Source organism: Gordionus sp. m RMFG-2023, chromosome 1 (genome assembly GCF_954871325.1).
Source record: "Gordionus sp. m RMFG-2023 chromosome 1, tfGorSpeb1-WG-v2, whole genome shotgun sequence".
Classification (NCBI taxonomy): domain Eukaryota; kingdom Metazoa; phylum Nematomorpha; class Gordioida; order Chordodea; family Parachordodidae; genus Gordionus; species Gordionus sp. m RMFG-2023.
In genome coordinates this window covers 58,813,554-58,885,642 of record NC_088775.1, presented here as the reverse complement: position 1 = coordinate 58,885,642, position 72,089 = coordinate 58,813,554, and the positions used below count along the sequence as shown (strand labels likewise).

General features: G+C 28.0%; 4 protein-coding genes and 1 long non-coding RNA gene across 11 annotated transcripts; 1 reads left to right on the top strand and 4 right to left on the bottom strand.

The window, feature by feature from the left end:
- Positions 1-1,482: 1,482 nt before the first annotated feature.
- LOC135927998 (GATA zinc finger domain-containing protein 4-like) lies at positions 1,483-3,279 on the bottom strand. The gene is made up of 4 exons (XM_065464302.1): positions 3,068-3,279; positions 2,098-2,561; positions 1,816-1,906; positions 1,483-1,771 (listed from the first exon to the last, which is right to left on the bottom strand). Exons 1-4 carry the CDS (start codon positions 3,277-3,279, stop codon positions 1,483-1,485), a joined length of 1,056 nt encoding a protein of 351 aa, XP_065320374.1.
- A 10,796-nt stretch (positions 3,280-14,075) lies between these two features.
- Positions 14,076-55,104, top strand: LOC135927758 (uncharacterized). 7 transcript variants are annotated; one of them, XM_065463932.1, is made up of 4 exons: positions 14,076-14,116; positions 50,785-52,535; positions 52,612-53,297; positions 53,654-55,104. In XM_065463932.1, the coding sequence occupies exons 2-4, from the start codon at positions 50,830-50,832 to the stop codon at positions 54,751-54,753; spliced, it is 3,492 nt and encodes a 1,163-aa protein (XP_065320004.1). In that variant the 5' UTR covers positions 14,076-14,116; positions 50,785-50,829; the 3' UTR covers positions 54,754-55,104. The 7 variants fall into 7 exon arrangements, with proteins under 7 accessions (XP_065320004.1, XP_065320031.1, XP_065320022.1 ...); XM_065463959.1 differs by having other exon boundaries at positions 14,116-14,156; XM_065463950.1 differs by lacking the exon at positions 14,076-14,116 and adding an exon at positions 33,373-33,480.
- LOC135922629 (uncharacterized) lies at positions 23,173-23,725 on the bottom strand. The gene is made up of 3 exons (XR_010570977.1): positions 23,612-23,725; positions 23,353-23,578; positions 23,173-23,310 (listed from the first exon to the last, which is right to left on the bottom strand). It is a non-coding gene; the product is annotated as an uncharacterized LOC135922629 (long non-coding RNA).
- LOC135927982 (piggyBac transposable element-derived protein 3-like) lies at positions 30,592-31,668 on the bottom strand. Its single transcript, XM_065464283.1, has one exon. The coding sequence runs from the start codon at positions 31,666-31,668 to the stop codon at positions 30,592-30,594; it is 1,077 nt and encodes a 358-aa protein (XP_065320355.1).
- On the bottom strand, positions 41,553-42,793 carry LOC135927976 (uncharacterized). The gene is made up of 4 exons (XM_065464276.1): positions 42,658-42,793; positions 42,449-42,585; positions 42,123-42,389; positions 41,553-41,771 (listed from the first exon to the last, which is right to left on the bottom strand). Exons 1-4 carry the CDS (start codon positions 42,791-42,793, stop codon positions 41,553-41,555), a joined length of 759 nt encoding a protein of 252 aa, XP_065320348.1.
- Positions 55,105-72,089: the final 16,985 nt, after the last annotated feature.

The window sequence follows — 72,089 nt, the reverse complement described above, 5'->3', positions numbered from 1 at the left end:
CCCGCCATTTGAAAATTTTGACCTGGCAACCCTGGCTTCAATATATTTGCATAATTATTTATTCTAAAGATTTTTAGTATTCTTGTTTTATCAATTTATATAATATAATAACTTATGATAAGAGTTTACATAGTGAGTGTCATGGCTATGACTATCAATTAATCAGCATCTGTTATTTGTGTGGCTATGTAATTTAAGATGATTACTCCTGCTGCTTGCTGAGAGTTTTGATTGCATAATTTAGATGAGTAATAATTGTAAACTCTCTAGTCGTTTATATATCATTAAAAATGAAAGATAATCTTTGAGAAATTGAATATCTCACAATAATTTTATCGATTACTTATCTAGCTTCATAATGTCATCTAGATCTAACTCCCATATAGTCGATTAATGTTAGATACTGCCTCAAGGTAGTTCCTATCAAATTTGCATTTTGTCTATTTTTCTGGATAGGTACTACCAATTTATTTATAATTATATTTGAAAAATCGTGACTAATATAAAGTGTCTGTGGCCTAGTCGGCAAGAGCTTCGCTACCAATCCTATGGTTTTGGGTTCGAATCCCAACAATGATAATGTTTTTTTATTATTCCAACTTGATGGTTCTGTCCTTTGGGAGGATGATATATAGGAGTCCGGACTTGACCACGTGATTCTATCCTTAAGACCCTTGGTAAAGATGTGAACTAGAGGTTTATGGTCAGTAATAATTGTAAATTTTGTGCCGATTAAGTATTCCTGGAACCTACTTAGCGAACATAATGGCGAGAGCCTCACGCTCAATATTGGTATAGTTCATTTCGTATTTTAATAAAGTTCTTGACGCGAAAGCTATAGGTTTTTCTTTACCATCTTTTTCAGTATGGAATAGTACAGCTCCTAAACCACATTTCGATGCGTCAGTGGCTATCCCAATAGGTAATTCAGGGTTAAAATATGTCAAAGTAGGTAGAAGACTAATCAACTTCTTAAGATCATTAAAACTTTTAGAGTGTTCTAGGTTCCAAGCCCATTTTTCTTTGTTGAGAGGATCGGCAATTTCTGCAAAATTGTTCAAAAATTTTCTATAGTAGCCAGCCATTCCCATAAATGTTGATAATTCAGCAGCTGATTTTGGTTCTGGCATATTAATTATTGCTTCAATTTTGTCGTGATTAGCATGAATCCCCTTAGCGTCAATATCATGACCCAGGAACCTCACTTTGTTTTTAAAGAACACACTTTTATAGAAGTTAGGTATTAGCCCAAACGATGATATTCTATCAAACACTTTTTTTATGTTGTTAAGGTGGGCTTCATCGTTTTTTCCAGTTATAAGTAAATCATCAATATAAAATATGACGTCATCCATATCACCGAAGATTTGATCCATAATCTGTTGAAAAATTGCAAATGAGGTCTTAAGCCCAAAAGGAAGTCTAGTAAATTGTTAATATCCCTTGTGCGTAGATATGGTTAAAATATTTCTGCAACTTTTATCAATTGGAATCTGTAAGAAAGCATTTTAAAGTCAATCTTCGTAAATTTCTTTCCTCTGAAAGTTTAGCTATTAGATCATTGATTCGTGGTAGAGGGTATCTGAAATCTTCTAGAGCTGGGTTTACAGTGTCCTTAAAATCAGCACAAAGCCTAATGCTCCCATCATCTTTGTAGACAGCGGTAACAGGACTTGCCCATCGGACATTATTCACCGGATCAATAATTTTATCATGTATCCATTTTTTAAGTTCATTGCTAACAAGATCAATTTTTGAATAAGGAATACGTCTAGGCGGTATAATTTAGGTTGGGCATCTCTTCTTAAATGTAACTTGGCTTTGTTGATTGGCCCATTAGTCAATTTGGATTCACACTCTTTAATCAATTTTTTTATTTCATCTTCGTAATTAGTGTCAACATTTGCTAGAAATTTATTTAAAATATTTTTGAAAGCATTGATCCATGTACGTCCCAACTAGGCATTTTTACTTGATTCGACGACTACCGCTTGTAAATATTTTGAGATACCATCATAAGTCACTTTAACTTGAGTGGTGCCGATGATCTTGATTAAATTTCCGTCATTAGCTCGGATTTCTTAACATATCTAATACCAAGTTTTTTAGCCAGACCATGAGATATAATAGTATGTTTTGAGCCTGTATCTACTTGCATACATGTAACAATATTGTTCACTTTTAAAGTAGTCATAAATGCATTATCTTTGTCATTGAGCATGTCACCAGATAAGTTGTTAACATTGAAATCATTATCATCTTTGTTCTTTGTAGAGTCAACTTTCTCTTCAATAATTTCTTCAATATTCATATTATATACATTGTTGTATTGTATTTGCTTTCTATTATTGTTGTCGCCACCTCTATAATTATTTGAGTTGTTGTTATATTGTATTTGCTTTCTCTGATTATTGTCACTACCTCTATTATTATTTGAATTGTTGTAATAAGATTGGTAATTGTTACGATTTCCGTCTCTTTGATTATTTTCATGCCATGTATTATTTCTACCATAATTAGATTGATTATTATTGTTATAGTGATAGTTATTGTAGTTATAGCTGTTATAATTATCGTGGTATCTCGAATTATTATTATTACCTAATTCCTATCATTGTATCTAAAATTATTATTCTAATTATCTCTATCTCTATTAACATAATTATTTCTAAAATTATTTCTAAAATTATTATCAGGTCTAAAATAATTATTGTTGTCGTTTCTATTGTAAAAGTTTATATTTTTATCGGACTTTTTATCGTTATTCATATAACTTATATTATCAACATCTGACTTATCGCTGATGCTGTCTAACTTAATTCCTAGCTCAACCATCTCATTTAAAGATAAATTAATATTTTTACAAAATTAATATTTTATTTTATCATTTAAAGTAGATGTACGTAATTTTTCTTTTAATCTACTGTCGTCCGAAAAATTACATTTTTTATGCAGTTTCGATACTCTTATGTACCATTGCATGAAATTCTCACTCGAGTTCTGCTGTAATAAGTTAAATTTATTTATTAAAATGTTTTTATCTTGCACAGGTAAAAGGTAAGTTAACTTTTTAGTCACAATTTTAAGATCTAGTATGTCGGTATCGGAACAAATTTTGTTAAAGACCTCGTCTGATAAATTATTAAGCAAAGTATTTATTTTAATAGAGTCCGATAATGTGCTGGTCGAAAAATAACTTAATATTCTGTCTAAATAAATCTCATTAAGTGGTCCAACTAATTTAGGAATTTTGTATATTAATTCAGGTTTTATTTCCATATTTTATTAATAAATCATATATATTAGAAATTATAACATTTCATATTTAAAAAAAATGCAATTTAATTGGATAAATATTATCTAAAAATATAAATTAGAATATATATGATCAAAACGAAAAACAAAAAGTAAGGTTACAAAAATTATATTAAAAATATAAATTTCTGAACGAAAAACAAAAAGTAATAATAGGTAAGGTTATAAAAATTAGATTATAAATATTAATTTCTAAACGAAAAACAAAAAGTAATAATAGGCAAGGTTATCAATTTTAAATATATAACAGCCGAGTTCAAAATCACTAATCAACTATATTATTGATTTTTAAATTTAATTATCATGTCTCTTCCTAAAATTATTTTCAAGGTCCAAATCCAAATAGGTATAAGAGATTTATTTATAAAAAGTATGTAGACATATAGTTTATAATCCTCTATTATATATAATTTTTTATAAAATATTAGGTAAAATGCCACTTTTACAGACGTATCTGACAGTTATATAATATATTACAGTTAATACTTTTAAAATTTTACTAATAAATGCTTTTGATAATAAATAAAAGTAACAATTTGCTTACAAATATTTAACGCCATCTATTTATTTACAATATAAATAAAATAAGCGTATTATTATTCATCCCACAATGGATGTAATAAATTAGATATCTTTTCTTCTCTTTTTTACTTGTTTTTAGGAAGCTATTTTCTTCTTCTTCGGAATATAGATTTGAGTTAAATTTTTAATACGAATATATTTTTAATATTATTGATTAACATATTCCCATTAATCATTAGAAATCTAATAAAAATTAAAATATGAGTAAATCTAATATTTATAGGAATAATAAGTATAAATCTCTACGATAAAATATTTATTAATGGAGTTCCTAGTAGGAAAAGAGATTAACATATTCCCATTAATCATTAGAAATCTAAAAAAAATTAAAATATGAAAATCTGATATTTATAAGAATAATAAGTATAAATCTCATCGATAAAAATTTTATCAATGGAGTTCCTAGTAGGAAAAGAGATTAATATATTCCCATTAATCATTAGAAATCTAAAAAAAAAATTAAAATATGAGTAAATCTGATATTTATAGGAATAATATGTATAAATCTTTACGTTAAAAAATTTATCAATGGAGTTCCTAGTAGGTAAAGAGATTAACATATTCCCATTAATCATTAGAAATCTAAAAAAAAATTAAAATATGAGTAAATCTGATATTTATAGCAATAATAAATATAAATCTCTACGATAAATATTTTATTAATGAAGTTCCTAGTAGGAAAAGAGATTAACATATTCCAATAAATCATTAGAAATCTAAAAAAAATTAAAATATGAAAATCTGATATTTATAAGAATAATTAGTATAAATATCTACGATAAAAATTTTATTAATGGAGTTCCTAGTAGGAAAAATAATTAACATATTCCCATTAAGCATTAGAAATCTAAAAAAAAATTAAAATATGAGTAAATCTGATATTTATAGGAATAATAAGTATAAATCTCTACGATAAAAATTTTATTATTGGAGTGCCTAGTAGGAAATGAGATTAACATATTCCCATTAATCATTAGAAATCTAAATAAAAATTAAAATATGAGTAAATCTGATATTTATAGGAATAATAAGTATAAATCTCTACGATAAAAATTTTATTATTGGAGTTCCTAGTAGGAAATGAGATTAACATATTCCCATTAATCATTAGAAATCTAAAAAATTAAAATATGAGTAAATCTGATATTTATCCATTAATCATTAGAAATCTAAAAAAAAATTAAAATATGAATAAATCTGATATTTATAGGAATAATAAGTATAAATCTCTACGATAAAAATTTTATTAATGGAGTTCCTAGTAGGAAAAGAGATTAACATTTTCCAATTAATCATTAGAAATCTAAAAAAATTAAAATATGAGTAAATCTGATATTTATAAGAATAATAAGTATAAATCTCTACGATAAAAATTTTATTAATGGAGTTCCTAGTAGGAAAAGAGATTAACATATTCCCATTAATCATTAGAAATCTAAAAAAAATTAAAATATTAGTATATCTGAGAAATAATAAGTATAAATCTCTACGATAAAAATTTTATTAATGGAGTTCCTAGTAGGAAAAGAGATTAACATATTCCCATTAATCATTAGATATCTAAAAAAAAATTAAAATATGAGTAAATCTGATATTTATAGGAATAATAAGTATAAATCTCTACGATAAAAATTTTATTATTGGAGTGCCTAGTAGGAAATTAACATATTCCCATTAATCATTAGAAATCTAAATAAAAATTAAAATATGAGTAAATCTGATATTTATAGGAATAATAAGTATAAATCTCTACGATAAAAATTTTATCAATGGAGTTCATCATATTCCCATTAATCATTAAATCTAAAAAAAATTAAAATATGAGTAAATCTGATATTTATAAGAATAATAAGTATAAATCTCTACGATAAAAATTTTATTATTGGAGTTCCTAGTAAGAAATGAGATTAACATATTCCCATTAATCATTAGAAATCTAAATAAAAATTAAAATATGAGTAAATCTGATATTTATTGGAATAATAAGTATAAATCTCTACGATAAAATTTTATCAATGGAGTTCATAGTAGGAAAAGAGATTAACATATTCCCATTAATCATTTGAAATCTAAAAAAAATTAAAATATGAGTAAATCTGATATTTATAGGAATAATAAGTATAAATCTCTACTATAATAATTTTATTAATGGAGTTCCTAGTAGGAAAAGAAATTAACATATTCCCATTAATCATTAGAAATCTAAAAAAATTAAAATATGAGTTAATCTGATATTTATAGGAATAATAAGTATATATCTCTACGATAAAAATTTTATCAATGTAGTTCATAATAGGAAAAGAGATTAACATATTCCCATTAATCATTTGAAATCTAAAAAAAATTAAAATATGAGTAAATCTGATATTTATAAGAATAATAAGTATAAATCTCTACGAAATTACGCAGCAGACGTAAAAAATCCACGGAGAATAAAATATACCTCAGAAATGAAACAATTTAATCAACTGTTCATTTATATTCCCCAAAGGCTTATAAATATCTAAGTGATCAATTCTGCTTTTTAGAATCAACACTAAGAACTTGGAGCCGGCAAATTAATATAAAGCCAGGTTTTTCTTTATAAATAATAATAAAAATAATTTGATTTTAGGTTTTTTTGATGCTTCCTTCAATAGAATTAAAAGTTTTCAATCAGAATTAAAATTTCAATTATACACCATATTAAGCCTTGATGAAATGTCTATTCGTCATCATATCCATTGGGATAAAAAGGAGTACCATGGATATGTCTATTTAGGCAATGGAATAAAGCCATCCGATTCTCTTCCTGAGGCTAGGCAAACCCTTTTTCTCATGGCGACATGTCTTAATGGAATATGGAAAATTCCAATAGGATACTTTTTAGTATCAATTGTTACTTCAGACTTGTTTGCAAATATAGTGACTAAAGCACTACATTTACTACATGACACTAGCACCATCTGTAAAGCTATAGTTTGTGATGGTCTGTCAGTAAATATAAAAATGTGCCAACTACTTGGGACATCTTTAGATCCTGATCACTGTGTTCCTTATTTTAGTCTCCCAAGCAATTGTGATGAAAAAGTATACATAATGTTGGATGTATGTCATATGATTAAGCTGCTAAGAAATCCTTTGGGTGACCAAAAAATTTTAATTAATAATGGATCAGTAATTAAACTACTTTAAAATATTTAATATTATAAATAAATAGATAATAAATTGGAAATATATAACAAATCTTCATGATTTGCAGGGTAAGGAAGGACTAAGTGCTGCTAATAAAATTCATCAATCTCATAAGCAAAAAATGAAAGTACAATTAAAAAAAACAATACTTATATATTTTTTAAAGGTTAAACTTGCTGTTCAAGTTTTTAGTAGCTCAGTGGCAAAAGCTATTCTTTTAGCACAGGAGCTAAAAATTGATGGATTTGAAAATTGTGAGAGCACTGTTGACTTTATTCAAATGATTGATCAGTAATAAGATCTATTAATATTATTTATAATATTTTTTTTAGAATGTTTGACTTTTTAAACACACGTAACATACTTGCCAAAGGGTATAAAACCCCACTAACTACAAATTCACTATCATACTATGAAATTTTTTTTGAAAAGTGTATCTCAACCTTAAAATCCTTAAAATTTGAAAACGGAAATTATATTTATAAATCAAATAGAAAAGTCTGCATTATAGGATTAATCTTATCAATGAAAAGCATTTTGGGCATTGGGAAGGAATTGTTATTAGGACCTAACTCCAAACTCAAGTATTTTATTTATCATATTTATTTTGCATTTTTATTGCTTTTCTTATTTTAGATACCTTTTAACTTACTAAACCTCTCAAGATCATCTTGAGCTTTTCTTTAGCTGTTTACGAAGCAGAGGGGGCTTTAACAATACGTGATAACGTGATACGTGATAAAAGCGTTTTCGCCCTCTGGTTGTGGATACAACAGAGCTACGCTAGGTTTTCCTCAAAAAATCCATCAAACTGGATAGTTAATTTAGGGGAGGAAAAAAAATGAGGAGCCCTTCACACGTTTGTGGGCAAGCCGCACGTACTTGTACGCGCAACAGTCCGAGAACTGTCGCTTAAACGTCTATAGGCTAATCAACAAAAGAGATGGGCAAAAACAAAAGCCTATACCCATGAACTGCCTAAATAATTTAATTACTTTAAGGGTGGGTGGTGGCCAATTTTAAGTTTAACATCTAATGTAAGCCTTGATAGTTACTAACAAATAATTGAGAATGTGTTCATATCAATTGAGATTAGAATTTATTCATGAAAATAAGGAAAAGCTAAAATGGGTTTACCACAAATTGTTTAAAAGGTGAAAAATCCAGTGAATAGGCAAAAACTAGTCAGTAATCGGTTTATGACTATCCAGCAAACGAACACCACACAACAAACGGTTATTTTTCCTTTTTCCAGAGAAACAAAAAACTCTATGGAGTGATAGATAGATTATATAGCGCTTTGATAATGATAAAGATATGAGAGAAAGGAAACTATGACGCAGAAATAGGAGCCAGCTCCGTAAGTTTTAGGAAATTGAAAAGTAATTGTTGGCCAGGATTAACAAAAGGCATTTTGGCTTGATTGTTATATGATAGTCTATCATTCACGGAAAACTCTACCAGCAAAACATATTTACAAACCTCGCCACCCCCCTGTCGACTGGTTTCTCCATAAATGATGTAACAAGCGAACAAAGACTAATGAAAAAACACTAAGAAAAAGCAAAAGCTCCAGGGCCAGATAATATCACAGCAGAAAAACCAAAAAATAAATAGCATCTATAACAATATCGCTACCTATTTGCCCTCATTTAATAGAAATATGGGAGAGCGGAACTACTGCAGTGGGATGAAATCAAAAATCCTACCTAAGTAACTACCCAAAAACTAAGACCACAAGAAAATTAAGACTTATTGAGCTATAGCCATCACATCCTATAGCATGGAAAAAGCATAACACCCACACCAAAAATACATAAGTATATACAGGCCAAGAAAAGAAAATACTGGATCCAAAATTAATTTAGAAAAATAATCATGCAGAAAAACTAAGTACAAAACCCCTTCTGCTTTACATTTGTGAATTATAACAGAGCTATTGATAATGTTAACCATGCAGTTTTTTCAGAAAATAAGATAAATAAAAGCTGAAGTCAGTGAAGTAAGTAATTCACAGAATAGGTGAAAGACAAAAATCAAGAGGTAAAATTTAGAGATGAAGAAATTAAATAACCTGAAAAATACAGAAAATAAATTATGGGAGGTTTAGGTAATTCGATTTAATTTTTAGTAGTTTTTTTATAGATTTTTTGTTTTTATTTAGCCTTAGGAATTGCTTCAAATTTAAGTTTAGATCCATTATGTCCTTCAAGGCTCTGTAGAACCATAATGTCTTATATTTGCAATATGTTTTCCCATTAAAGGAGTATAACCAATTAATGGCATCAATAACAAGGCTATTGTTACTATGATTTCTTAAAATATGGGCAAAGAAAGTAAGACGTTTCTTTTTTAAAGATACGTGAACCTGGGTATGGTTAGACTTCTTCCAAAGATTTTCATTTGAGATAATATTTGGATAGAAGATTCCATTTATTATTCTAAGGCATTTATTTACAAACGTTTGTAATTTCCTAGTTTCGGTCTTGGTAATCTCCCATGTATCACCGCCATAAAAGAGAATCGGGATGATGGTTGAGTTTAAAATACAGAGTCTTGTGAAAACGGATATCTCTCTAGCTTTCCACAGTTTAAAAAATTTATAAAAAGCCGCCCTAGCATTTTGTAAACGAATTTTTAGTTCTTCTTTACAACTACCTTTATTGTCAATGGTTACACCTAGATATTTAAAAGAATCTACCACCTTAACCAACTTTCCCCCCACCACCAAATTATTCAGAAGAGGCGCCTGGGACGAGGGCATTATCACTGTTTTATCAAAGTTAATGTCCAAGCCAACCTTAAGACTAAAGGAGTTTAATATAGCGATCAAATTTTGGGTTTCTTCCAAACTTTTTGTTATCAAAACTATGTCGTCAGCATAAGATATCACCCTATTTTCCAAGAAAAAAGACTGACTGGAACTTAATTCTAAGAGATTCGCAGTAGCCAGCGTATCTACTATGATTTTATTCATAAGTATATTAAACAAAAGCGGGGAAAGAACACATCCTTGTTTTACCCCTTTTTTTGTACTAAAAGATGGAGAAACCTTATTATAAATTTTTAAGGAGGCAAAAAGACTACTATAATGTGTTTTAAGGATCCTTATAATATTAGAGTCAATGCCATATTCGGTTAAAATCTTCCAAAGCTCATCATGGTTAACATTATCAAAAGCACGTTTAAAGTCGATAAAAATAAAGTAAAAAGGTAATTTATACTTCTGACATTTCTGCATTATAATCTTTAAAGCTAATATTGGTTCGTTTATATTTCTACCTGGACGGTAAGCACAAATATACTTAGACAAAAGGTTTGGTGTAGAAGAAAGAATGCGATTTTTTAAAAGAACCATAAAAACTTTTGATGCAATAGACGTGAGAGCGATGGCTCTATAATCCTTGAATTTAGATGGATTTGGAATTTTCGGGAAGTTGCAAAAGATAGTCTTATTCCAATCCGCTGGCATCATCCCAGTCAACCATATCTTGTTAAACAAAGGAAGTAAGAACCGAGAGATCGTTAAGGGAGCTGCTTTCAGATGTTCTCCCGTAATGTTATCTGTACCCGGAGATTTATTATTCCTAAGCTTCTTAATGGCAGCCACAATTTCCGCCGATAAAAAGTTTGCATCCAATTGTCCCCCATTTTGACTAGTGGATGGGATTAAGGTAGGCCTCCTAGAATCAAAGACTCCCATATAGTGGTCAAGCCATAACGCTATCTGTTCGTCAGGGTCAGTAATTAACCTATTATTGAACACTTTGGCTTTACAAAAATAATTTAGTTTCTTATAGGCGTCGAAAGTTCTATTTTCCCTCATATCCCTGTCTATCTCAAAAGCCTTTTTAGCAATAAAGATCCTTCTATCTCTCCTTAGGAGTCTATGAATTGAGGTCCATAAGTGACCATCGCGCTCACCCCGTAACTTGAGTTGAGCTATCATGCGAGTGGTGTCATCGGATAGCCATTCCTGTCTCGGTGGAGAAATGTTGATGTTTGGGAGATGATTGTAGGCATCAAACAAGTTGTTTTTGAAAGACGCCCAACATTCTTCGACAGATTGAGACTCCGACGAGGATAAGAAAGTTGCCTCTCTATCATTTAAGAATAGATCGAGCTGTAGTTTGACTGCAGGGCGTTGCAGGTAAGTTGCATTTCTCTTCCAGGACAGGTATCTCGGCTGGGGTTGAAGAGAAGGACGCCGAGAGTTTCCCCATAAATTTTTTACAGTGATAGTGGCTCTGATTAATTTATGATCAGAAATATTAATATTTGGCATTACTTTTACATCGATAAACCAACTATGGATGTTCGAGATGATAAAATCGATCTGAGACTTAATATTATTTCTACTGAAGGTTAGGGTGTTTAATTCACTGTGCGAAAAGAAAGTATTTTCGACCTTGAGGTTTATACTCCTGCACATCTCCAATAACTTTCTACTGTCATCACTGTTTAATTGAGAGAGAGTTGCATTCCCAATTACCCCATCTCTAATAAAGGAGTCATCTTTTCCGATCCTAGTATTTAAATCCCCAAGAATTATCAAATTTCGACTCCTAGGAAGAGAGTTTACAATGTTTTCGAGGTCATCGAGGAATGCGAGCCGTTCGTTTCTTCTAGGCGGGGCATAGACATTAACTAAGATTGTTTGCCTGAAGCAGGTATTCAGGTATAGTAAACAGCATCTCTCCGAAATGGGCACAAATTTATCCACGTATTTGCATAATCTTTTGCTGATAAAGAAAGCAACTCCCGACCAATTATTGGAAGTGGTGCCAGAACTATACATTTCAAAGTTATTAAAGGTAGCCATATTATTATCTTTTGAGTGGGTCTCCTGTATCGCGATCACATCCATTTTTTCGTCGACCATGAGCCTTAGAAAAATGGTTAATTTATTTATTAAACCATTTATATTAAGCGAGGACATGATAAAATTTCCTTTCAAACCACTCGGGCGCTCCATATTGGTGTAATTTGTTTGAAACCAAGTAAAAAGGAAAATTTTGAAAACTACAATAAGAGGAAAAAATATTTGAAACCAAGAGACTGAAATCGACAAAAAAGGAAAATTCTGAAAAATTACAACTAATGCAAATATTTTGTGAGAACCCTTCAGTATCAATTACGATCAGCTGTTAGAGGTGTAATGATATCAAAATTGAGAGCACTAACCACGGGGAATTGTATTCCACTTGATAAAACAAACCTTATTTGTGGAGATTATCAAAAAAATGATAATGATGATGACCATATTTATCCTATAGATAATTCATTTATAGATGTGCCAAATATCCCAAAATTATCACTCTTCCTTGATAATGTTGCAACTTATATATCTGGATATATAATACGTAAACTTATATCTGAAAAAGGGTAAAATTTTATAATTGTATATCTGCCATGATTGATAAAAATTGTGAAAATAACGAGAGCTACAATTTGATTAGATTAAAGATTAATCAAGGATTAATAATTCCTTCAAAAAGTATATCAAAATTATGACAATTATCTGAGAGTGCATTTCGAATATTTGAAAAGAATAATCAAATCAAAATCATTTATATTTAAACGCATAATATCATTTGTTATATCTAAGGTAATGGAAAATAACATTTTTGATGACCTGGTAGATCACATGCTAGATTAGGAAGCAGCATTCAGCCACTACCAAATATTAAACGCTATATAAACATTAGATTATAACATTTTGCAGATATACTAAACAAACAATCAAATACCAACATTCGGCAGAAGCTGACAAAAGCAATTTTATTTGCTGGAGAATAGCTTATGATATTAAATTTATATCGTAAATGTATATATTTAAATGTGGATACTTTATTTTAAAGGTTTTTGTAATTTATGTAATTTATTTCTATTTTTTAATTTATAATAAACTATTTTTTATACAAAAAAAAGAAGTTGAATAAAAAAAATTTAATTATTATTTAGCTTTATAGATATAAAATAGAAATATTTTTCCCTGTTTTTATCAACATTTATTTTCGTTAAAGATTCTATAGTATATTGAAAGGAAAATTATTGTTTTTCATCATTTAATTAATAGGTCCCTAATTTATGAAATTCTTCAAAAAATAAGGAGGTAAGATTAAACTAAATTGATCTGAAGTGTTAAAGTTCTTTTTTTTTAATAAATGAAGTCATATAATGTTTTATTTTTATTAATCTATAATTTTTGTGTTTGAAAAAATATAAAAGTGATAATTTTTTTGAATGATAAAATAAGCTGGATAATATAATGTAAATAAAATGACATATTATGTCATTGGTAAATAATCACCTTATAAGGTTCGAAATATTAAAGGGTTAGCAAAGTCTCAAATAAACATAAATTCAAGCAATGCTTTGTATACATCTAGCTTATTAGATATTTTAAGAAGTGAATAGAAATTTAAAACAATTATATTATCTCTTAAGAAAAACAAATAAGATAAGTAAGGGATCTTTATTAAATACTATATAATAAAATATATAAGATTTACTAGTAGCATGATAAAAATATATATTTTAATGAAAATTATTATAACTATCTAAATCTCATAATATTTTAAATTATTTGAATATGGTTCTTTAAATATATTTCCTTGGAAGAATAGCCTTGAAATAATTGTTAGATAGGATATTTGAAGGTACCATAAATGCTTATTGATGTGGAATTAAAGGAGGTTTAGTCGGAATAACATAGGATAAATTGGATATTGTGGTGATGAAAATGTGAAACAAACAACTGTATTAACATTATTCTTTTTAAAAATGTTGATAAATTTTAATAATGATTCTAGAAAATTATTATATAGGTAATGGTAACTTGCTTCCTTATTATCTAGATGATAAGGCAATTCTTCAATAAAGTTTCGTTTAAAATTTTAATGGTATTATAGGTAACTAATATGGCGACCCCAGCTGATTTGCATTGAGGTACACTTTTAATGAATGAATCGTCAGTCTAGGTATTATTATATGTCATTGACCCGAACCAAAAAATCTCATTATGGATTATGGTTCAACACATGTAAATTTCTTTTAATTACATGATCTATCAGATTTGACAAGTTATTAATAAATTTATTAAAAATCATTTTTAATATATTTTAACAGCGTATATTTCACATACCTTTAATTAATCCTAACCTGCTCTCACTTTAAAACTGCATATTATTTAAACTTTAATTGTATTACATCCAATTAAAAAATTTCCTTGAGTTTTAGATTTTTTCAGATTATGTAATCTTATCAATAACAATTTACAATCCTTAATTATTTAAAAATATAAATTATATAATATTTAGCATAAAAATTAATTCTAAAAATAATTTAGGCAATCAAAATCTACTGGTTTGAATTATTTCCTTTTATTTTGCAAGTTTTTATAATGTATCATAACCTATTTTATTTCTTATAATTAGGCTCAAAATCTATTTAATATTTATTCCACAATTTAGAGTATGTTTTTGTCTCTAAACATTTAAAATGAGATAAGTATTATTTGGACAAAAATGATATTTTTCTATCATATAATTTTACAAATTAAAATTTTTTAAAAGGACAAAAAAGAAAGAAGATGTTAAATATAGTTGGGTAATGGCTAAATGTTGACTAATTTGAATCTTTAGGCACCTGCCGGGGAAAATTCATTAATATTAAGGTGTTTTAATTTATATTATTTTCTTCCAAATTAGGGCTGCTATCTTTTTAGAAAAATTTATGAGGCCTAAATGATAGTTTTTGGTTGGTTTAACCATTTTTTTAACCAGCTAAAAATTGGCTTAAATGGCTAAAAATAAAGTAATTACCCAACTATACTGTTAAATCCTTATTTCTTATTCTTAATTTTATGTTTCATAAATTAATTTTGAATGAATATATTAAAATGATAATATCGATAAATTATATATTTGCTGTTTTTAGAATATATATAATTTTAGGTGGCATCTGCCAATATTGTTTTAGTTGGTTTGATTGTTCATAAAGGGGGTGTGGTGTATAAATGGCTAATTTTAGCTGTCTCCAAAAGAGCTTAGGTAAGATTTTAATTTATTTAATCATTTGCCAAGGAGTTCGGATTTGTCAGAACATTATATAATAAATATAAATAAGATATTATATAAAAATAATATGTAAATAAATAATAATCAAGGCTATACTTAGTGTTATGTAATACTGATGGACAAATTTTTGATAGTCAATTTTTAGGCAAAGTCTAATTAGGCTTAGGTTCCACTTTTAGCCCATTACACAACACCAGTGGCTCCTACACTTTTTGAGCGAATGAAGTAGAATACCCCCATGAAAAGCACCCCCTTGAAAAGTATCCCCCCCCCCTTCAAAAAAATGATAATTATGACACCCATAAATTTCAAAAATAATTTTTATTGCATCAATTTTTAATATATAATATAAATAAAATGCAAAAAATATAACTTTATAAATATTATTTTTAAATTAATAATTTAGATAAATTAGGGGAAGAGAAAGCGAAAGAATTTGTAATTTCATCAGTATTTAATTGTTTAAATTAAATTTTTTCCATTGATAATATGGTTAAATTATTGAGAAAAGAATCTTTCATGGTACTGCGCAGTCTTGTTTTAATTAATTTAATTTTACTCATAACTCTTTCGGCAGTATATGAGGTTGTGGGAATGGTTAATAAATATTTATATAAAATTCTTAAATTAGGGAAAGCAGAAAAATTTTAAAGTAAACGATAAGGTAAAATAAATGAATAGTTTTTCCAATCTGAATCGTAAGTCCCTAAATTATCATCATCATCAGAAGAAGTTAAATAATGTATTGGTAAAAATATTTTAATTAAATAAATTTACAATTCTCAGTAACTGACAAATCTTTAGATTCTTAAACCTCTAGGTCATGAGTAATAATTACATTCCCCATTTTGGCCATCTTATAAATATTTCTAAACTTCAACAATGTTTGATGTAAAAATTTCATGGAATCATCATTAAATCTTTCGTTAAACTGCATAATAATTAAATCGAGTGCAGCATAAAACACACCTATTTTAAAGCTAAAAAAAATTTCTATATTTAATGATGAAAGTATATATCTCTCCTTTTTGTATTGTAATGTTTGAAGTCTAGAACTTTCAAAATCAAAATGTAGATTTCTCTCCTTCATAAAATCTTGCGCCTTTGAAAAAACATCCAGAAATTCAGTGTTATTATCTATTAGATTAAAAAATAATTAAGACAATAATTTATATTATACTTCTCAAATTAATCAAGCAATCTTTTGTCAATTGAATTTGATTTATTGCATACCCTATATCCTTCGAAATGGTTTGCAATTTTGTACAAGCCAAACTTGTTATCAACAATATTTTATCCAAAACACAAAGTGATAAGATAAAATCAAATTTTTCTATGCTAAAGACTTTAGCACTAGCCATAGTGGAAGTGGCAGGATCTTCAGAATCCTTTAAATTTGTTAAAGCTGCCCTCAAGGCATCATAAAGTTGAAAAAATTTTTACAATAGCTTTATATGACGATAGCCAGCTTCTAAATAAAAAAAAACATTTAAAATTTAAATAAATAAGGAACTATTACCGAGTGGTATTCTTGACGCGTAGAAATCGTTGCGATTTTTTCAGATCATACTGAAATTTTTTGAGTACCTCATATCTTTTTACACCATTAAAATAGACATAAATCTCATCTAGTATTCCTAGAACATTCGAAGTTCTTTAATTGATTGGCATAATTGAACAACGATTAAATTTAATCGATGACAATAACACCAAATAAAAGCTGCCTTTGGCGCCTCTGCTCTAATCAAGGCTTGCACTCCATTGATTCTTCCACTCATGTTTGAGGCGCCATCATAACTTTGCCCAACTAGATATTCAAGGGGTAAATTCATCGAGCCAAGTTTGGATATTATATTATGCTTTATATCGAGACCTGTGGTATTTCCCGTACAATATATGTCAATCAGTCTTTCAACAGGCTTCGGCGTCTCACTATTTTCAACATACCTTACTATCAAAGCTATTGCTTCTGTCGAAACATCGTATGTGCCATCAACTATGATTGAAAAGCACCTGTTAAATGTAATCTAATTTTGAATTTTTTTTTTAACCATATTTTTCATGGTTTCAATGAGAATGTTTATGTTATTATAATTGATTTGAATATAATTTCGTTTTTAATCCCTTATTTTTTTTATCCTTATTTCTTTCTTCATTTTGCTGTATATACATTTTAGTATAGGTTCAGAATCTGCAATAAGCTTAATATGGACCATCATATTGCCTTCTTGTTGCCTGTTCCCCCAGAAGGCGGTTACGAGATATTAAATAATCTAAACATCTTATTATAATTCTTATAATAGAACGGTTAACACATTCTTTCTGAGGTGTTATAAATTTTAATATCGAATTTTTATTATAATAAAGCCTTCCATAATCGGCCATCATATGTGCCTGTGAAGGTTCATGCAGAATAATATCACGATTAATATTTTGCCATTTATCTAGACCTTCTCATGTCCATTTTGAATTAGCGTGTGGACCACCAAATAAGAGACATGTTAAGCAAAATTTTTTATACATTTTAATACTATAAGTAATCCAATTTCTAGGAATTTTGCTATTGTCAATATTGGTTAATATTTTTAGGCATATTTTAAAATTAGAAAAATAATTTATGACAAGAAATTTCGGATAACAAATTTACTAAACATCGACCAAAATTTCCGTCAATATATTAAATTAAATATTAAGTGGGGGGGGGTCTTATTGTTACATTTATAAACCAGAAATCACATGATCATGATGGATGCAAAAAAAGTACCCCCACTCAAATTTACTGAAGCAGTTGCTTCGGACCCCCCCTCCCCCCGTTGTAGGGGCCCCTGCACATAACTAGAATATCAGTATATTTCTGCATTTTCCAAAATAATTTAATTTAAAAACATGGTACATTTGAGTGAAGCTCACTGTTCAAGTCTTAACAGTCATATACCAAACAGGCTGGCAGGCCCAATTCTAGCTTCACTCATTGGTGGGGGGGGGATAAAAATTTTGGAGGGACAGTTAAGTAATTTTTTTTCAACACCATAGAACAAATATTTGAGTTATTTGAACACAAAATTGAAATATATAATATTTTTTGAAAATACCACATAATATAATAATGATCAAATATGTTTATAAAATTAGATGGAAGATGAGAATTGACTTATGGCTGACAAGAAATAAGTTGATTTAATTTTACAAATATTATGCAATAACATTGATATAGTTTAATTATGTTTGTATAATACCTTTTAGGGATTCAATTATAAAATGTTGTAAATAAGAAAATATTTATAACTATATTATAATTGATATTATGATCAATGATTGAGCACTGTAAAACTAGTATCATTACTAGATGGAGGTGCAGGGGCTTGAGCCCCCTGAAAAATTTAAAGAGGCCTCTCAAAATTTTGATTTTTTTATACCAATATAATTTTGATAATATTAGCTATAAAATTTTTTTTTTCCTTTTAGCTTTCACCTTTTATGGTGATAAGCTCCTTCACTATCTATCTCCACCTTATTATTACTCATGCTATCTATTTTTATCTAATTTATATTTGTATTTCTGATCGATTTACCAGTGTATCGCTATCAAGACCAAAGTATCTTGATCTCCCACTGGTGTATCAAATCAATATCGACCATATATCCAACCGGAGTATTCCTCACACCAAATTATCAAATTGACAGTATCCCAATCCTGATCTCCAATTGGAGTATCAATCTTGATGGATCTCCCACCGGAGTATCGTTATCAAGTCCATTGTATTGGTAGACATTGAGCTTGAGCGGCCCCTGAGGTCACCACCATCCTAGTACTGGCCAAGAATTCGTTATCATCTGACCCACAAATTCACCTGGCCGTCTTTTTTGGCTTATTGGACAAGTATCCTAGCACCCGGCTGTCCAAGCCTGTCGGTGACTGGGGTGGCATTTCTCGGCTCAGAAAATTATCATATCATATGTCTAAAGCCAACTGTCATTGAGAAAAACCCGAAAATTTTTAGTTCCTTACCAGGATTGAACCTGGGACCTTCAGTTTACAAGCATACATCACACACCACTGGGCCACCCCGGCGATTATATTAGCTATAAAATAATTAAAATAATTTTTTTTGAGTCCCCTGAGATTGTGAAGGCTAGTGACGCCACTAATAAAAAATAAATATCAATAATATAATTTTGGTTGAGATATATTTTTAAATGCCTTTAAAACATTTATAAAATTAATAGTGTCAGTTATGATTTTCTCCATATTATAATAAAACTTTACCCTTTCTTATATTACTACTCAAACGTCTTTCTGATTTAATAATTCTCTTTAATGGAAAGTTCTTCAACTTGATGTAGTTGATCTAATTTGATACAGAATATTTAAAAAGTATTTTTGTATGGATTAGACAAAATCTGATATAACTCAATCTTTATAATTTTTTAATTTTTAGTAAATAATTTTTTAACAATCTAAATTTAATTTACTAATCCCTCCTCAATAATATTTTCCAATAAAGATTTTAATTTATTTATGTCTAGAAAAATAAAATGGTCATCATCTTGATTTAATTTTTTAAAATTTGTATTAGTTTATACAAAAACTATGGAAAAATCTTTAGTCTTAGGATCCTCTTCCTCTATGTATTCTGAAATTGTAATGTTCGTTTATTCAAGAACTTTCTTCCAGTTGGTAAAACCCTTTTTGGTATAGATAAATTCACCAATGTTTAAGTTATAGATCTTTTAACCTCTCCTCCATTTTCTGATAGCTGCTAGTTTTTAAATTATATTATGATAAATATGGCTTAATAATTATTTTTCTGAGGATAAATCAATTGTTTATAACAAAATATTACACCAACCAAATTAGCAATCTAATCATTTAAATTGAATATTTCACAAATTAAAAAAATGACTATATCTAAATTAGACTAGTTTATTATCTAATTACTAGCTAATAACCCGTCATGAATGACGGGGTTAAGGGGTAATTAGTTAGTTTGTGTATATGGTACTATATATTCTTTATATTAAAATCTAGGAGAAAAAGGTAAATTTGTTGCAATGTAACCCGTGAGCATTAAGGGTATTAGAAATATCAAAATTTAAATTTGTGATAGGAATTATATTGGGTAAAATTAAAAATAGAGATTTTTCAAAATTTTTGAATATTAAATATGGGCTAGACATCTCAAAATTTTGTTTTACAGACACAGTTAGGCCTGATCAAAAAACCACGTCCCATGCAACTTACCTAAAATTTTGCCATATATTTCTATTGTAATTTAATTTAATAAGTCTTAAATTTAATTTTATATTTAGAATAAAATTTAAATTTGTGATAGAAATCATATTGAATAAAATTTAAAATAGATATGCTTGGAAATTTTTTAATTTTAAATATGGGGTAGACATTGGCCTGAAATATTTTTGCAGACATAGCCAGGCCTGATCAAAAAACCAAGTCCCATGCAACTTTCATAAAATTTTGCCATTTATTTCTATATAACAATGTCTTAAATTTAATTTTATATTCCATTTATTTCTATTGTAATTTAATAACAATATCTTAAATTTAATTTTATAACAATATCTTAAATTTAATTTTATATTTAGAATAAAATTTAAATTTGTGATATAAATCATATTGGGTAAAATTTAAAATAGATATGCTTGAAAATTTTTTAATTTTAAATATGGACCAGACATTGGCCTGAAATTTTTTTTCTCAAACCTGGCCAACCCATAATAATTTTGTAATTTTTTCCCAAGCCTGGAGATAGGTAAATCGCTGAAAACCATATTGTTGGGAAAATTTTCTCAAGCCCACCAAAGATCATAATAATTTTGTTAGTTGAAAACTAAAATAAAATATATAAAAGTCATAATTCATTTAAAAATAAAATCAGAATATGAAAGTTTCACGGGCTTGGTTTTTTAATCAGGCCTGGCGATTTCTGCAAAAAAAAATTTTCAGGCCAATGTCTAGCCCATATTTAAAATTAAAAATTTTCAAGCATTTCTATTTAATATTTTACACAATATGATTTCTATCACAAATCTAAATTTTATTCTAAATATAAAATTAAATTTAAGACATTTTTATTTAATTACAATAAAAATAAATGGCAAAATTTTATAAAGTTTGCATGGGACTTGGTTTTTTGATCAGGCCTGGCTATGTCTGCAAAAAAATTTTTTAGGCCAATGTATAACCCATATATATTTAAAATTCAAAAATCTTAAAGCTTCTCTATTTTAAATTTTATCCAAAATGATTTCCATCAAATTTAAATTTTGATATTTCTAAAATACATGCTCACGGTATACATTGCAACAATTTTACCTCTTTTTCTCCTAAATTTTAATATTTATATATAAAATTTATTAATAAAATATATTTAGTACCATACACAAACTAAATAATTACCCTTCAACCCCGTCAGCTAGTATGATAATAAAGGGCAGAATATTAAAAATATCAGCTATTAATTAATGCATATATATATAATTAATATTTTAAATTTAATTATATTCAAGTTGGTGCATGTTTAAAACATACGACTTTGAAACTGGAGGCTTGTGTTCGACTCTCGTAGAGAGCAAAAAAAACACTACAGTTTCCTTAAATTTTAAATACATTAGGCCACTTCCAAACACGACGTTTTTTCAAAGCGATAAATAACAAATTAAGCTTAATAGATGTGTGCTTCCAAACCAAACGATTTTTTCATGCATACGATTTTGCGATTATTTTAATAACAAACTAGCTTGATTTTTTTTAACGATTAAATGGCGTCTGATACAATTGAAATGAATAAGTAATTTTTTTATATTCAAATGAAATGATTTTAGAGGAAATTTTGTATCTGAATTGATAAATTTTGTAGAAGCATGACGATTTATGGAACCAATCTAATGATAATTATTCTAATAGATTATTAGTAGATGAACTATGGACTTTATGTGCTAAAAAGTAGAACAAGACTTTATATTGAAAATATTGACTATTTTATAATAATAATTTTTAATTAACAGACTTTTTAATTAGATACTATTTATTAGTAAGCATGGAATATAAATTTTAATAATTTATATCTTTATTTAAATAAAATTATTTTTTATCCTTTATTATTTACCAGGCTTGATTCATCCCCAAATGTCTGTAAATTAAAATGGAAGAATTTGAGGGATTCTTATTTAAAGGAAAAGAGAAAGAGAGAAGAAGTGCATTCAGGGGATGCTGCAAAAGCTAGCACTCCATGGAAATGGTATGATTCACTATCATTTCTTACTACTTCCACCACACCAAGAAAGACACTAAATAATATCACAGATAATATAGAGAATGTAAGACCTGTAAATAGGGCTAGAGTAACAAAAGACCCAATGGAAAGATATTTTGACAAAATGTTAGAAATTGATAATGACCCAGATAGATTATGGTGCCTGTCTTTGGTTGATAATGTAAAGAAGGTGCCAAATGAAGTTAAGGACGCCATGAAAATTAGTGTGCAAACTCTTATTTATAATTATATAAATAATATTATAGTAGAAAATGTTGATGTTTAAATAGTTATGTATTATTTTATAAGTTTAAATTAAAATAAATGATTTATATACACATACATAAGTGATTTATATACACATGCAAAAGTAATTTATTAATTTATATACACATACAAAAGTAATTTATTTATTTAATATATTATGATAAAATGTTAAATTAAACATATATTTAAGAATTAAAATAGTCTTTAAATAATTCTCTAATTTCTCTTGAATTAGAACTTGAAGCATTTAAAGATCTACTGATCCCTAAATTTTCAGTAATAGGTAAAATATTAGGTGTATATTCTATTTTATCATAATCAATAATAATATTATGTAAAAGAGTAATTGTAGATATAATTTTATCAGCATTTTCAACTGAACACTATAGCTTTAGAAAGTAGGGCAAATTTAGCAGTAGCTATGCCAAATGTGCATTCAATGCACATTCTAGTTAATTTATAATTATAATATTTTTCTTCTGGGCTGGTATTCTTCGTAGGATAAGGTTTCATTAGATAATTTTTTAGTGGGAAGGCTAGATCAGCAATAATTACATGTGGAACAATGATATAATTTGGCATAGGTTTAGGAGGAGGAATATAAAGTGTTTGACTTTCTAATTCTAAAATAATTAAAAATTTACTTTGATATAAACTACTATTTCTGAAAGTGCCACCATCACTTTGTTTTCCATAAGATCCTACATCTATATATATAAATTTGCAATTACTATCTGCTAAACCAAGTAACACTATAGATTTGAAAGCTTTATAATTATAAAAAAGGGTTCCAGATTTTGCAGGACTTTTTATTCTTATGTGCTTATCATCCAATGAGCCATGGCAGTTTGGAAATCCATGTTTTTCAAAATATTCTTGGGCAATCTAAAAATATATTTATATCTAAATTTATAATACCTTCTCCCAATGTTCTTTAGTTGGAATTGGCATATGAATATCTTTTAAAGTTTTCCATATAGCATCACATACCTCTGGAATGATAGTAGCAATGCAACTTTTGTTTATTCTGCTACTATAAGATAGTTGTGAATAATTAAGGCCCGTTCTTAAGTATCTTAAATGGTTTGTATATATATTAATAACTAAATATATTACCTTAAAGTAACAAATTATCTCTTTTCAGGAGATATTGTTGTTTTTGCATTTGTTTGTTTATATATAATTTTAGTTTCAATTTTGTTAAGTATATAATAGAAAACATTCCTAGATAATCCAAGATAGTGAAAGAATTGCGAATCATTTAAATTCTCATTTATTGATATAGATCATATACAGATCTCTTTCTTTATAAATTATAATTACTTTTCGTTTTTTTTATAATGTCTCATAATAAAATATCTAGTTATAAGATTCGCTTTTAAAAAATCAGCTGTAAAATATAAATCGTTGCTGTTTAGTAGTAAAAAATATTGCGAAAAACGTGCCTCGGAAAACGTTTTGAAAAAACGTCGTGTTTGGAAGTGGCCTTAGGAAGATACGAAAACGATCATGTTTTGATTATGGAGATTATATATATTAGATTATTATATGTTGTTTTTATAACTCATCATCCTTAAAATCAACTTAATAATTGTTTAATCATGGTAAATTTTAAGCTACATTTGACCCGTTTAATAAAATTATCCATATGAAATAATAATAAAAATGAATAAGGGTTAGCCAGACCATTTAATTTATAGACAATACGTGATACGTGATATTAAGCGCACTAGCCCTAAAACGTCGTACATATAGAAATATATATACAACAGAGCAACGCTTGGTTCTCTTATGAAAAAAACCCATCAAACTGGGATAGAAAATGGGAAAATAATTAAGAGGACCATCTACGATTTTTGGGCAGGCCGCAGTTACCTGTGCGCGTAAGTGGCAAAGCCACTCACTTAAACGCCCATGGGAAGTAAAAGGGACAGATAAAAGCCCATGCCCGATTAAGTAAGTTTTGATTATGGAAGGGTCATATTGGCAATGTTACAATTTACAATTTAAGTCTTAGGAGTAGCTATAATGTTCATATAATCTGTAAATAAATATGATTAAAATAAAATAATAATATTTACCGTTCTCACTTCATAGATGAAGTAATGATGGGGACAGGGAGGAAGTGTCACAACGTATTATCGTGGGGGGAGATTAGTGGTCAATAAGGTAATTGGCCTTTATTTTTAACAATTTATTTATCGCGTTTTTATTATTATTTATCTGGGTGAATTGCGTTAGGCTAATATTCATCTTTACGATATCTGTTAGGGTTTTGTTTAGCCAGTACGTTTTGTATTTGTAGTAGCTCTTGTTTTTGTATATCGGGAGCCAACTAAGGGCCACAAATGCTAAATTATTATTCGCGTTCCTCATAATATGAGCAAACAGTTGAACTCTTCTCTTTTTGAGTTGGACCGCTACTGGAGTATGTTTGGATAAACTCCATAGACTTACATTTGAAATGACTCTAGGATATATATATCCATTAATAAGTCTCAGACATCTATTTACAAACACCTGGTTTGGAAGTGGCCTTAGGAAGATACCAAAACGATCATGTTTTGATTATGGAGATTATATATATTAGATTATTATATGTTGTTTTTATAACTCATCATCCTTAAAATCAACTTAATAATTGTTTAATCATGGTAAAATTTTAAGCTACATTTGACCCGTTTAATAAAATTATCCATATGAAATAATAATAAAAATGAATAAGGGTCAGCCAGACCATTTAATTCATAGACAATAGTTTCAGTAGAGTATTTTCATCATATGGAGTGTATTCCAAACTTAAGAATCATTTAGGAAAACTAGTTTTTTTTTAACAATTAAATTCAAATACCAACGCCGAGTACATGAAAAGTTGCAATGCACTGTCAAAGTTAAGCATAAAAAATCGATCTTTTAATTTTAACATCTAGATTTTGGAAGATATCATGATAATTCTCTTATAAAATTTTAAAAAACAAATTGAATATTATTTTTTAAATAGTTCTATTATTCAAATTATAATGATAAAATTATTTTAACTGTGTTTCTGGTATTTTTACTAAATTTTATAAGCCTTTATTATTTTAGATTGCAAACCCTGAACGTTCAGAGATTTTTCACAGAACCAATGCCCTCAAGGAGGGCTCACACCCCTGAATTTAACAAAAAATATTAAATAATTTCTCACTACATTGAGATTAGAATTATTCAATGGCAAAAATTGAAACAATAAAATAGAAAATAAATCGAGTATTTTTTTTATCAAATAAGTAATGATTACTAGTTCAATTTAGTATTTTTCATGTAAAAATTATTTAATTCTAAAAAATATAAGTTTTTATCTTTCCATATATTAAGTATTTAAAACAAATTTAGTAAATGGAATTTTATTAAAAATATATTTAAATTATTGATTTTTTTAAAAAATTGGGGTGATTTAAATCAAATTGATTTTAATTGGCCAACCCTATTATATAATGCTTGAGAAAATACTTTAGAATGTGTAATCGGAAAATCATTAAGTATAAAAAAAATACTCAAACCCCAATTTAATGGTAATTGCTTGTTTTATTTGTTCGTAGAGATCTTATAATGACTCTATTTCCTCGCTTTAACGATCCACTTTTAGCTTCGGCCAAGCAATCTTGGCTTACTCTACTTCTTAAAGGTCCGATCACCTTGTTACCAACCATTTAAAGAGCTTCCTGGTCCCATGTTTCAATGTGAATTTGAAAACTTTGCTTGTGTCCCGATCTAACTAACCTTCAACCACTCAGAAACGCAAAAAAAATTTCTAACGTCCCTGAATAGCTAGAATGTCACAAACGATGAGTTTCAAATTGCCATTGGCCATAGGCTGGGTTTTCTTATCCCATCTGTTGACATTATGCTGCCTGCAATATGCAAGTTGATCCATTTTCTAGGTATTGTTTCCCTTGCCTTAAAGTCAGCTGTCATTTTTTGCGACATGACAATCTAAATAGGTTGATCGGCAAATCTTTAATTTCGGCCGGTTTCCCCAATAGTTCGGAGGCATTAGGTCTTTTAAATGAGAGAGGGTAAGCGTCTTGGTGGTATGTCTTTAACAATTTAGCTCGGCGGCAGAAGATTTGTCTGGGATGTGTCATGTATTTCTCATTTCCCGCCAATAGAATTTGACCTCTTACTTCAACAAATCCAAAAATGCTATAAATATAGGTCCCTCTTAAATTCTTTTATCTTTATCCCTCTAATCTTTAGTGTTTTGGGAAACCAGGTCACCAATCCCTAAAATTTTTAAATCAATTGGGTAAGAAAATTCCAATAAGTACGGGGGTTAAAAACGAGTCCCTTACCCTCAAACAAAAAACTCAAATTGAGATCCTAAACTTTAAAACACTCCCTTAACCCTTTTAGATCCTTTAAGACAGATCCCTCCCTCAATTATACATTATTTATTATAAAAAAGGTGAAGATTAACTATATTTTGCAATTTTTTCAAACGGATTTAATTTAATTACAAATCCAAATTTCCTGAATTTGGATAAAATTCCCAAACTGGCTTAATAAGAAATACTTAAAAATTTTGAAGAATTATAACTAATTTTAGCTAAAATATGTCCCAAATCAGCCAAAAATAAAATTTACAAATATTTTAACCCTAAAATCCGTCACATTTGGCTCTTATGAATAAGATAATACTAAATAGGTTAAAAACCAAGAATATGCATAATGATGTTCAAATAGCAGAGTTGTTAAAAGATACTTTTTAAATAGATCTTAATACAGATACATAATCTAAAAATGGATCTAGATTAAGATACATCGACTAAAAACGTGTCTAGATTTAGTATAATTTACAACAGATTTAATTTAGAATCCGATTGTTAAAATTCAAATTTCAAAGTGAGCTAAAAAATTTATTGAGCTGATATCACATCTATATACAATACCAGGGATCCAAACCGAACCGTTAAACCGCTAAAAACCTGTATTTTTTATCGAACCTAAACCTCTAAAAAATTCCTAGCCGAACCTGAACCCAACCGCTAAAATGCCTCTGAACCGGTTCGAGTCTCATAATTTTATGCTTATAAAATAATGTGTAAGTTATTACTAGTAGTATATTGCAAAAATTTTAATTATAGTCAAATTGTTTTAAAAATTATTATTAATCACATTTGATTAACAAACGTCAGTCATAATTTTTATAAACTTTAGTATATTGCCATTTTACAATATTTAAATATTTTAAGTTTATAAATTATAATGCCTAAAAAAAAATTTAATCTAATATATAAATTATTTACATATAGTATTATAAATGACACATCAAATCTGATATCATACTGGCAATGCCAGCTACCCAAGTTAGTGTGGAAGGATGTTTTAACAATTAAATTTATATTATCTCCTTATAGATGTAATTTGAGTGAGAGAATTTGGAAAATATATTAATTATGCAGCTTAGTAAAAAAAATTTAAGTAATTGTTCATATTTAAATTAATCATTGATATATTTATTTCTTATATTTGTGCAATAATAAAAATGAAGGTTTTTATTTTAATTATGAAAAAAAAAACATTTTTCCTGATACATAATCCTAATGTAGGTTTGAATACAAATGTGTTCAAACCGGTTTTTAGAGGTTCGAACCGAACCGATATTTTTATTTTTTGCGAACCGAACCTGAACCTTGAACCGTTATTTTTATCCGAACCTGAACCGAACCGATATTCGTTTCGGTTTGGATCCCTGACAATACATATTGAAAATAATGATTGATAGATTTTAATATTTATAAAATATATTAAATGATTTAAATAATTGTTAGATTTTAATAATAAAATATTCTCAAATTTTTATCATTAAGGCAACCCTGTTTATTTGTAAAGTTTAGTCCCACTAAACTCCTTCTACCTGGGCACTTGATGGCAGGTAGAGTGGTTGTTATATTTAATGAATAAAACCTATATTGATATTTAAAATATATTTCCGATACTCATTTTTATAAAAATCAAAATTGGATGTGTCAAAATTTATATCATCGAAAGGCTGCCTAAAAAAATCATATTAAATTATTTTATTTCTTTTCAGAGATTGTATATATATACTGATCTAAAAATTATGATTTATCTTATTATTGATGAATTTAATTCAAATATTATTAATTTAATATAAAATGACATAAAATAAATATATCAAAACATATTTAAAAATAGATATAGATACATCTAAAATAGTATATAGATACAGATACCTCTATAATGATGTTTAGATACTCTGTTAAATAGCAATAAAAATTACTAATTATATAAAAATAACAGTTTTAAACCTATTTTTTAATATATTTTTTATTTTTAAAATATTCCTTTGACTTACATGAATTTTTGTTTTTTAAAAAAAATACTTCTCACATTTTTGAATTTTATCACAAATTTATTGACCTTTTAGTGAAATTTGTTTTCTAACTAAATCAATATTTCAAATCCAAGATTAAGAAATAATAAGAATGTTATAATTTATTCTTGCTTTATTTTAAATAAAAATTTTTAGCGAAAGAATATGCTCCACTGCCATTTTAAATATGATCGGTAAATATATCAAGGTTTAGTTGGTTTTCACAGGTTTTTGAGCCTTGCAAAGTGATTTTTTCGCGACCTGAGCATGAATTTAAAAATATTTTGTCCCAGCCTGACCCAAGTCCGAGCACAAATTTTTAGGTCCAACCCTATCCAAGCTCGAGCCAATTTTTTTCTCTATAATTTGAGTTTAAATATTATAATATCTAGGAAACAATTAAAAAATTATGTGTATTTATTCATATAGTGCCACCTTAAATAAAGGTAGGTATATTTAACTTCCATAATCCAATCAAAATATAAAAGTTTTATTAAATTTTATTCAGTTTAAATATAAAAAGTAAAGTTAAATTACAATCGAATTTAAAATTATTATGATTATTTAAAAATAATTTGCATGATTAAGTCAAAATAAAGATGATATAATTGCTCTTAGAGAAAAAATTTCAAAAAAATATAGTTCATGAATAAATTAAAAAGGCACCATTATATCATTATCAATAGAATTACATAGTGAATAATTATAAAGACTCATGAGTTAAATTTGTCAGGTTTAAACAAGTTATTTTTTTAATATTTATTCATCGGCACCTATTATAGCCCGAGAATAAACGTGCAAGCCTCTAGTCGGTGCCCTGGAAAATTCTTATCTCACAAATTTGCCATTTTACCCCTTGCCATATGCCATATACCAGGGATTGTATTTTTATAAATCTCTCAAGCAATTTTTCTACATAAGCTAGAAACCCCGAATCAAGTTTATTCTGTAATCTAGACATTGAGGTATATGGGCCATTCCATATCAAATTTTTATTTCTAACTTTTTGCCAATTTCTTTAAGTCATTTTTAATCTTTATTTTTCTTAACCCATTAATGGTCAAGATTTTTCTAGTGGATAAAAATGCTCAATTTTTTCAAATTATATTGATTAATGCTCAAATATGATATTCTAAAAAAATCAGCCAAAAAAAATAATCCTAAATAGAAAATCTAGCCTGGTGCATATATGCACCGTTAACCATTAAGAGGTTAAAAAAGATAAAAATTATATAAAATACTATAAGATCAAAAAAACAACAAATATCTTTATTCTTTTTTTGTAATTTATAATAAAAACGAGAAAATGTTTATATATTATGAAAATCCTTGAAACATTTAATATGGAGTGCGATTTGACATGTTTGGCACATATATCTTGAGTGCGTATGGCAATATCTGCATCTTCGTCTTTTTCCATCTATAATTTTGGATAAATAATGTCCAGATGAATCAATAGGGTTTTCACACTGTAATGCAAACTGGCTGGCGTGACCTGTACTTGAATTTTTTTCAATTTTTACTGGCTTCGAAGGAGGTAGTTAGTAACTTCTCGTCTAAATGCAAGCAAACTCTTCTTGTCATCTCGATTCACGAATTTCCAGATTTTCCATGAATTTACCAAAGCTACATCAATAAAATTGGTGAATATTGGCCACCACCATTTTTTTCCTCTTATTTTTATTCTATATGTAGATATTAGATTATCACATAGATCAACTCCACCCATGTGTTTGTTATAAGCAGTTACCATATTTGGCTTAGGAATTTTTATTTTAGAAGATATTTTCTTAGAATACCTTGAAACATTAGAAAGCAAAGAGATAGTGTGGCATGTCGATGCAACGGTCACCACCGAATTATCATTCCAACGAACTACAAATATTTCGTTTAATTTTTCAAACCTATAATCATAATATCCTCTTTCTTTTTTTGCTACAACCTTTATAGATTTAACTGGGCAATGCTCTATTCTATTGTCCCTCACAGTTCCAGTTGCAAAATATCCCATTTGTTTTAAGTATGACAAGAGTTTAAATGATGTAAAGAAATTATCAAAATATATTTTATGATAATTTGGTTTTTGCAATGCCTTTAATAATTTTATGATTACATTTCCACCTAATCCATATTCATATTTATTTTCCCTTTTTCCTTGATATATATCAAATGAGAATACGTAACCGTCGGAAGAGGCCAATATCCAAGACTTGTATCCGAATCTAATTGGTTTTTCTTTTATGAACATTTTGCAAGAATGTCTTCCTCGATATGGTATCATCTGTTCATCTATTGATAAATGATGTTTAAAAATTCCGAATTGCTGAAATTTATTATTCAATATATTAATGTAAGGCCTAACTTTATAAAATCTATCATGTATATCTATTTTAGTATTGTCTGCCAAATGGATATTATATTTCAAATTTCGAAATTGTAATTGGGTCATTGTATCCCGGATTATTGGAATAGAAATATCGCTGTCATTAGACCAGTACATTCTTTCTTGTGGGAGAGAATGATATCCAGTAAATAATAGAATTCCAATAAATCTCTGAATATCTTGGATGGTTATGCATATGTTAGGTCTATTCATTTGTTTAGCATAAATATTACTTTGTTCTACAATTAGGGAATATAAGTCTTCTTCGAAAATTAAACAAAATATATCTGATGGACTTTTACCATGTAAATCATTTTCAAGTTTTATTACATCTTCCCTTTCTCCATTGAAAGGGCTTGAAGAATATATTGCATCCGTTTTTCTCCATTTAAATTGTGAGAAATTCGAGAATAGCTTCTTGTAGAATATGGTTCTGGAAGGTCGTCATCAACTGAATTATGAATCTCCAATTCTCCAGCTGTATCTGAAGGCAAAACTCCGACATTTGTTAAGTCATTTTCATCGAAATCTTCTTCATCACTAACTGCAGAGGGGTTTGGCGGAATTATAACCATATCTCTTTCTTCAATTGGTTCCTCTTCAAAAAGTTGAGCAAGCGCTTGTTCAATTGTTAGAAAACGTTTCATTAAAAAAATTTAATAAAAATTAAATATCTAGACAAATTATTTTCGTAGAATCTTGATTTTTTTATTAGTCATCTATTATTTTGATAATTTTGATTGAATTGACAAAACAGGTGCATAATATTTTATATAAATAAAATAAAATCTTCAGAAAGGAAGAGGCTAAAAATAATTTTAAACTTTTGAATATTTATGAACCTAATAATTTCATATAATTTGATCGGGATAAAAAATTATAATAGGAACAATATATTATTCGATTTAATCTCAGGGGAAAAAATTTTTTTTAAATTATTTTCAAAAGGTCTTTTTTGGGTATAAAATTTTTTTTAAAAATTCTTAAGGGGCTCGAGCCACCCACCCCTCTCCTTCCCACCCTTAGTGACGGTAGTGGTTTTAAGTATAATATAAAAAATTATAATTCATTATGTTAAATTTCATTTGTTTGAATTTTTTTAAATAATATATACTGCTATCAATTTTTTCCTATCATTTTTGATCATTCTTTTTTGTCTTTTATAAAATTTTTATTTATTTTTAATTTTCATCTAATTTTATTTATCATTGGCAGACAATTTTTTTATTAGTATTTTTTTCACAAAAATTTATATTAATCATTAATAATTTCCCCTCTTCAACATTTTGGAATTTAATTCTATATATTTCTAAAATAATTCTTTGCGTTCTCCTCGTATTCCTTTCTCTCCATGCTTTATAAAACGAATTAATTCTTCCTCCTTATTAGGATTTTGATTTCTGACAAAATCCTTCTATTGAAAAACCACATTTACAATGGGATTAAGATAAGGACTATATGGTGGTAAATATTTTATTGTATGTCCTCTTCATTCTATCGATTCTCTTGTATGGTTATGATGAAATGGAACATTATACATTACAAAGATCATATTCATCATATTACTTTCTTCAAAATGATTTAATATTTCATTTACAAAGTTGCTAAAGTGTATAACGTTGCAGGGGCCTTTAAGAACCTCGAATCTGAATATTTCCTCATTCGTGAGAGCAGCAATGATAGTATAATTCATTATCTTTATCCCTTGTATATTTTTAATAGTCTTTTTATTTATTTGATCTATATACCCGCCTTATTGATATTGAAAACCCGCTCTCATCGGTAAAGATAAATTTATTTCAAATAGCCTACATCCATAAACCAATTCGCGTATTCTTTGTGAATCTCGTAACTGAACTTAGTGGTGATACCCTCTTTAAACTAGATACTTAAATTCTGATAGCAAACTTGATACTGTATTTTTTGATATTTCTACATATCTTTCGCATAACCTTTTTAAGGATAAAGTGCAATCCAAATTTATACAATTAAATATAAATTTGCGTGGACGTGAACCTCCTTTGGGTAAACTATATTTTATTCCATTTTTGAGATGGGATTATTTTATATTTGTCACTTTTATAGCTTACTTTAAAACATAATGCTATATTAATGATACTATCCTTTTTAACGTGTCAATTATTAAGACTTTTGTTGCACTATTTATGTTTTCTTCTTCTTTTTACTACCATATCGCCATGATTTTATTTTTTAAAACAAAAATATGACAAAAAAGACTGAAATTTTTTAGATTATAACATTTACCTCATTTTTACGTTTAATTAAGATATAGTATTAAAAATATTTACAAAAAAATCATTTACTTGCTCGAAAGTATTAAATGCTTCTTGTATTAATAAATTTTAAAAGTAAAATTTATATATGATTATATTCTATTAATTTACATATCGTTTGGTATTACACTTAAAACTTATTTAATTTTAAAAAGGTATATAACCAAACGATTGAATTAATTCAGTTATTGTATAAATTATTTGATATGTAAAAAATTCTAATAAAAATATTGTCTGCCAATGAGAAATAAAAATCAAGTGAAAATTAAAAATAAATAAATTAAAAAACAAAATAGAATATTCAAAAATGAGAAGAAAAAAAAATTGAGAAAATATTAAGAAAAGTAACGATTAAAAATGACTTAAAGAGATTGCAAAATGTTACAAATAAAATAAGAAAAAAGATTAAATTTAAAAAAATTGACAAGAAAAATAGATTTACATATCAAGTTATTTTTAATTTAAATATTTAAAAAAATAACGATTTTCCTTTTTTGATTGAACCTTTTCCTTTCTTGTTTTACACTTTCTTTTTGATCGGACCTTTTCTTTTTTTTGATTTACCCTTTTCCTTTTTGATATGACCTTTTCCTTTTTGGTATGATCTTTTCCTTTTATGATTGACACTTTTCCTTTTTTGATTGGGACTTTTCCTTGTTTGAATGGGAAACCCTGTATTTTCAAAATGAGAATGTATTATTAGTATTTCTTACCTTTAACATGTTTTATGCATTATCCATATCCATAATGTAACTATGCAAATAAAATTATTTTTATATTTTATAATGAGACAAAACTTTTCAAATTGCAAATTTAATTTTCTTATATTTTTCTTACATAAATTGGACGGTATTAAAATTTTATTCATAAATTCTCCCCTCCCCCTCACGTTTAAAGCTTTCTTCATATAAAATCTAACTTTAAAAAAAAATATGGTTCAAATAAAAAAAAATTTGATTTCTGACTTTTTATACTAATTTATTCAGAGTTAGAAATATTAGTCTAAAAAGAAAAAAATTTAAAGTTTGTTTATAACAATCTTGAAATTGAAGTCCGTCATCCCACCAGAGCGTTATAAAATAACTGAAAAGTTAATCCATGTAATTTTATGATATTATATAGTTTCGTGTATTTTATTTGTATCAATTTTAAATCATTACTGAAAGCGGTTTTTAAATTTGAAAAATCTGATTTAACCGGAGATGTGCTCAAACATGTATATAGCATCTACATTCTGAATTCAGACAATTTTGCATAGAACTTTATAAGTATACTGAATTCATACAAATTTTCTGAAATTTATAGATAGGTGTTCTACACATTCTGGAATACATTTTGGATCAAATCAGATTTTTCAAATATTCCGAATCCTCATGGATTCCATATAACACATATATATATATATCAGAGTGGTCGGGCCTAAAAATTTTTTTTAAATACCCGGGTCGGGCTTAAAATTTAAAATATCCAGATCGGGCCTTATATTTAAAAACCGAACGATAAAAATTAAAAATAAATGTAATATATTTTCCAAAAATCCGGGCCGGGCCGTGCAAATAGTACCTATGCAAGTCTGATATATATAGTAAAAAAATATAATAATAAAAATATATAATAATAAAAAGGTAACATAAACAAAAAGGGTGAAAAACTACTATAACACTTAATCTCAAAATATATATAGAATATAATATTAAATATTCTATTAGAATCTAGAATCTTGCTTATCAAATAAAATCAGCTAATATAATAATACACTTCGAGGAAAATATAAATTTTGTAATGTTTTTTTTGTAAGTTTTCAGTGTATTTTCAAGTTTTTTGTAATGATATTACACTTAGGCATAACCAGGATTTTACTATGGGTGGGTTTTTCTGCCACATATTTTATTGGAGATCTTTAGGTCTACATATTGTAGATAGGTATGTAAATATCTCGGGAAACTATAAATAAAAATTTGGGGGAAAAACGGTAAATTTCCTTTTAAAAAATATTGTCAATATTGATTCTTTTTTCATATTTTATTAAAGACATATAAACTATTAACATATTATTTAAACAAGTATGATATAATTTCAATTAATTTTTCATTATCTTCGTTCGGAGATGAAAACAATTCCAAATCATAGCCTCATCATTTGCATATTTTTCTTTTCCCATAAACTTGAGATTTGCTCTTATAAAACTAGTAACTCAATTTTTTAAAATCCTATATCGGGAATAAAAGAACATTTTGGTCTTTACCACTAATTTTTAATTAGCAATATTTTATTTGCTATGTCTTTTAAAAGCAAATTATGTCCCTGACCTTCAATCCCGATGTATTCAATAGTTGGATATTTATTTCTTACAAGTGCCCATGCTTTCTTCATATTACTTGCATTATCAGTTATTATGGATGGAGATAATTTTTGTGTTTCCTATTTTTTCAACTACTTTGATACATTTATTAGATATATATTCTAGAGCTCTGGATTGGGCGGGGTTTTGGCCCGCCCGATGGGCAGGTAAAAAAAATTTTGAGAATAGGCAGGCGGGCGGATTAAAAAAATTTTGAAACTATGGGCGGGCGGGTTAAGAAATTTAAAATATTTGTTCAAATAAACTAAAGAAAAATTATAATTAATTAAATGATCAATTGTTGTACCAATCGTTTTTTTAAGTGAAAAACACTTTACTAGTTTTTCGACATCTTTATCTAATTGTTCCCACCATATATAATGTCTCGTAATGGATTTCATTGATGTAATACCCAGATGTCCCGTATGCAATATATGTAAAACTCTTTTTTGAAGTGAGTACGGAATGAATCTGCCATTCAAAAATAAAATACCGTCATCATTTTCTATTTCATCTATTCTTGTTCTAAAAGCTTGTAATTCTGGTGCTTGATTTTGTATATTTGTATATTTGAATCATTTATTAATCTTTTTACTGGCTTTCGTTTCTCGTTGGATATCGGTGTCGAATTCCTTCTTGACTTGGTTCCATTGTTTCTACTGTTTTATCATCTCCTAGCTTTATATTGTCATTTGTTTTTATTTATTCGGTTTCAACTGGTTCTTCCCCTGTTCATAGTTGGTCTGCTTGTTTTCCTACATTTTTTTCTTTTTCTTCTTCCTTTTTCCAGGGGTGATGACGGATTCCCCTGGTATACCAACACTTTGTATATCTCTGCATTGTTTTTGACATCCACTATAGCTGTTTATTAGTTTTTCGACCCACCATATATAATGTCTCATAAAGGATTTCATTGATGTAATACCGGGATGTCCCGTATGCAATATATGTAAAACTCTTTTTTGAAGTGAGTACGGAATGATTAATCTGCCATTCCAAAATAAAATACCGTCATCATTTTCTATTACATCTATTCATGTTATAAAGGTTTGTAATTCTAATGATTGATTTTGTATATTTGTACCATTTATAAATATTTTTACTTTTCTTAAAATTGGATCTTTTGCGGTTTCCTCTCTAGTTCTTTTCTTGATAGAATTGATCTGTCGTAAGTAAGATTTCTTATATATTTCATTGTTATATTTTCGCTTGTTATTATATCATCATTTTTCTCTATTGGGTTTTGCGATAAAGCATCTGCAATTATATTATTAGCGCCATTCTTGTACATTATATCATAATCATATGCTGATAATTTACAAGCCTAACGTAATAATCTTTGGTTTGTTAATGAGCTTAAATCTCTGCTATTACCATATATCTTTATTAAAGGTTTGTGGTCTGTTCTTATTTTAAATTTTCGTCCATACAAATAGTTATGAAATTTTTCTACGCCGTTTATTATTGTTTTTGCTTTTTTGTCTATTGTAGAATAATTCTTTTCAGCATCTTGTACAGTTCTTGAGGTGTAAGCTATTGAAAATTCGTTACCATTATCATATTTTTGCATGAGTAAAGCTCCAAATCCTTGGTTAGGTGCATTTGTTTCTAATATTAACTCGAGATCCGGTTTATAAAACTGTATAGTATTTTGTTCTGCTACTATTCCGAATAGCATAAAAACTATTACAAAATTAGCACGGTATTTTATTTTGTAATGGTCGATTAATCATTCCGTACTCACTTCAAAAAAGAGTTTTACATATATACCATACCGGATATCACTTGAGGAAGAGTATATACTTCAAACGGATATCCTACTTTGGTGGAAACGACTAGAAAAGATATGCCAAAACTATCAAGATTAGCAAGAAAAATATTGGCAATACCTGCAACTAGTGCTTCTTTTGAACGAGGATTTAGCATTGCTGGAATGTTTTTAGAACAAACAAGAACGTGTTTGAATCCAGAAAATGTCGATTTATTATTATTTTTGCATTATAATTACCAAAAAATATCAATTTTATATTTATATTTTCATAAATATTTTTGATCAAATAAATTGTCCATAAAATTTAAATTGATTATTTTTTTTATTAAATTAATTTCCTAAATTATAAACTTTTTGTAGAGGTGTAATGCTGAAATATTTTTATTAGATGCTTAAAAAATTGAAAGAATGGCCATAATTAAATTTTATAAGCGGGCTTGGGTTAAAATTTTTTATAAATAATGAGCAGGCGGGTAAAAATTTTTAAACTAATGGGCGGGCGGGCGCGTAAGGAATTTTAGACAAATGGGCGGGGGGTATTTATTTTTTTGACAACTTAAATTTTTTTAAAACATTGTGGACGGGCTTTTGGTCCAAAAACCCGCCCAATGCAGACCTCTAATATATTTTCCTATTCATATTGGTCCCTGTTCAGTAGCGTAAGATTAAAATTTTTTTATTTTAATTACTAAATTGATAATAAACAGGGATGTGAACCCTCCGACAAAAAAAAGGGTCCAGGTCCGGGTTCGGGTACAGGAATAAAATTTAAAAAGATCCCGGTTCAGGGAATATAAAAATAATGACTCGAAATAAGATTTTTTTTCATTCATTTATTATTATACTTCAATATATACATATTCAAAATTTACAAATGAAAAATTTAAAAATGAAATATTTTATATTTTAAATGTTTTTTTCAATCGCACAATCATAATATCTTTTAAAATATCATCCTTGAGATTTCCACTTAAATTAGACAATAAAGATGAAAATTCACATTCTATCCTTACCTAAAATAAATAGTTATCTTTATAAAATTATTGTACTTGTGTCACCGGTACAGCCATGAAGATTCTAGATTATAATTCTTGATATGTTGAAGAATTTTCTTCCCAAAATTTTAAAATATTTGTATCTTTATTTAGTCTCTTAACTTCTGAGAACTTTTCTATTAAAGATGCAATAAGCATTTTTTGATCTTCCTTTCTATCTGATGATAATTTGATTTTTTTATCTATATAAAAGTAAAATTTCAAAATCATCAATGTTGCTATCATTATTATTATCATTACAACCAGTAGGTATTGTCGTAGCCTCCAATATATTGTAAATAATGGAGTTTTGCGTATGCCATAAATCCTTAAGATGGTCTTTAGCCATTTGTTTTTGCTCAATACTCAATAAAACTTGATATCGAGGGTCTAAATAAATAGAAGCATATATATCACTATTTTGAAAATATTGTTGCTCTCGAATTTTCATGTTTTCTAATATTTCGTATAAAAAGGTCTGTAAATATTTCTAAATCTAATCCGCATCTAATCCATATGCCATTCAAATATACATAATTGTTCTGATTGTAATCTTAATATTGTTATCAAGGAATTAATACACTAGTAAGGTCCTTTATTTGGCACCAATCATCTTCCGACAAAATAACTTCCCTATAATAAAATAATTACAGAAATCTTTAAAACTTAATAATCGTTCTAGCGTCAAATTGAGGACCAACGTGTTGTGCATTATAATTAAATATTATTACTTGCACTACAAAATAATTCACTTTTAAAGTAATCAACGTACTTCTATTACATAGCACATTAATAAATTTACATAATAAATTATTAGTACACTAGAAAATATTTTATGATATCAATCTATAAATAAAATGCCAGGAAGATAATTGAAAGAAACACGCGAATAAAATAAATGACTCCACAAAAAAAAGTTAATAAAATTTAAAAAAATTTATATTTTTTAAAATAATATTTATATTTTTAAATTTTTTTATGACACCTAGAACTCTTAGACCCTCCACCACTTTTAAAAAGAGTATGGGTCCGGATTCGGGTACAGCCAAAATACGAGGGTTCGGGTTCACATCCCTGATAATAAATGCTTGAAATTTAAAAAACAATTATTTTTATGTTTTTAATTTATATAAATAATACAGTATTTGGTTATTTTTACATTTTTTAAAATAAATTTGAAATTATTTTGCATTGCATAAAACTGGTCTAGTTTGTCATATTCCATGTTTATTCAAACGTATCATGATATTAACTCAAAGAATCAAAAAAAGAAACTAAATGATTTTGTCCAACTAAATTCATTGAAAGACAAGAGTTAGTGAAACTCTCTATTGAACTATATGATGTTGTATTTGCAGCACTGGAATTTTATATATTAAGCAAGGAAAAAGATTCAGCAGATGCTGAGAATCTTTTGCAGACTATTATTAAGCCATAATTTTTAATATCAAATCAATGTGTTTATTTTTTATTTAATTATACATATGATTTTAGCAAAATGCTACAAAAAATTGATTTGGATTAAGGGATGTTATTAATAGACCAAATGATATAGTTGAAATATTAACAAATAAGAGAATGTGGATGATAAAAATTACATGAAATATATGATAAAGTAAAAGAGATTGCTAATATGTTTAGGATTGAAATTTTTAGACCTAGAGTAGTTGCTAGACAATCCAATCGTTCAAATATTGATGCATTTACGATTGAGGATTATTATAAAATAAACATTTTTATTCCCCTTAGTGATGCATTTATATTTTAATTAAAGAAAAGATTTATTAGTCATAATTTTATTTTAAAAAGCTTATTTTCTTTTTCCGGTTGAGTCTAAACTGTTGATTGCACTTGAAACACGAGAGGATATTAAGAAAATCTCAGAGTTTTACGCTGATGATTTAGTAGGCTCATATGATAAGTTACTTTGTGATATCGGATTATGGTATCAAAAGCTTGACAGATCAGAGTATTCTTTGAGACCAAAAAAGGCTCTGCAGCCCCTTTCCATATGTATTGCACTTTTGATTCTCTGCCTAATATCAAAACATTATTAATTATTTTAGCTACCTTACCAATTAGTACCTCCACTAATGAAAGGTATTTTTCAACTTTAAAAAGGTTAAAAATTTATTTAAGAAATACCGCCGGTGAAAAACATTTATAAGGAGATTATTCTAGATAAAAATTTGATTCTAGATGAATTAGCAAAATCTCAGAAAAAGTAGACCTCTCTTTATAAATTCAAATCAAAAAATTTCAATATGATTTTAGTTTTAATATATCTTCTCCGCTTTATGGCGTTTCCAGGTTTACCCAGGTAGGCCATTTTTCCCTCTGATCTTTTCCATTTTTAACGGTCCTGAGCATCAATATTTGTAAGATTCATGTTTCTTATAGCCGCCGCTATCACATTTGTCCACGTCATCTTGGGTCTTCCTCTAGGTCTTGATCCTCCTACTTCCATCAAAGTTGCATCTTTTTACCAAGTCATCTTTTGTCATATGTTCCACACACCCAAACCATCTTAGTCTATTTCGTCGGATTACCACTCCAATCATTTCTATACCCAATCTTGGTCGCTTTCGATACCCATGTATCGCCACCATAAACTATAAAACTCCTCACACAGCTTACTTAAACTTTCCCCTATAATTTCAGAGAGACTTTGTATTTGTTAGAATAGACGACATCTCTTTGAACTTCTTCGATGCTTGTCTGACCCTTGCAACAATGGCAGAATCTACACCACCATCTGCATTTAGCATATAACCCAAATAACAAAACTTATCCACTTTCCCTAAGGTTAACCCATTGCCAATATCCAGACCACCATTTTCTACGTTATCATTATTTTGTACCCTTTTATGCACGTTCTACAAATAAAGGTTATTATTGCTAACCTCTTCTATTATGCATCCATTTCTGGCATCTGGTGTATTGGATTGTATTTTTAGTAGCTCTTACCCACATATACCACAAGGTCACTTGCCGGTTTCCTCCATCTTTACCCCACTAATCATCACCTTTGTCTTTGTTGCATTCAGTTTCAACCCCTTTGTTTCCATAGCCTCTGCCATCTACTATTTTTATCCCTCAATTCTTCCTCACTGCTTGCCATTAATACAAGGTCATATGCATATAATAGCTCCCAGGGAAGTCCTTCACGCATTTCTCTAGCCATCAATTACTAAGATAAATAATAATGGACTCAGATGAAGTTTTACTTTCACTTCAAAGCTTTTACTATCTCCATCATCCTTCCGTACTGCAGTTTGTGCTCCCACATAAATTTCTATCACTTCCATAACCAACCATTCCTCCATACCTGATTTTCTCAAGGCCCATCTATTAATCTCGCGTTGCACCCTGTCAAATGCTTTCATCAAATCAACAAACGCATAATACAATTTCTTTTCATTCGCAAGATACTCCTGTATTTGTCTCACCACAAAAATTGCATCTGTCGTGCTTTTCCCCGATGTAAAACCAAACTGCATTTCATCAATTTTAGTTTGTTCCCTTATCGGCTTCTCTACACCCCCTCAAATACCTTCATTGCATGTTTCAAGAGTTTGAAAGTTGTACAAGACCCACAATCTAAAGGATCACCTTTCCCCTTGTATACTGGGATAATTATACTTCTTCGCCAATCCTCGGGGATAGTTCTTTCTGTAAGAATTTGATTGGCTAAATTCATTAATCATTCAATCTCTATGTCATCAGAACCTTTAAACATTTCTGATACCACCCTTGTTAAACCCGCTGCCTTCCCTTTTTTCATCTTTTTCACTGCTCTCTTTATCTCATCCTTGCCAAATTTACACCCTTCACCTTCTACCTTTGCACAACTAACATCATTATCCCATTCATTTTCTTCTTTCAAAAGTCCTTCCATGTAGATCTAGGTGTTCTTAATACCACTACTATCAATCATCATTTTTCCTTCCATATTTTTCAAACATTTAATACCTACCACATCCTGTATTGAACGTTCCTCCTTCATTTTCCAAACCTTCAGCCTTGGCACACACTTTCTTTTAGTGATCCTGGCGCCTTTTAAAGTGAGATCTTCTATAACTAGTCGATGCTGATTAATTCATTCCTCTCCCCATATCATTTTCACATTTTTTACTATACTTCTATTACATCTCCTTAATAACAAATAATCCACTGCTATTTTGGTGCTACCTGACTTATAAGCCACCAGCTTCTCTGATTTTTTCTTAAACATTGTATTACAGACAATCATATCCATAGCAGCACTAATAAAATCCTCTCCCCTTCCAGATTTCTCATGCCGTAACTGAATCCTCCATATACTCCTTCATAACACTCAGTACTCGCTCCCACATGTCCATTCAGATCACCAGCCAGAATAATCCCCTCTTCATTTGCTAGTCTCGATGTCGCCCTTAATAGACTGTCCCAAATTATATCTTTCTCTACTTCTCTTCTTCCAACCTGATTAACATATGCCGAGATAATATTATATAGCTTTCTACCAAAAATTATATTGATAACCATTATCTGGTCCTTCTCACTTCAACTGTGGGGGGATTAATCCCCCTTAAAGCCTTACCATCATCACTCCCTTGACAAAAGAATTTATACTTTTCACTTGACTTGCCAATCGTTCTTGCGCCATTACCTTTCCATCTCGTCATTAGTTTTTACAATTAAATTTTTTTTGTAAAATGAATTCTTAGATACATTTATATAATTTTTGTATTAACTCTTAAAATTTATGCTTTAATCAAAGTAATGTGTATTATTTATATTTTGATAATATCGTTATATTTTTTTATACCATTATTGTTAAATTACATTTTTTTTTAAAATAGAGTTTTTATACAATAAAATTTTTTATTATAATCTGTATAAAATATCTACATTTTGAAATTTATTTTAAATAATAAAAATAAATACATGATTAGAGTATTTTTATATAAATTAATGAAATAGTTTCTAAAATTTTGTTATAAGCAAATATTTAAAATTATTTTAACATAGACTAAGATATAAGTAATTGAGTGTTCATAAAAAATAGGAGCCCCCCCCCCCTCCTTCCATGAGAAAATCCTGTCCCTGTTTCAATTGATTTATAGAATATAGCGCTTGGCGTTGTTAGAATAAAATAAATTTATAATACATCCCCCCCCCCCTTATATTTGTCTATTTATCACTAATGAATGAGTATCAAATTCTTTCATATTAACTGTTTAATAAATTACTGAGTAAATATTAACATTTTAAATGCAGGTTTTAAAGATTATAATAATTTCTTCCAATACTCCAATTGAATATAAAGATGGAGGTTACAGATTCAATATCTAGTTTACTTTGCTCTTCAAATGATGATATTATACAAAAAATATCTTTAAAATATCTGTATTAATTGTAAATATACTTTCTAGGCTAAGTAATTAATTATAAAATTTTATCTAAAATTGCGAATGAAATAGAATAATAATTAGTGTAGATGAATATTGTAAGATTTTATAACAAAAATTAAGAAATTTAACATAAAGAAATTGCCGTTACCTCATTAAATTTTCTAGTAGTGACCTCTCAAAAAAAAAATTAATTAACCGTACCTAATCTATATTAGAGGCCTGCCTAAAAACCTGCCCATTCGTTGTTTGGAATTTTTTAGCCCCCCCCCCTCGGCACATTTATCTATAAATTTTGTTTAACCCTCCCACATAATGTTTAAAAATTATTTTAAAGCTGGTTTGGCTCTTTATTCATTTATTTAAATGTATTTTTAATTAAATGTAAATGATATGCAATATTATGAAATAAAACTATTAATAAATTGAAGTCTCTTCTGCTCATTTCCCCTATTAAAAAATCCACCAGCCCACACCCGCCCATTACTTAAAACGAACTTTCTTTAGTCAGGATATCATTGATATTCACACCTTAAAAATCTTCATCCATTTCAGAACTTTTATCCTTAAACATTCTAAAAAATAAAATTTTAAAATGATTAATTTAGAATAACCTGACCTTTTAATGGTCTACGGTCAGGATCTGCATGTGGCCGGGAATTATATGATATTATTTGAAATCTGGTACACAGTATTATAATTTAAAAGAATCTAATTTTTTTTAATGTATATGATCCATTTAAATGAATTAATCTCATTTTTTAAAGTTTTTATGATCTATTAAGAATTAATCGTCCTTTGAGTTTAAATGCATTATTCTTCGAGTATTTATAAACTTTTATATTCTTAATTATTATATATAATAATATTTCATTCATTGGCTATCATGCCAAGTCGCCTCTAATAAATTTAATCTTCCATATTTTTTATATATTAAGATTAATTTTATTGTATAATTCTTATTTTTTTATTGTAGTATATTTAATAAATTTTTTCAGTCGTATATACACTTGCTTCTATATTTATTTTATACATTAGAGAATGCCTGTTGTAGCAAATAACGTGAAATAATAAATGGCGGGGAATCAGAGATTGCAATATCTCTAAAGATGATTAGAAAAAAACAAAAAAATAAAATATTTATAAGAATTAAGTCAAGCTCTGGAATATTTTTATAATATTAAAAATAAAAATCGAAACATAAAAATATAATATAAATTTTTAAAAAGAAATAAAACAAGTATATATGATTTAGTGTAGTGGTGTATTGAGACATATTAATTTATCTTTGAGCAGAACTATAAATCGTTAGCATTTGACCAAATCTCGCATCTCTTTCAAGAGATTTGGCCTAAAAAATAGTAGCATATGTATGAGATAAAATGAGAATATTTTTTCTTTTTATATTGCTAAAATTTTTAATATTGGTAATTTTATATTCGCTGTAATGGAATGAATATAACGTCTGAATAATTAGCGGGAATGGTTGTTGATTTTTTACTTGCATTTCATAGCTCAACCATATGAATAATATATGTAAGATTCGGTTTGAACATTTGGAATGAAAAGAATTTCCCGAAGTTTTGCAATATTTTAAATCAGGGGCAAATGAAATTTTCTAAGCTTGACTAGCTATTTTTTATTTTAACCTAAAATTAATGTTTTCTTTATTTATTTGAAGACAATAATAATTCGAAAATATTTCTTCCCTATTTAATTTCTTTTGAATCCCCATTTTTTAAGAACCAATAAAAATAGGGAAATGGTTTTATTTTTTGACTATTCTGGGCTAAACCTTTAAATTTAATTTATATTTCCTTTATAGCTCTAGAAAATTAAATTTTATATCAATTTAAAAAAAAATCTTTTTTTTCTCAAAATCTCAAGATTTTTGAAATCTAAAAGCCCCGGAGACTTTTTCGCACTAGGTTTACTGGTCAGTCCGCCCATACTTGTTCTGGATTCTTCTATTATATTTATTATAATTTTTGCCAAGACATTAAGCTTCAACATTTTTTAAGGCTAAGGTTCTAGACTTTCTATGCAATGATTTCGAGTCCATTAATGAGCTGTTATATCCAAGAAAGTTGTTTCATTAAGATTCTATTTAATGTAGGATGGAAATTTTATTTTATCCAATCCAGTATCTTTTGCCTTTAATAACACTATTATTTTGCATTTATGATTTGAAAAAGAGAATTAAAAAATTTAATTTAAATAAGAACTCGGCTCAATATTTTGTAGATAAATCATAAATATTTAATATTTTTCTCTTATTTATTTAACAAAAATTAATTTTTAAACAATATATGCAGTAAAATTAAAGGAGTGGAGGAATGGCGCTCCTTTACTCTATCCCAAAAAAGAGATAGCTCCCTTCCCGCTCTTGATTTTTGAAATATAGCAGGGTTACAGATGTTTCCTGTTGTGTTTAGAACATATTTTAATTATTCTGTTAATTGCCCCCTCATTCAAAATTTGAAAATGATACAAATTTTTTTTGCAAAGATATGCAACCATATATATTACCACCTAGCAATTGGGGAAAAATCCCCTATTGGTTGTTCAAATGAGCACATAATAACCTCGCCGGGTTTTCTATGTTTTCATTGGCTTAAAAATATAAGCACATACATAGAGGGAATACACTTATATAAAGACGGGATTATTTCTGTTTATTAACTTTTTATCTTCTTTTATGACTTTTTCATATATTTCGTCGGTCTGGATAATATTTATTTAAATTAATTATGTTATTAATACAGGGTTTCCCATTCAAAAAAGGAAAAGTTTTAATCATAAAAGGAAAAGGGTCAATCATAAAAGGAAAAGGTTCAATCAAAAAAGGAAAAGTGTCAAACAAAAAAAGGAAAAGATCCAATCAAAAAAAGGAAAAGATCCAATCAAAAAAGGAAAATTCCCAAAAAGAAAGGAAAAGTGTCAATCAAAAAAGGAAAATTCTCATTCAAAAAAGAAAATCATAATTTTTTTGTCAATTTTTCTTAAATTTTTATTTATTTTTGTCATTCCTTCCTATTTTATTTTTAATTTTTTTTGATTTCTTTACTTTATTTGTATCTTTTCTCAGTTTATTTTTATTACTATATCTTTTCTCAATTTATTTTTCTTCTAATTTTTGATAATTCTTTTGTCTTTTTAAAAATAATAAATTTTCCGTTATTTTTCTTCACATCTCTGCTCCATTTTTTTTAAACAATTCTTCACTTTTTTTCATCATGCATACAATATTCTTTTTATGATTTTTTCTCCTTATATTGTAATCTTTTACATACATTTCTAACCTTTTCAATCTTTTTAAATCATTTTTAATCTTTATTTTTTTTTGACCTTTTCTTAATTTTTTCTTCTCATTTTGATAATTTTATTAAAAATATTTTATTAATTTACATTTCGTTTGGTATTACAGTTCAAACTAAATTTAATTTTAAAAAGGTACATTATAACCAAACGATTAATTTAATTTAGCAATTACAATTAAATACAATAATCATTCTTAAATTTTTATTTTTATAATTATCAAAAATGAGAAGAAAAAAAATTAAAAAGTAAAAAAAAATAGAGATTGAAAAGGTTAGAATACAGTAAGAAAAATAACGTAAAGAAATCGCAAAGTTATAAATATAAGAAGGAATAACAAAAATAAATATAAATTTAAGGAAAATTGACAAGAAATTTAAAAAAATTACGATTTTCCTTTTTTGAAATAGGAATTTTCCTTTTCCGATTGACACTTTTCTTTTTTTTGATTGGACCCTTTCCTTTTTTTAATTGGACCCTTTCTTTTTTTGTTTGACACTTTTCCTTTTTTGTTTGGGACTTTTCCTTTTATGATTGAACCTTTTCCTTTTATGATTGGGACTTTTCCTTTTTTGAATGGGAAACACTGTAAATATTTTTCATCCTGTAAATTGTTGTTGATTACACTTGAAAATAATAAAAGAAAGATGTTCTCCCATTCTTTAACAACTGTGATTAATATTAATAAAATAATACTAAAATATTTTTGGGCACACGATTCCTAAAAAAAACTCTGTACTCCATAAATTATTGAACCAAAACTTAAAACTTTCAAGAACTATATGTAAATCGGTGTCATAACAACCACAACCCCCCTCCCCTCCTTGTTGCATTTTTTACCTGCCTCTGGGTAAAGTAAGTAAAGTCAAGTTTTGTAGGAGCTAAAAAATTTATTGAGTTGAGATCTCATCTATACACAATTTAATATAATTTAATGATAAATAATAATTGTCAGATTTTAACAAAATATTTAATTAAGTGTTTATAGATTAGATTTCCTCAAAATTTTCTTAATTAAGGCATCCCCTTTTATCTGTAAAAACGTAGGCACATTATAAATGATTTCTACCAGGGTACCTAACGCCAGTATAGTGTTATACTTCATGAATAACAAATTTTTTATTTTAATTTAAAAACTAGTTAAATTTATAAAATTTGGGATAATTTTTAAATATACTAAAATTCCTACATTCATTTTTAAAAAAATTATTCAAAATTTATTCATAATCATATCCTCTAAAGAGTGATAGAATAGCATATTATAGTCATTTTATTTTTTTCATAGTTATCTGTTTACATTTTGTTGTAAACTTTGATAGTTTATCAACTAATCTCTGTATTAATTGTTTTTTTAATATAAATTTTCTTCCATTTGTATCTGTCTAATCAAATTTGATAAGGATGCATTCTAAGACTTGACCAAGGAAATTCAATATTTGAATTCATCATCACTTTGCAATATTGATCTGATATATAATTTTTTTTAATGAATATAATTTATTATGCTGACTTCTAAAATAACATTTGTCTAGTTTTTTGTAATGAAATAAACTCGGATATAATATTTAATGAATTGAATTCAGATATTTTTATTTTTAATATATAAAAACGTAAAATAAAAATATATTTAGATGGAGATACTTTTTATAAAAGTGTATCAGTTACAGATACCACATTTTTATCTAGAAAGTTTAACAACTGTTAATTATTCATATTTTTTATAATAATAATTTTAAAAAAAAGCATGAATAATTTTTAAAAAAAGCATGAATAATTTTTATTTTTAAAAAGATAGAAGAACGCTTTTACTCTAAAATTTTAACTTACGCAAGTGTTATGGTAAAACAATAACCTCGATATTCAATCTTGTAGTACATTTATTATAAATAAACTTATATTTATTTATATATAAATTAATAATATAACTTTATAAAAAAAATGGCGAAAGAAAGGTTATCAAATCTCAAACAATGTGTTTAAATGAATAAATTTTCCTCCTAATTTGATAATCAACCTAAATCTTATATTTTTTTTGTATCGAATCTATATACATACATAATTGATTATTTTATATCATATGGTGCGTTTTTATAATAAATTAGTGAGCCAATCACCTTCTCCTCCCTACTTCTTTCATAAACTTTTTCTTTTGCAAGCCTTCGAAGATTTGTTTAAAAAAGATAATTTATATTTCTTCTTTAAATCCTCATTTCGGGTTTTTTCACGAACTCTTCCAACCAAATATATTAAAAATTTTAGATTTATAAGATCTTAATTGCTGAATATGCATATATATGCATCACAATTCTCAATCGCACAAATCAATTTATGATTTCAAATGTCTAAATATACCTTTTTCCCTCCCCGCATTAGAAATACCACAAACATGGAGGCAGCTATTTGTGGACTGAGATTCTTTTCTATATTTGCCATTCCCTTAAAATAGTGATCAAAGTTAGAAACCGTTGAAAATCTACTAAAACAAAAGATTTATTTAGATAATAAAGTATCCCATTTTTATTATTGACTTATAAAGTTTTGCTACAAGTCCTTGCTGCTTTAGGCACAAAATTCCTTGAACATGCTAAGAACCCAAGGAGGCTATAATATTGATACAGGCAGCTTGTTTTAAAGTGATTAGATTTAATCACTTTATTTTTATTATAATAGATAATATTATGTTAAGTAAATTAAAAAAAATTTTTTTTTGTTTTATAAATGGTTAGATACAATTTTAGGTCGAAACCAAATTAGATTAAACCGCCTGTGATCAAACCCTTTAAATAGATTTTTACATTTACCACCTTAAAGTAATGCTGAAAAAGGAGTCTATTATGAAAATTTTATAACTATAAGAAATACAATTACTTACTTTTGTTTTGTTAACAAGTTTCTCTCTATTTCTCCATAAATTGATTATGAAAAATATAATTTTAATACTCGATATATTCTATACATTTTTTATTAAAAAAATTAAAATATTTAGGTTAATCTTATAAGAAACACCCTATTAACTCATTGAATTATAAGAATTTTACTTATATTTTAAATTTTTTACTTTTGCAAGTGATTTTTTTTAAAGATCAATAATTAAAAATATTAATATCAATCAACCATGAATACTTTATTTATTAATGACCTAAAATTGATATTCACGTTATATCTTTTTTAAAAGTAGATATGAAATCATTTCGATCTATCATATTACAATTTAAAAGATGAGATGGTAGTCGGCGACGTATCTTACATATCGGAAGTAAGAGATCTAAATAATCCCGAGATCGTTGAATCGCGACAAAGATATTTTTTGGAAAAGCGTCACGGTTTTGAAGCCAAAAGTCTCAATTTTGATATAGAGTACCATTTGAAAAACTTCCACCTTGATGCATTCAAAAACTATTGCCATCTACCCACTTTCAGCAAAGATGTCTATCATATCCATACTCCTTACTTTGACTCTTTCAATCGTTCTGAATTGGTAGTAAAGAATAAATCGAATATCGCTGGTCATAAAAATCTTGAATCTTCACCCGATATTGCCACCGAAAGCCTAGGCATTTTTTGCGGGAAAAATGACCTTAATTCTTTTACCCCTCGAGAGCGTGTTCTCCCAATTATTTCTAATTCCGATGTAGAAAATAGAAATTATATAAATCATTTTCCTCCTAATGAATACGAATTCGCCCTGAAAAGGCTTTATAAAATGAGTTCGGATAGTTTATTCGAGGATGAAACAGTTGTTCTTATCAGAACTGATGAAATGGCGCTCGACTTATCAGAGATAGATCGCTTGGAAGGAATGAATTGCCGTATCAAGGTCGTCAAGAAAGTAAAGAAGAAGAAAAGGTCGCAGGCAAGGAAAAGGGGACATGATAATCTTTCCCTTTTAGGGAAAGATACCGCGTTCAATGCTTCTGATAACCCCCCTCACCCCGAACTTTCTTCGGAAGAATACAACGGAGGGAAACAAGTCCCCGCCTCCTTAAGACAGTCCTTAAAAGACGACGGTTCAACAATTAATTTAAAAAATGGCGTTAATGGCTACCGGGATTTTTCTCGTTACACTTACCCAAAAAGTAAAGTTAAAAAGCCACCGAAAACGCTAAAGTTGGAAGAAATTACCTCTTATAACGAAAATATCACGAACAAGGTTGTCAACCAAATAGAAATGGGCATTACCATGGAATTTGAAGATCCTAGTATTAATCAAAGTCGGCTACCCCTCTCACCATCTCTCATGACAAACTCCCTCAATGACGTTAAGATCGATAAATTTTTGAAGAGGTGTTCTTCCCGGGTCAGGACACCGCTTTCACCCAGGTTATTTCAAAAATCGAAAAATGATCGGAAGACCATAACCAAAATTCCAATCAGTCTAAGTCACGATTTATATTCGCAAACTAATATAGGAAGTACAAGTGTAAATATTTTTTCTTATCCTCGTCGCATAATCGCAATTGCTAAAGAGGCAGATCTCATTCCTAATTTACCGATACTCAAACGGTATCGAGTTCCCACAAAAAAAATTTCTTCTGTCTTTAAAAATGACGATAAAAATCTAGCGAAAACGGCTGAAAAATTGCCGGAAAACTTAAAATCAAATATTGAAATCGGAAAAAATGTTGAATCTAGCTTGTTAGTGCGAAAAATCGAGATCAGAAAAAAGAGTCATTCGTTCGAAAAATACAAACCCTATAAACACCGTCGATTTCCTTCAGAAATTCACTCCAATGGTTTTAATCTAGATAGCGTTAATATTAAAAATGACATCGTTACGTCTACATCTAATTTATATAATATCAAAAATAAGACTTCAGTTTTTAAAAATTACATTTCTGGTGATTATTTTTGCGACGCCACAATGACAGTACCATCCAAAAATATATCGACTATCTCCAACGGGCAGAATGTTTACATACGCGATGGAAGGTAATTTAAAAAAAAATATCGATCATTTATTTAACCATAGATCATTTATATATTATGCTAAAAAAAATTTTTCTAGTATTACAACGTTTCAAAAATCTAAAATCGACAAAAAAGATAAGGAAAATACGCATGACAGAACTTTTCCAGTTTTTAAAAATGGTTGTTTTTCATACGTTAAATATTTCAATGCCCAAAGATCAAAGTTGAAATCGAATAATACCAATATTTTTAGGGCAACATGTGAAATCAATCGTGTCCACAATTATCCTAGGAGCACCGAAGTTAAAGAAATCGATTTATCAAAACAAATTCATACAAAAAATGTTAATTTGCTAAAAATCTGTACCTTGTCAACTACAACGAATAAATTGAATTTAAACAACTTCCCTAAAGATTTATCGAACATCATTAAATCTCCGCTATTAAATTTTAGTGCCAAAAATTTGGACCATATATTCGACGAGTTAGATCAAGTTATCAGAGAATCAATCAGCAATATTAGCGATAATGTGGTAACAGATAAGTGTATAGAATTTGAAAAAAATTTGTCAACCCAATTTGATGATCAATTTAAAAATAATTCTGATAAAAGATCACCCAAAATTTTTTTATTTTACGAATCATCAAAAATAGAACCCAACGTACCAACTAACATCAATATCGATAGCAACATCGTTTCACTTATATCTGGAGAACTCACGAAGGAAGAAAGAGAATATGATACTTTTGATCTTTCTAACAATTTTCATATGAAAGATTCAAGTATTTATGATAAAACTAATAATATAGTTTTTGGAAGCCGTCATGAGCCCCGAACAGGCTTCTAAAATTTTTATCTGGGTTTTCGGCTCTATACGTAATTATTTTGCATGTCTCGACCCTGACCGTAAAATATTAGTTCGTATAAGTAGTCCGGCTGGGCCAAAAAAATTTTTATGTTGGAATATGACATAAATTTCCCTAACCAGATTTAAAAAAATTTCAAAACTCCGGCCCGGTTCGTGTAAGCTTAATTTGTCGGCCTCATGCCAATTTTTATTACAATAAGTTTGAGGAGCTGATATATTTCACGAAAGATTTTTAAAAAATTTTAATACATTTTTATTTTTTTATTATAGATTCAGTCTACTCTTCCATTGCGGAACCTGTTGGCCTTTCTCAAAACTGCTGCACTTTAGAAATTAAAAATGACCCAAGTTACGTAAGCAATTATTTGACATCATCTTATCCCGTTTTGGATAAATTATCATACACTTTTTCAAAGTTAAAAGATCAATCGATATCATCCGGTTTACCATCATTTCCTATCATGAATGTCAATGAATTCAATACTGTAGGCACTAATTCATGGAATAATAATGGAACCACGGGATCATCTAACATCAGCATTACAGCTCTTCAAAAGACTTCGCTCGCCTCGTCAAAAATCAAATTTGTAAACTATTTCGATAAAAATTATTTTAACAACTACTGTGGAAATTATAAAAATAACCCAAATTCAATTAATGACACCTTAAAATATGCTACCTTAAATAATAATTTTCTTGTGAGCGATATTAAACCGTACAATAACGATTCATATCTTATCGGGCATAGTAATTCATTAACAAAAACTTGGAGACCCCCTTCTAGACAATTTGATCTGAATAATAGGAAAACCTCTACGGGATTATACGTCATATTAGACCAAATTGACAAATACCCATTAACACACACCCTCCCTAACAGTCTTAAAATGGGGAACACCCAAAATTTGCAATCTAGGATATCTTTTAATAATCCTAATGTTAGACAACTTCGCAAGGATGAACTCTCGCACACATTTTTCCAAATGCGACTTAACTCTGCTAACAATACGTTGTTTTCAACCTCAAACAGTGTTTTAATTGGTAATAATATGGTGACCTCCTCTCAGCTCAGTTCGATCATGTGGCGTCCTAAAAGTAACACGCCCGCCAATCACACCTATAAAAACTCATCTTTCAATAATGAGTCCAATCATTTCAATAATGCGATACATCAAATCGACTATGTCCCCCAAAAAAGATGGCACCCCAGCTCGACCCTTCCTTATAAAGATGTTGCGAAGCAATCCAAGCAGAAAGATGACGATCTTGGCTCCATCATAAACGACCTCTGTAAACGATTGAAGGATGCAAATAAATCTCTCGGCCAAGTGCATGGTTTACACTATAATATGAACCCTTTATTACAATGAATCGAACACAAATAAAAGGAATTTTCCCACATCGATTTTTTATATCCATCTTAATTTTAGGAAATATTCAACAATTTTTTTTGTAATAACTTGCCACCACATATTTTACTATTTTCTGATATACAGGTCAATTTTTTCTGAATATTGCCCTTTATCATCGAATTAGCTTTAGGTGTAATATAGTCAGATATATAAAAATAATATATACGCGAATATCAACTGATTATATCATAATTCCTACTCCTAGTATCCATTATTGTGTTACTATTTAAAAGAAACAGATCTTAAAACACGTATTTATCCCATGTACTGGATTTCATCGCTTCAAAGCATATTCCTGATTCTGTTACAATTAAACCTTAAAAAATTTGCGCCTATTTTAAAATAGCTGTTTAAGTTGGAACAATAATAATATATGTTATAACGTAATAAGCAATATTTTGTTTTATGACTTTGCCATTTTATATTTATTTTATTACATAATGTTTCCTTTTCATTTATTTTTATACAATTAAAGTCAGTATTATAATTTATTATTGCATGAATTAAAATATATAAAATTTTATTACAAAATCAAGTAAAAAGGCATTTACTTTTGAAAATATGAAATGCTTGTTTATATGATCAAAAGTTGGCAAGTTTCAGGCATGATTACAATTTCCTTATTTATTTTTAAAGGATTAGTTAATTTTATTTTAAATATTTTTTGGAGGAATTTTAATATCGTTAAGAATTGGCCTTCATTTTTTTACATATATTTTTTTATATATTAAGCAAATATTAAAATTTTTTTAATTTATAATTTTTGATACCAATTTATAATTTTTGATACCAATTTATTTATTAAAAATTTATTTAATTTTTAAATAAATTATTAATTTATATTTTGTGTGTTAAAAGATAGGACTCAATCGTTTTTTCAAAATATTTATAATTGTTAAAAATTAGGGTCATTTTTTTTATTTATCCATAAATATACTAATATATTTTTATTTTTCTCTCTATATATAGCTCTCATTTTTCTATATATTTTTATAAATTATAATGTTATAAAAGATAAACCAAACCTTTTATATCATTAATATAGGAAATTTAGAACAAATAAAATAAATCAAAATGCTGAAGGTGCGCCAAATATAAATCTTAAAAAATTCAAATCTTTTATAACAACAATGATTTAAGAGCCCTCTTGATCATACTCATGAAGATGACATTTCGAAATATAATGCCAGAAAAGCTATATCAAAGATGAAATCAAAATTAAGTGAATATCTAGTACTTCGCTGGTTCGCACAACTACCTTATTAAATTATAATAATAATACCTTGATGGTTATGCCAAATAAGTCAGCCCTTTATCTATCATTGCAGCAGCATAATAAATGAAGCTCAACCATTTAATGTTGAGCACGGATGAACTGCTCGAAGATTTATCAAGATTCAATATATGGATATGTGATGTTCTTTTATGAAATATTCTTTCAACCTTAAACCATTCACTTTCAAATTGGGCGTAAATCCTGTTGGTATAATATAGCTTACTACCAAATAAAAAGGCACACACATATGCAAGGATGATAAATGTAATCAATTATATTTTCAAAAAGATATAATTTAAATTTTAGTTTTGGTGCTAAAACAATTTTATCAGGGGCACATCCGAGAAAGATATTAGTGAGTCACCGATTGCATTTAGGGCGGGATGTCCACACGCATATATCCTTGGATCATTTAAGAAAAATAATGATTTGGGATTATAAGAAGTCTATGAGTTTAATGATGACTTTCGATTGTACAGCCTTTACATGTATCCCAATGTAATCATATTGGAAATTTATTTTATAACTTAGCCGAAATATTTGGAGAATTGAATGGCTCATCTGATTATATTTCCTACTTTGAGAAGATCTATATCCGAGGACGTAGAAATCTTAGTAAAAATTTTATTTTTTGTTGTAAATTTATTTTACAGGGCAACAAAATAATTTTGCAGCTCCTCTCTTTAATGAAAGATTATGGAACAAATACAATTCTACTTTAGCTGGAGTCGCACAACAAATTATGTTGAAGACTGGCATTATGGAATTCAATCTCTATACCAATGTTCTCACCCAACGTTTTGGAAATATTTAGTAGAATTCAAAAAAATATGCAAAATATAAGTCCCTATATTCTCAAGTCATAATGAAGACACCACCTTATTTCTCAAACAAGAAGATATAAAAGAGATTTTATATATATGTTTATATTGTAGACTATCGGATTCCTCATTTTTAAAAGCTGCTCATATTTCATGCAATTAAATAAATTTTTTTATATATCTAATTTTTTAATAATGTTTAAGTTTATATAAAAAAATGAATGTAATCGAGATCTATTACATATAAACAATAAATAATCTGCAGCATGTATACGTATATTTTCTAATTATTCAACGATGGCAAATTAAAAAGATTATGCTAATATTTTTCCTTGATTCGTTAGCGAAAATATGGGACATGTTTTGGTAGGGCAATGTTTATGTTAATTGCGAGCTGAGTGTCTATGCATTCCCAAGCATAAATGATCATTCACGGGGTTTCCTTCATTTATTGTATAAAGCTGTTTATTTTATTATGTTTATAACCAGCATCTGACGCAGGTAGTAACCCTCGTTGGGATCTTCAGTTCTTGCAGAGATCCTGTGGCTCAATTTTTTAAAAGGGCTAAAGCGTGAGAGCCGAAATCATGGCGATTATGGTAGGTAGAGACAGCGAATATTTAGCGAATTTATTCACCTCATTGTCTATGTGAGCATCTCTTTTTATATTGGAAGGGGCAAGAGACTCAATACAGGATAAGTCCCAGTTAGGAATTCTCCTTTATTCCAAGGGATCATGGTGGAACCACCAGACCATGTACCATTAGAACTGTAAAGACCAGTGGGCTCGAAGTTTGACGGAATACCAACAGATTTAAGGCCCTGGCTATAGTATTGTCAATTTGAATATCTAATGAATCTGCTTTACAACGCTTGAAGTGCAAGGAGTGGCGGCCTTTGGAGTTGACCTATGTTTGACAGAGAATATAGTGATATTACCATTTTGCAATTGAGTCTAAGACCAATGGCGTACATTGTAGCTTAGTAATTGGTCAATTCTTGATGGAAAAGCTTCAAGAAATTCGACAATTACCCGCGGAAATTAAGAAGAGTAAAGAATGGTCCTCGGGTTGGATCCTCGGTATAAGGTATGCAACGGAATTGCCAACTAGAGGGTCCCAATCCTATCGTACTAATGAAGGAGGCTCGAATAATGAGAGAGATTTCTAGAAATCCATTGCCTGCATAAGCAAGGGGTCAGGATGTTTTTTAAGTGCGTATATGTTGGGCTCAAATGACAGACAAGAGGATATGAACGCGGTAATGGAAAGTAGGCGACCTTATGCCAATATCACCGGATTTGGTTAGTAAGGTAGCCTGTAACTAAGATAGATCTTCAAATTAAGATTGATAACTCTTCTGTGAGGCATTTAATTTCAAATTCAAGCGCAGCGATGAGACAACATTGGGAGATTCGCGAGGATCGGAATGTATATAAAATCCTGGAATTGGGGGGCTGGGTGGCACGGTATTGTATCGCGCATGAGGTATCACACATAAAATGTCGGCAAAGCACTTGATGAAGTACTCATCTCTACCTACTGGAGATCTGAGATGTGTCAAAGATGTAATAGAATACCTTCAAGGCATAATAAAAAGATAAAATGATATATTGTATTCAATTATAATGTATTAAAAATAAATAAATATATTTTATATAAAAGAAGAGAAATAACAGATAAAGACATGATTGAAATAAAATATTAGATTATTACATAACTACTATATTAGATTATTACATAATTACGACATGGCGCAGTTTCAAATGGAGAAATTTAATATAAAGGAGTGTAAGATGGAAGTTTATTTATCAAAGATGGAATTCATTTTTAAAATCGCCAAAATAGAAGACAAAAAGTCATTTTTATTAGCAAATATTGGACTTGAGGTTTATTCAAAATTATTTACGTTGTGTTTGCCAAAGACATTAGAGGATATCATATGATGATATAATTATACTATTAAAAAATTATTATGCGAAGAAAACGAATTTTATGCTAAAGAGATATTATTTTTATAAAAGGGAACAAGGAAGAGGAGAAAAAATTACAGAATATATAAATAAATTAAAGATAAAAGAAGACGTATGAATTCAAAGAGATGTATAATACAGTATTACGGGATAGATTAGTTCGGGAATTACTAATGAAAAAATATTAATGAAATTAATCAACACGCCGGACTTGACATGGGAAAAGGCTGTACAAATCGCTACTTACTTCAATGGAGACAACAGAAATGATTTCATATGAAAAATTATCTGCAGGAAAGGAGATAAATAAAATATCAACAGTAACAAGGGAACAGTATAATAAGCAATGGCGTAGCCATGATTTATCCATGGGGGGAGTTTAAATTTTTTTGGGGGCGAAGCCCCCAAACTCTACTTTTAAATATTGGCAATATTATGTGCTTTATTAGTGTCTAATCACTAAACAAGCATGATAAAAAAAATATTAGTAACAATTTTGGCTAAATTTATGATTAATAAGCGACTGAACACTGAAAACATTATTCTAAAAATTTAATCTATGTTTAATCAATTGTAAATTAATCCATATAGTTTAGAAAGAAAAAAATTTGCTCCCCGAACCTTACATTTTTTAAGATCACTCAATATACCTGATTGAGTGTTAAAAATAATTCTTTTTTAAATTTTAGATATAGATTTTATTTATTATTAAAATACTTTAGTATAAATAAAATGCATTTATTTTAATGATAATATTCAATAAAATAAATTTCAAAATGTATAAATTTTTATATAGATTAATATTAAAAATTTATTGTAAATAACTATATTTAAAAAATATATAATTCAATAAAATATAAGTAATTCTTGTACGGTATTTTAAAAAATATAATTTAACAATTATAATTAATACAAAATAATCTATAAATATTTCTTATTGCAAAAGCAATACTTTTATTAAAAATACATAAATATTATGACTAAGAATTCATTATAATTAAGTTTTGCATATAAAAATTTTATGACTAAGAAAATATGATAATCATAGATTTGAATTTATAAAGAGAGGTCTACTTTTATCTGAGATTTGGCTAATTCATCTAGAATCAAATTTTTATCTAGAATAATCTCCTTATAAATATTTAAAAGGGCTAATCCATTTAAACTGTTTTCACCGGTGCTATTTCTTAAATAGGTTTTTAACCTTTTCAAAATTGAAAAAGATGTTTCATTGGTGCAGGTACTAATCGGTAAAGTAGCTAAAATAAAAACTAATGTTTTGATATTTTGCAGGGAATCTAAAGTGCAATTACACATGGAAAGAGCCTGCAAAGCATTTTTAGGTCTCAAAGAGTACTCTATTCTGTCGAGATTTTTATACCAAAATTCGAAATCACAAAGTAACTTATACGATCCTGATAAATCATCAGAATAAAATTCTGAGATTTTCTTAATATCCTCTCGCGTTTCATGTGTAATCAACAATTCAGACTCAACCGGCAGAAGAAAATAAAAACTTTTTAAAATAAAATTATGACTGACTAATAAATCATTCTTTTAATTGAAATAAAAATGTGTCAATAAGGGGAATAAAAATATTTATTTTATAAAAATCCTCAATCGAAGAGGCATCAATATTTAAGCGATTTGACTGTCTAGAAACTACTCTAGGTTTAAAAATTTCAATCCCAAACAAATTAGCGATCTCCTTTACTTTCTTGTAAATATCATGAAATTTTTCATCCACATTTTTCTGATATTTGTTAATATTTCAACAATATCCTTTGGCCTATTCATAACCTCTCTTAAATCCAAATTAATTTTTTGAAGTATTTTGCTAAAATCATAAGTAGGGGAGACCGGGGTTATATTGTCCATAAAAAATTGAGAGGCTGTGAAAAGGAGGAGAAATAATTTATCAAAATAATTTTGATGTTATTTTATTCTTTATATAATTATCTACGGTAGAAATTAATATCTAATAAAAAAATATTATATATTTTTTTAAATTTAAATTTAAAAAAAATGAAAATTTTTGAGTCATGAAAAAGAGACGGGGGATGTATTATCCTTTTGTGGGGCATGTTTTAGACTATGATTTTCTAAGCATTTTATTCATATAAAAATCATAACAAACATATAATATTAACATACAACACATTTATTACATATAAAAAATGGATTAAAATCACAACATGATCCATGTGCCCATAAATGACAATCCAATCTTCATTATGGTGGTGAGTTTGATAGTTTTTGTGGCACACTAAACAAAATTTTTTTTTGCCAGCATTCATATTTAAACTTTTTTTATTATTGGTTTGATTTTTTTTTCAGATTATTAGCCCTAGATCTGGCTATTTTTTTGTAAGGTGAAGAGGGGAGGGAGAGTCAATAGAACTATACCACTGTCAGAGCCCAGCTCAATGACTTCAATAGATTGGTGAGATTTATGATTATCTAATATAAGCAAAACTTTTTATCTTGACTGGGCTTAGTGTATTTTATAAAATGATTTTAAAAATATATAAAATCTTAGCCAGCATCCACCCAGAACCATTAGACACGCCAATGCATCCTACAGGGCCATCTCTTAAATAATGATCATAAAATTTTTTCCTGGGATATATAAACATAGGTGGAATAGAATTTTCTAGAGCATTGACAGCAATTGCCAAGGTCATAAGTGTACCACATTCTGATGTAGTAATTGCCACAACCTGTTTTTCGCCTTTCCTTGCAATAACTTTATTAGGCCGTTGAACTGTTGTTAATCCTATGAAAATATTAAAGATTTGCTATCATATATATTTTAATTAACCAGTTTCATCCATATTATATATATCACATGGTAGAAAGTTATTTTCCCTTGTGACAGTCAAATAATTATTAAAAAATAAATCAACCATTTTCATATTAAAATTGGTAGCCCTGGCTATACTTGTAGCCTCTGGTGTTCTCAAAGAAATAGTTGGATTTCTTTTAATAAATGCTCCAACCCAGTCTTCACCAGCTGATTGAGTTATTTCCCAAGATTTTGGTATTGTAAACTATACCTCTTGGCCATTTGATAAGCTAAAACTCTAACCTAAATTTAAACATAAGTCATTAAATTATTTATATATTAAGACAATCTAATTAAAATCCTAATTCTTAAATTTTATTCTGAATTTATTTAATAATTAATATAATAAAATATATCATACATAATTAAACCTCTAATGTATAGGTAAGAACCAAAATATGTTTTAATGCATGATATAATTTAATGCTAAACCAATGAATAAATCATTTTAAAATTAATATACATGGCAGCATCATTTTATTTTAAATATATATCATACACATAATTAAATCTTTAATACATAGGTAAGATATGATTTAATGCATGATATAATATATATAATGCTACATTGAATATATCATTTTAAAATTAATATTAATACATGGCAGCATCATTTTAAAATTAATATATATAGATGGCAGCATCATTTTATACATAAATGGCAGCAACATTTTATTTACATATATATCATACACACTTAAATAAATATCATTCTATTGTATAAGTTAAATTCTTACTTTAAAGTATTTTAAAATTAATAAAGATGTTTCATTAACATATAATGTAAATAATTTTAAAAAATTTTCTCAAGTTTATTATTATTTAACTAAAAAATACCATGGCATAAATTTAAAGATTATAAAAAAAATCATTTTACAGAGATATATGATATAACAAAGGATTAAAATACTTGATTAGGGCATAATCCTGAAAATAATCTTGATCCTTTAATTAAATAATCTGTTAATTTAGCTTCTTGAATAGGAGAAAACACTGATCTGTGAATATATCGCTCTTGAAAATCTTCATTTCTTTTGAACAATTTATTATACCTCTAATGCTTAGTTTCTTAAATATATACTAATTTAAATATATAAATATACTTCCCATAACTTAAATTCGTATTCATGGTTATAACTGTCAAAGGTATCTTATATTTCAGCATTTGAAGAATACTTGCCTTTTGATTATCATTATTTTCTTTGTTAGTTTTTCTAATATATGTTCGAACCATTTTACAAAAACAGAACCAATATTTTAATGAATGTATGTAAAAGGAAAAGACGCACCCCGCTAATACCTTCCCCAGATCCACAGGATCATTTAAAAATTAAATTTAGAATGTTAAATTAACATAATGATTGTCAATATTTTTATATATGATAAAATGGAGATTTTTTTATCATTTAGAATTTATATTAAGTCTGAACAACTTTTATAAAAAAAGTTATTCGTGAAAATGTAAAATTTAAAAAAGTTACTTTGGGTATGTTGAAACTTAAATTTGCATTTAAAATTTTTCATGAGCAATTTTGTCCGAAACAATTTTGTACCTACTTAAGCACCTTATTATAATACATATTTGGCTTAAATTACAAATCTTAAACTTTATTAATTTTTAAATTATTTGAGAAGGAAATACCTACCCCGGGAACACACTATCCCCGGTCTCCCCTATAATTAAATAAAAAATATACACATTGAATTGATATTAAAAATTGTGGCTTCGTAATCGCCTGTAAAAATTTTTTAGCATCTGAGGAATCCTTTTCTTTGTTGGATTCGTAGGATTCGAGTGCTGCAAAAATAACTTCATATAATTCTATGAAGAGTCTCACTGATTGTTGCCTTTTGATAAACCTAGTTGGGCAAAATCGTTTTAGTTTTTTTTTGTATTATTTGAATTAATATCATCAAATGTTCGGATAAATAACTGTCTCTTTTTGGGTGGTGTGAAAAAGTCACAAACCGACGATATTGTTTCTAAATTTTGAAAAATATATTAAATTATAAAAAGATATCTATAATACATAATAAAATCTAAAAAAATTTTACGTAAACTGTTCCGGATGTCTCGAATTTCACATGCCTCGGATATCATCAAATTTAGGCAATGTGAGCTGCAAAGCGGTGCTAAGCTCTCTAATTCTTGACTGCACTCCCTTAACATGACCACTCATTGAGGGAGCTCCATCATATCCCTAGCCTCTCATTAGATTTAAATCTAGATCTTGAAGGGATGATAAAATTTCTTTGGCTATTAAAATAAACTATTCAAATTAATTATTTTTTAAAATATTTTATTCTCTTTTCTATATCTAAAAACATAGTATATATATAAAAAAAGTTAATTGAAAAATATATAATATCACGTTTTTGTGAATAGTTAAATTATATCAAACACATCAATTTATAATATAAGATTAACTATTCAAATTTAAGATTAATTCTTTAAATTTATATATGATCAATCAACATTCCCCCTCTTCTACAAAGAACGAAGCTTCTTCTCAGCAGTCATCGAGAGCTTGTTGTCCCAGAAGTTTTTTCTCGTTTCGATTGTACTCGGTTTTATCTTGGTTAGCGCATAAGTCTCAAATGTTCTCGTAGGCTTGATTCTATCACGTAGGTTTGATAAAATCGTTTATTAGAGTTGCGTGAGTTTGTACGTTTTTTGTAGGCTTGATATCCTTATCGTATGTTGTTCACATTTCTCAAAATTGTTATTATCATGTTTCATAATTAATCCAGTCGAATATTGGAATTTGGAATAAATCGGAATATGTAATTTGGAATAGTTGATAAAATCAAATATATGAATTATATGCACGAATAAATTTTGAATTTCGGAAAAATATGTAATAAGGAATGATAATTTAAGGAATAAAATTTTAATCCAGAATAAGGAATGATAAATCATAACGATTATTATATTATTTTTTTAGGTGTTAAGTTAATCATAGCGTTTTATACTTTTAGCGTTTTATGCGTTTTATATTTTTAGCGTTTTATATTTTTTGCGTTTTACATTTTTTGCGTTTCAATATTTAATTAGTAGCGTTTTAATATTTAATTTATTTTTATTTATTTTCAATCTCCGAGGTTAAAATATGCAAATATTATGCACCTTTCCCTCTCTTAAAAAAAATTTAAATTTCACACAATATTTTTCTAAAATAATGATGTTTAATTTTTACATAACCTTTTGTCTTCAAAAGCTTTATTTCAAAAACATTTTTATCATATTAAGTATTACTTATAAGGGTTATTTAAATCAATCCCTTTTAATTCATATGTTTTAATTACACTTTAATATATTTAAAATTAAAGTTTTATCTTCTTGTTTAGGATTTATAATGGTTTATATTTAATTATATCTAAGAATTCATTTTTAGGATTAGTTGTTAATTTACAACAATTGGTCATCATTCAAGAAATCAAAAAATAATATTTCACTAAGAATTTAAGTAAATAATTTTTTAAAGGCTTTTTGTGTGTTCAAATATATCCATTATGATTTTACATTTTAGTGATTTTAAAAATTTATAACATGCCTTTATCCTGGCATAAAATTTTAATTTTTAATAACTTTTCTTCTTACGTGGATTAGAATAATAAGTAATCATCATTGGTCTCACAAAATAGAATTCATAACCTATCGTTCAACTTCCATATCAGTTCTTCCTAGGTTGTCACATTAGGTTAGGTGCTGGTTATCATATTCCAGTCCAACATCCAGAGCCGGGACACCATGAAGAAAGAAGCTTTTTGCACGAAAGAACGTGCTAAGGTTTGATTCTTGGTCATCTCCATAGATTAAGCAATCCACACAATAGGTAGTCATATAAATAGAGTCATCTCAATGGATTAAACAATCGTCACAATAGGTAGTCACCACAATAGGTAGTCATATAAATAGAGTCATCTCAATGGATAAAGCAATCGTCACAATAGATAAGATAGTCATAATAGGTAAGGTAGTGAATAATATTTGATTCTTTTATAATTTTGTAAATTTGGATAAAATTTTGACTATCGAAAAGAAAAGTCAAAAAATTTTATTTGTCCTTATATCATCTCCAATATCGAACTACGAATTTGATAAGTAATTCGTTTACTTTTTATTTTTAAAGAAATCAAGGTAAGGATATTTTTTTAATTTTTTTAAACTTTTATTATTTACTTTATTTTATTTTTTTTAAAGAGAAAGAAAAACGAAAAACGTACCACCGTAACCGGGGCACCATAAAGTAAGCTATTCAAATTAATTATTTTTTAAAATATTTTATTCTCTTTTCTATATCTAAAAACATAGTATATATATAAAAAAAGTTAATTGAAAAATATATAATATCACGTTTTTGTGAATAGTTAAATTATATCAAACACATCAATTTATAATATAAGATTAACTATTCAAATTTAAGATTAATTCTTTAAATTTATATATGATCAATCAACAGCTATCGTCTGTGATTTAGTGTCATGTAAATCAATAAATTGAACAAAGAGTTCCTTCATTTTATAATGACCTGATTCCATATCAATAAACCTTATTGCTATGGATAATTGCTCTATGTTACCAATATCCGATGTCTCATCCGCCAGAACACTAAAAAATGGTGATGCTTTCACTTTTGTAGAAATTTCTTTCAATATAAACTTATTGCATATGGATATAATTTCATTTTGAATGCATGGACTACCGTAGGTGGCATTTTTAGCCGAGCTTTCAAAAAGCTTTATATAATTAACATTATTGTTTCATAAAAGTTTCAGCAATTCCTTAAAATTCCCTTCATTATGAGAAGATGAAAGTGTTAAGGGTTCAGCTGATACTCTATGAGATCTTAATGCTAAGCCCTGCCTCCCTAGCCAAATGATTGCATCAATTATTATAATTATTCTGGTTCTGTTGGTTGTAACAATATCAAATTTTTTTTTATTCAATACATTAGATATTGATATCTTTTGATTCATAGAGATGGCTTTTAAAGCATCAGATATCTCACAAGAATTGAGATGATATTTATTTTGTTGATGATAATTAAAATTTTCAAGAGCATCTTTCCATCTTGTATATACTTGACTTACCAATGTTTTGAGTTTTTGTAACCCGGGTCCAGCATATCTTGGTGAAAAAATGACGCACACTTTACAAAAAGCTCCCTTTTCATTAGCTGAATAAGCAAGCCACTTATATTTGTTAAGCCACGATGTTTGAAATGTTAAATTTCTTTTATCCAAAGACAATGGAAATTTATAGCATTTGTCAGGTGCCCAAATATTTTCCACAGCCAACAATTTTTCATTATCATTTTTAAACTGAAATTTTAAATATAATGAAATATCTTTTTGAGGACATTGATTTTCTATATTTTTTTTTAAATTTTAAAATATATATTTCAATGTGAATTGTAGAGTTCAGACCTGAGCAGCACAACAAGAAAAGAATATAGTTTATTAAAAATATATCTTAAATAAAGATTCAAGTTATCTATTACAAATTTAAAAGACAGGGTAAGACATAGAAGGAAATTATTTGTTTTTATCTAAGATACAAGTTTTCACAATACTGCCCAACTCTGCTTGTGAGTGTTGTAATATCTAAAGATTATTTGGGAATTTACAATAATCAAAATGATGAGCTTTTCATATAAAAAAGGGTTATAACTAAATAAAGCACATTGCAAAATTTTTATAACTCAAATGAAAATATAATTTACAAATAAAAAAATAGAACTCAATTATATTATAAAATACCATACCATCATTTGATGATTTTCCAGCCAAATCAACTGAGAGCTCAGATTCTTTAATAATACATAATTTTTCTAATTATAAAAAATTAAGAGAAACTTATAAATGATAATTTAGAATTATACCATTATCATTTGATGATTTTATTTTAGCTAACTCATTTGTTTTCCCTGAGTATGTTGGTTGTATTTCTAATTGCAAGATTTAAATAAAAGATATTATAAAAGTGAATACCATTACCATCGTCATTTGAGGATTTTGTTATTTCTAAATCAATTTAAATATACCTTTATTTAGTAAAAATTTTCTTATATTCATGTGGGAATTAAATAAAAATTTTAAAAACTATCTAAATTAGTTTAAAAATTTAAATTTTATTATTAAATTTAAAATATCTAATTAAACAATAAAAATATATTTACAATATATATTTAATTGTTATTTAATATTTTATTAGTTCATCGTATATATTATTTATTTTATTTCTAAATTGAAATAGTTTTTTAAATAAAATAAAAAAAAGTCTACGCCACTGATAATAAGTATAAACCAGTTTCAAAAATTATTTGTTATTGTTGTGGATTAGAAAATCACATAAAACCGCAGTGCCCTAATATAAATACCATCTGTCATATGTGGGATAAAAGGACATACAGAAAGTATGCAGAAGGAAGCATGTTAAGAAAGAATATATTCGAACGATAGATATTCCAGAAAAGGAGCGAGAAAAAATTGAGGATTGGGATTCTTAAGAGGAGTCACGAGCAAGATTTGAGGTGAAATTATTGATATATAAAATTTATATTAACTTTTTAATTGACACAGGATCAGCAGTCTCCATTTTAAATATAAAAGAAGTTGATCGTTTAAAAAGACCAATAAAGAATTTGGACACCATTTTAACATCTTATAATAATATAAATCGAGATTCAAGGTAAATGTATATTACCCGTTAATTATACGAATAAAATTATATATCATGAATTTATAATTGTAAACAATGGTATTAATATGATAGGTAGAAATTTAAACCAATTAAAGTTAATAAAAATAAATAAATTTAATACAGTTAATGAGGTTTGGGAGGATAAAATTGAACATAAATTTTCATCATTATTTACTAAGAAGTTAGGTTTACTGAAAGAGTTTAAAGCAAAGCTATCGGTAAACCCAACCCCAACTTTCAATGTCTTAAAAGCAGATCGATTCCATTTGCGTGGAAGGATAAACTAGAAACGGAATTGCAACGACTGGAATCCATGGGAGTTATAGAAAAGCTAAAATACTCGAATATCGCTTCTCCGATAGTGCCGATACTGAAAAAAGATGGATCCTTACGAATCTGTGGTGATTTCCGACAAACGGTTAGTGCTAATATTTTGATTGATAAGTATCCTTTACCCAGAATTAATGAATTACTTTAGCCACACTACGTAATGGATCCAAATATACAGTATTAGATTTATCCGAAGCATATTTTCAAATAGAGCTAAATGACTAGGCAAAAAAGCTGTTAGTGATCAACACGCCGAGTGGATTGTATCGCTTCACACGACTTTTTGGGATAGCCTCAGCGTCAGCCATTTTCCAACAAGCAATGGATTCTTTATTAAAAGAACTACCCGGGGTAGCGGTATATTTGGACGATATAATAATTACTGGGGAATCAATTGAGAATCATAAAAAAAATTTGATAAATGTGCTAAAGACGTTAGAAACAAACGGTATGAAATTAAATCAAAAAAAATGTATCTTTTTAAAGAAAAGATTGAATTCTTAGGTTATACCATTAGCGAAGAGGGAATCGCAACTACAAATAAAAACGTCAATGCAATTTTAGACGCACCGTTACCGAAAAACGTTAATGAATTACAAGCTTTTATCAGTATAATTAACTATTATCAAAAATTTATAAAGAACTGTTCAACGATGACCGCGCCAATATATCGACTGTTATGAAAAAACCTGCCATGGAAATGGACGAATAATGAAACAATAGTAATTAATAATTTTTAAAAAATAATATCAGAAGCACCAATTTTAACTCATTATAATCCGGGAAAACCGATAATTCTAGCTGCGGATGCGTCGCAACAAGGAATAGGATCCGTTATATCTCATATAATTAACAACGAGGAAAAACCAATTGGATTCGCGTCTCGAACATTAAATGCAGCCGAACGAAATTATAGTCAGATAGAGCTTGAAGTTTTAGCAATTATATTTGGTCCAAATTAAATTTAAACAATATTTAATTGGCTAACATTTTATATCATTACATATCATAAACCACTGATATCGTTACTCAATCATAAAAGAATAACAGATATGTCCTCAAGATTACTACTGTGGTCATTATTACAAGCCAATTATGATTATGAATTACAACCGAAAGGGACAAAAAAAATAGTAATGCGGATATGCTATCCCGGTTTCCAATTGACGCTGAACCATCTACTTGGGAAGAGTTAGATATTAATTTAATAGTATCAGATGCTCCACAATTTATTTCAGCGTTAGATATAAAAGCACACACAAGAAATGACCCGGTATTATTAAAGGTGTCACGTTACATTGCAACTGGGTGGCCGAAGATAATAGGGGAAAATCTAAAACCGTTTTTCCAGCGCCGAAATGAACTCACGGTGGAAGCAGGATGTATATTATGGGGTTTAAGAATCATAATTCCAAAAAAATTACTAGTAAATATTTTGTCTTTTTTACATATGGGGCATCAGGGTTATACTAAAACAAAATTATTGGCACAAGAGAATGTTTGATGGCCAAATATTAACGAAGATATCGAATTACACGGTAGGAATTGTGAAATATGTCAGACAATAATCCTGGAAATAAAAAATATAAGGAAATGGCCCTCCGTAAATAAACCATGGGGAAGAATTCATTTAGATTTTGCCGGACCCATTAACGGAGATATATATCTAGTAATAATAGATAGTTTTAGTAAATGGCCTGATATACAAAAACTATTGACTAATAATTTTACTGAAGTAAGAAAATTATTGTTAAGACTTTTTACTATTTTTGGTTACCCCAATACGATTGTTACGGATAATGGGCCCCCCTTTCAAAGTAGAGAATCCAGTTTATTTTGCAAACAATTATCAATTAGAAATGTATATAGTGCGCCGTACCACCCTAGAACCAACAGAAAAGCAGAGCGGCTAGTACAAACTTTTAAAAAATTTTTTAAAAAAACATAATGATTATGATAAAATACAAGATTTTTTTATTTAATTATCGAAATACGCCAAAAATAACCACTAAACAATCACCAAGTTCAATGATGCTTAAATTTCAACCCATAGGACCTTTACAATTAATAAAACCAATTTATCCACATCCATACATACCTCAGCTACCAAGTTTTTTTAATATAAACGAGAAAATATATGCAAAAGATTTTAAGAAAGATATTTGGATACCATGTATTATCGTTAAAAGAACATGTCCAATGACGTTTTTAGCTGAGACTAAATTAGGGTTATGGAGAAGACATATTAATCAGTTAAAACATAGGTTCCCGATATTAAAAATAGAGAGGAAGGAAGAGAAAAAGAACAGATACTAATAACACCTCGAATGAATGAAAGTGATCCTATACAAAACTCTATAGAAAAAAACATTGAGCCGATACAAGACTTGATGACAAAAGATATTGATCCGATACAAGACTTGATGACAAAAGATATTGATCCGATACAAGACTCAATAACCAAAGATGCCATCATAAATGATAAGAGTGACATCGACACGACTGATCAAACCATGTTAGAGAACGAAAGTACAAGTAGCCGTTATCCAATACGAATAAGAAAACAATTTATACCATTCCAAATCGAGAGCCCCCCCCCCCCCCCAAAAAAAAAGGGAGAGCATAGATGTAATAGAATACCTTCAAGGCATAATAAAAAGATAAAATGATATATTGTATTCTATTAAATTAATGTATTAAAAATAAATAAATGTATTTTATATAAAAGGAGAGAAATAACAGATAAAGACATGATTTAAATAAAATATTAGATTATTACATAACTACGATATTAGATTATCACATCATTACGACAAAAGAGTTCAATTGTCGATTGAACATATCGTGGTTAAGGTCAATGATTCCTAGGGGGCAATATTCTCTCTTGTCTGGATTAATTCGCAATCCCAAACTGCTCTGATTTTAATTTCTTGATTGCCTTCATCACTTCATCCGACAGGCCGCTTATACCATCGTCGATATACCAATTATGAAGATTAAGCTTGCACAGGTCATTTATATCTCGTATCAGGTTATTAATGTCCAGACAAAACATAAAGCAACCTAGAGGTTCGCCTTGTTGTACTTTATCGCTAGAAGGAATAAAGCTATCTCCAAATTGGAGATTTGAGGGACTAGCATGGCAATCAAAGATCAATTACGAATATTCTGAGTAGAGGGTGAGAATAGGATCTAGAAACAAGCTACGTTTTAAAGAGTTAAAGTCATTTGAAAAGTCTATTTTAAATAGGATATCGTCACTGATGTTGTTTGTAAATACATCCGGGTCATGAAAAGGAATACCTCACATCTACTTTCACGTTGACCTCTAATTGTTTCGGGCA

Bases quoted from the DNA above. Each gene is read 5' to 3' on its own strand.
- LOC135927998 (XM_065464302.1), bottom strand. From the start codon at position 3,279: ATGGAAATAAAACCTGAATTAATATACAAAATTCCTAAATTAGTTGGA. The intron at 1,907-2,097 runs GTATTAGATATG...ATAAATTTCTAG, and splicing joins TGGTCTGGCTAAAAAACTTG to CAAATGTTGACACTAATTAC. The intron at 1,772-1,815 runs GTTACATTTAAG...TATACCGCCTAG, and splicing joins GGGCCAATCAACAAAGCCAA to ACGTATTCCTTATTCAAAAA.
- LOC135927982 (XM_065464283.1), bottom strand. From the start codon at position 31,668: ATGAATAGACCTAACATATGCATAACCATCCAAGATATTCAGAGATTT.
- LOC135927976 (XM_065464276.1), bottom strand. From the start codon at position 42,793: ATGGAAGGACTTTTGAAAGAAGAAAATGAATGGGATAATGATGTTAGT. The intron at 42,586-42,657 runs GTTTAACAAGGG...TAATGAATTTAG, and splicing joins GAAAAAAGGGAAGGCAGCGG to CCAATCAAATTCTTACAGAA. The intron at 41,772-42,122 runs GTAAAACTTCAT...CTTTATTTGTAG, and splicing joins GTAAAAGCTTTGAAGTGAAA to AACGTGCATAAAAGGGTACA.
- LOC135927758 (XM_065463923.1), top strand. The intron at 52,536-52,611 runs GTAATTTAAAAA...AAATTTTTCTAG, and splicing joins GTTTACATACGCGATGGAAG to TATTACAACGTTTCAAAAAT. The intron at 53,298-53,653 runs GTATTTATGATA...TTTTTATTATAG, and splicing joins TTTTCATATGAAAGATTCAA to ATTCAGTCTACTCTTCCATT.